The sequence below is a fragment of the Glycine max genome, chromosome 17 (assembly GCF_000004515.6).
Source record: "Glycine max cultivar Williams 82 chromosome 17, Glycine_max_v4.0, whole genome shotgun sequence".
Classification (NCBI taxonomy): domain Eukaryota; kingdom Viridiplantae; phylum Streptophyta; class Magnoliopsida; order Fabales; family Fabaceae; genus Glycine; species Glycine max.
In genome coordinates, this window is record NC_038253.2 from 33,877,335 (window position 1) to 33,949,423 (window position 72,089).

The following is a 72,089-nucleotide window of genomic DNA, read 5'->3' on the forward strand; positions in this document are numbered from 1 at the left end:
AGAGAAAAATTAAACTTTTTACGATATCTGTAAAAGTTTAGTTTCATCATTCTGCAACTTTGTTCATACTAGGTTTGCCTAACATTACATGTTGTAAAACAATTTCACAATTATTGAAGAAAAACACATGGAAGACTCCAAACGTTGTACCTTATGTCATATCTACCATAGTATTCTCCACGATCAGATCTACCATAGTTCAACTTCATCTTTGAAAGACTAAATGTTCAGAGGTCAAAACTTCTCATAATTTAAATAAATAAGAATCATCTATAAACATAATAAAATACATTTTTTCATTCCATGAATCCATAAGGAATAGAACACAAATATGTGTGTATTAGTTATAAGCCATCCTTAGTTCTTTCAGCACTTAATTCTTTTTTGTTTGTTTATTTTCCCTTTATATACTTAATATAGACTATAAGGTCCAACCAATATAAAGGATCCAAAATTTCCTATAACACAAGCATTCAAATGTTCTATTAAGAGATATGACTTAAACGCTTATGTTATAAAATAATGAAATTCTCATTTAATTTTAAGTTTTATACCACCCAAAACTGTTTGCAATATGAACACTCAAATATCCATAAAAGAACTCATAACTTGCAACATTTGAATCACAAGAGAGAGACTAACTTTATTATATCTAATTGAACAAGAATAACTGAATTTGTCCAAATTAAAAATAAAATTTGGTTTAATAAATAACTCAATATATGTCTCAACCAAATTCAAATGAAATTAAGTCTTTCAAAGGAACATAAAAGTTCCTATAGCTTCAATAGCAACTTTGTCATCGCCCATATAGATGAATATTTCATTATCACTTGACGGGTGACTCCATAGGTAGCATCGTATAGACATGCTGATGTAAGTAGTAGAACTAAAATCTACCCACTAACATCTTTCGGTACAAAACTAAATTAACTTTAAAACAAACAAAAATGAGAAGTTTACCATTTTTCACACACTAAATAGTGTAAATGGGGCTTCCTTTTTTTATATATATGCCTTATCCTACAAAAGCAACAAGAAAATTCCTTATCTTGTTTTCTTATTTCTTATAGAAAAAAATTATGCAATATCCTTAACTTTCAACTTACTCCTTTCAAACTCTAAATTTTATACTTGTAGCTTTGGGATTCAAATAATATGATTATTTTAAACCGCAGTAGTAGCAACAACAACAATTAAAGAGTAGAAAATAAACATTCAATGCAAAAATAATTTTTATGTTAAATTTCAAGACCCAAACAAGATACCTAACACATCAACAATCCTCAATCTTTGGATTGAAAAAGACTAATTGCAAGTGGTACTCTCAACGCATTGATCAAACATTGGTAATAAGTCCTGTCAAACAAAGATCGTCGTTGGACACTCCATTGCTCACATAGAAAACTTATATGATGATTACTCCGATCAAATAATGAGTGTATTTGAACATTCCATTATTCACATGGATAACCACACTTTATAATTGCCACATGTTTAACATCGCAAGCATGTAATTATTTTGCCAAATTGTGTCTTCCTTTGGGCCGAACATAATTCGCTTGAATAATTCCATGTAACATCTATGTAAATTCAACCAAATCAACTTACGCAACATAGGTTACTTTGGCAACATGTTGTTTCAATCGATTTAACCCAAAAATACAAGACAATTTAATATAATAAATGAGAGGTGTTAAAATCACACAACTTTCACATATAATTTAGTTATATAAAAATATATATAATTAACAAAACATGCCAATATTTGGCAAAATAGACTCATCACAAAATACCTAGAACAACATTAGTTTCTAGTCTTTGGATAGAGAAATTAATTTGTAATTGGTACTCTCAATGCAATGATCAAATATTGCCAATAAATTCTATCAAATAATAGTTTTTCTTTGGACCGACTATTATTCACATGAAAATACCTTATAATTGTCACACATTTATCATCACAGATAGAAAATATTATTTGGCCAAATCACGTCTTTCTTTGGGCCGAACACAATTCCCATAAATAATTTTATACAAAGATCTATGTAATTTTAATCAAATCAATTTTCACAATAGGAATTACTTTGACAATATATCGTGTCAATCAATTTAATTAAAAAAAATCACTAGATATGCAAATAAATGGAAAAGATATGTTACTGTTAAATTAACTTAAAAACAAGCAAGAACAAGAGATTTACCTTTACATACCATGGAGCGTACCTTGGACACTCTTTCTTCATGTGTCTAGATTTCTTGTATAAGTAGCAAGTAAATTTTTTATCTTTCTCTTCTTTTTTTTTTTTTTTGCCTAGAGCACCTTTAGTTTTTTGTTTTTTTTTTTTGTATTCTAAGAGGTCAAGCTTAAAACTTGCACACAATGAGATATAAGCTCATTAATGAATCATATGTTTGTCTGAGTGTTATAAATTGCCCAAAGTGTGCACGAAGTGAGATCAAAACTAAATGCACGAGCAGGTCTCCACCAAGTTTTAGCTTACTCCCTTATATAACTTTCCCCCCTTTTTTAACAAAAAATAAATAAATAAATAAAACAAAAACTGCATGCACAAAAAACTTCCTCAATTATATATATCAAAAGCAATATGAACAGTAGCCATGAAGAAAAGTCATTCACAAAACTAAATAATGATGCCAAAAAACAAAATACACTCAAATTTAAATCAAATATCCAATATGACAATATCTTTCCAACAATTAATATGTGTTGTTCCAAAAAAAAATTGGGTTCATATAACTAAAGCAATCCAGGTATAATTAGAATCAAATAACTTTAAATCCTAATAATCTAACAGGAATGGTGGCTCTGATACCACTTGTTGGAATTTTAGGGGATCCTTATAAAATACCAATAACCACCAGAAACTCAATACGTTAGACTATCAAGAAGAATTTTAGGAATACCTGGATCTATAATGATTAATTAAACAAACACAACGAAATCTAAATTCGTAGGTGATTTCTTATCTATGTACTCTTCTAAGGATCCGTTACGGAATATTATAGAGACAACAAATAATCGACTAATTGCGTAACCGGTAACTTCGTGGTTCTTCCTCAATCAGAGCCTTTTTAATCCTCAATATGACTTCGTAACTCTTCTACTGTGAAGAAGAAAAACTAGATGTGATAGCTCGGTGTATTGAGGATCATAGTCTTCTTATAATGTGTTAACCTAATAGAGTTTTCATTATCTCCTAATGGGCCAAAACCAGCATATGCTCATTTAAGTCCGTATCATCTGAATTTGTTGTTTAACAAACTCACTTAATTATTTAACAGACTCACTTAATTTGATCACATTAATTGTCTTATACTACTACTAATGATTTTTTTCTTGTACAGAGACAATACAGTGTATAGATTAAAAAAATTTCTAAAAAAGTCTTAAAAAAACTAGTTACATTTTTTACTCTTGATACAATAAGGAGATACAGTAAAATAAAATCAACCAGTTATAAAAAGGAGTCTATATATGAAAGTAGTAGTACTTCTTTTACTGAAAAAAAAAATAGATTATAAAGAAATGAGTCTATATAATAAATAAAAGATAGATTATAAAAAGGTGAATTTATATAATAAATAGGATAGATGAATAATTATTTCTTTCAAGTAAACATAATTAACTAACTAGTCAAAGTTAATTAAAAGTAGATAATTAATGCTACTTATCATGTGTAAAGTTGCAAATGATTAAAAAAATCATCTTTATGACTTTTAAAATAATCATTATAAAAGTCAGTAAATTTATTAAACATAAAATTTTATGATTAGATGACACAATACTAAATTTATATTGTTTTATGATCGGTGCATAGTTTTTTCTCATTTTTTTTCGATTGTAGTTGTTCTATTATTTTAATTCTTTTTACTCCTTATTGTAGGCACTAAAAGTAAGAATAAAATGATATTTTTTATTCATGACCAAAAAATAATCAATAATTGAATATCATAAACGCATTTATTAAAAGCCTTATAATTGAATATCATAAACACATTTGTTAAAAGCCTTGAATAAAAAGTCATAATTAAATTGGTTGCATCATATTACTTTGCACAGGAGATCTCCTGTTGGATGAGAAATGAGAAGGGAAAAATTAAATCATAGTGAGAAGGATAAATATTGATGATTTGATCTTATTATAAATGGTCAATATTAAAATAAACAATTCATGAGTTTTTTTTTATAAAAAAATCACATAACTTTTTTAAACATTCACATCACATATTAAATATTTATTATTTATATATAATTGTATTACACACACATTCATTAAGAAGATCTACCCGTTGAATAAATACTTTTTATATATGGAAGCGCCTATAAGTTGTTTTTTATGATATAAGATGAAACAAAAAGTAAATTATTCTTATATAAATTATATGCTATTTTCGTAAATGCAAGAATTGATGTATGTTGCAGTGTGGATTGTGATGCTTCACAATATTTTAAGTTTTAAAAGATAATGTTAAATATCTTTGAACTATTTGACAATTTTTAAATAGGTATTTGAACTATTTTTTTAAGTTGGATCTTTGAACTTGCATTTGTTTTTTTTAATTATTTGCTAGGACCTAATTAAAAAAAATACAAATTCAAGGACCAATTGAAAAAATTAGTTTAAAAACTTAATTTGAAATTGTCAAATAGTTTAAGGATCTACATATTAATTTAACCAAATGAAAATAATAATTGAATTTTACGTTATAAATATATAATTTAAAATAAAAATATATTTTTATGAGGAGAATGAGTAAGATAAAAATATTGAAACTATAATAAAAAAATTATTTGAAAACTAAAAATAAAAATGAGATCAATATGATAAAAAAATATAATACTTAAATCTGTTAATAATCATTGTAATAAATTGATATTGTTATAAAAACTGATTAAGAAATAGTTAAACATTAAAAACAATATTGTATTAAGTTAATAGCATAAATTATTTTAAACTAAAATTAATTGAAAGAGAAATGAAGAAAAAGGGTTTAGTTTTGATATATTATTAGTATAATTATTTTTTACATTATTAACTAATTATACATTATCCTATATATGATTTTCAACTAAATTATTATAAAAATCAATAATTTCATTATACATGATAATTCATTATTAGATATCATTATAAAAATAGTATCCTATTGGTAAATTTCAATTAAATTCATTGAATATATTAATATTAGACTATGGAACATTTTTAAATGAGTGTAATTGTTTTGTACAATTAACCCGTTCGAAACCATGATAAGTATGATGTTAATATAATTACTAATAAAAATTAATTAATTAACTTGTCACATGCCTACTAATTTGCAATTGAATTATAAAGTAAAAATATTTTATATTGTTAATGCATATAGTTATACACTATTTATTTTTAAAAAAAAAAATTAAAACATTAAAATTGTAAGCTAAAGTGTAATAGATGATGTGCTAAGAATTGGTTACATTTTGAACGAAACAATGGTCCTTAGGAATATGCAAAGAATGGAGAACTAACTAGGAGCACATGACATCATCAAAATACTCGAAATAGTAGGAAGTTACAAATGGTATGCTCTGTTAGCACCCACAAAACCCGCTATTTTGCCTTTTCTACCCTTTCTAATCTTTGCATGCATGGTCCCTCCAACTCCAACCCCCTTTCCTTTTCCCTCCCTCCTTGATGTGTTGTGCATCTCTTTCTCTATCATTTATTTTTTCTCTCTTTCCAGCGTGAGAGAGAGAAAATTACCCAGAAAGAGTCACACGCTAGCTCCTTAATCTGGATCCTCTGGTGACCCTTTTCTTCCTTGTTTTTTCTTTATTACCTCAACCCTCCTGACCCTTCTGCTCTTCCTTGCTCCTTTACATCTTGAGGCCCTATGGGTCCTCCTAGGCTTGCATGTGCGTCCTTCTTTTCTTTCTTTTCCCTTGTGCAAATTTAAATGTTGTGTGTATACGCATACATACGTGCATGGTTTATATATGAAACTCATGGTTACATTACATGCAAGGTTATAAATTATGATTGCGGTCATGGTTTCATTGTGATCTTTGATATTATGGTAAAATGCGATTGAAACAAATTTGTAGTTGCAAAAAGTTAGAAAAGCATCATTACAACTGAAATTGCAGTTATTGACCCTTTTTAAATCATGGTTACATGATTTGGTTTTGTTTGTTACTTTACCATCTCCTAATGTGTTTTGTACATGCATTTTGTTGCATGAAGGTTCTTCATCATGGTTTTCTCATTGAGCACCCACTTTATGTGTCCTTCTTTGGTGTTGAAAGGTTTTAAAAGGGGTCAATTATACCTACAACCGTGTTGTTAAGGTTTTTGGATTTCCAGAACTGCACGGAGATTGTAATTAGGATAGCATTAGTTGTATTTGTTTACAATTTTCCGCAATAGCATTAGTTGTAATTTGCCCTCATTTTCTTTTATTTTATTCTACCACTGAGTTCAAGGATGGAATGGTTTATGTGGCTGATTGGGCCATAATTGTGATTATAGAGACCTCTAAAATCATATTTTTGCAGCTGCAATTGAAGTTGTAAATATTAATTTAAAACCTTAAATCGATTTCTTTTCTGTCCATCTACATCTAAGTCCTACTTGTTTAAACTGCATGGGTTATTGAGCTATTGGACAACATCCATATTATGTTTGTATCATATATATGCTCAACTCACAAATTTAAGGAAGTCCTTTATTTCATAGTGCTTAAGAAAGGATAAATGAATCCCCAAAGTTTCCTTTATTTTTAATGGTGTATATTTTTATTTTTATTAATACATTTGGTATTAATGCTAATGGACCTTTGACTCTTCAGTACATGAATATCATCTAATAATAAAGTGTCCTAGTGCTAACATTTCTTTTTTAAATATATGGTGATACACTTGAATAACCCAAGAGTTCATTCACCTAAAGATATTAGACTATTCTCAATGTAATTAGTTTTTTGGAATTTGTGAGATGATGATGTGTCTAATTTCTTGCATCAGCTATGGGACCTTTTGGAGGAATAATTCAAGATGTCAAAGGAAGGGTTGAATGTTATAAACATGATTGGGCTAGTGCAATCTGTTCTGGCATTAGGTAATTCTTGTTTATCTTGGGCTTTTGGGAAAGCAATTTACCCATTGCATATTGATGAGACTTACCCCCTTTTCTTTGTGTGGTGGTGTGTTATATGTCCTTAATTTTGATTTGTGATTCTTTGAATAATGTTAGGATATTGGCTCCAACTTTCTACATATTTTTTGCGTCTGCTCTTCCTGTTATTGCTTTTGGAGAGCAACTTAACAGGGATACAGGTAAAACTTTTCTAGTAGCTTCAATACAGAGTTACTTTGAGTAGAGCTACAATTACTATCAACAACTTGTCACTTTCAATAGCCAATTTTATGCTTTTTGTTCCATATTGAGCATCCATATTATGTTTTATAGGCGGAAGCTTGAGCACATTGGAAACTTTGGCATCAACTGCCATTTGTGGAATAATCCACTCAATATTTGGTGGTCAACCTTTGTTGATTTTGGGAGTTGCTGAACCAACTGTTATAATGTACACTATTCTTTATGAGTTTTGCACAAAAACGCCAGAGTTAGGTGCCAAGATGTTTCTGCCGTGGGCTGGTTGGTATGTATCTCTCTATGATGCACAAATATGGTGTATTCAATTTGACAGTATGACTATATATTCTAAAAATATATAGAATAAAATAGGTGTAAGATACATATTGAAATATGTATAAAAATTCATAAAAAATAATATATAAATATAATTGTAATTCTACAAAACCAAATAAGAGCATATTTCTTACAAAATACTATAAATAAAATAAATTTTATAATCTTGTTACAAATAGGAATAGTATCATTATCATTCCTTTTTTGAGATCATCTATAAAGAGAACAATTTTCATTGTTTGGTTTATTAGGGGATATTACTTCTATGTCTCATATGTAGCTATACACCCTAAGCAATGAAAGTATCTATATGTATGACACTTTGGTTTTCCCATTTACTTCATTGTTCACATATAGTTCTTCAATTATAGGATATCTATATCTAACTTCTACGTTTAATTGTTTTATAGGGTTTGTGTGTGGACATCATTCCTGCTGATTATTCTTGCAATTTTCAACGCATGCACAATCATCACAAGGTTCACAAGAATTGCAGAGGAATTATTTGGCATGTTGATTACTGTCCTTTTCTTTCAAGAGGCTATAAAGGTATATTGCTAATACTTGGTAGCAAAATAGATTGTCAATTTTGCACTTCAAGATTCAAGCCGAAAACTATTTGATCCATAGGGAATCATAGGTGAGTTCAACACCCCTAAGGATGGAAATCTTTTGTTAGAGGAAAATCAATTCCATTGGCGGTATGCAAATGGACTACTTGCAATCATTTTATCTTTTGGACTACTTATCACTGCCACGATGAGCAGAAAAGCAAGAACATGGAAATATGGATCAGGTAAATGACTTGAAATATCTGTATGTACCAGATAAGGCCGAACATAATGTTTTAAAGTTTTCATGTGATGCTTAAGTTTCTTATTTTTTTTATATCTTCCTTGTTTCATTCAATTCAGGGTGGCTACGAGGTTTCATTGCAGATTATGGGGTTCCAATGATGTTAGTGATTTGGACTGGACTATCTTATACTCTACCAGGAAAAATTCCATCTGCAGTTCCTAGAAGGCTAGTTTGTCCACTTCCATGGGAATCTACTTACCACTGGACAGTAGTAAAGGTAACATTTCAAACATTATATAATTTTTTTAACTTCTTAGGAAATAAAATAAGGCCCTTGATGGTTAAAATTGGTTTTATTCGTTGCATTTTAAAAATGGTTCCTAACCCTATACTTCATTTTGACTTGACTAGGGTCGAAACCTACCACATTTCAAAAAATACAAGGATCACAGTCACCATTTTTAAAATGTAGTGACTAAAACTAATTTTGATCAAATCTGGAAGAACCTAAAACAACATTTAACCTTTTTTTTTATCTTCTAATGAAACAAAATGAGTTCATTTGATGGTGTAGGATGTTTAACACAATACCGTTTTCTTACTTTTGTTGATTTCATCATGCTATCTTGCACCATGTTCTTAGATAAGACATGTATTCAAGTTTGTAAATTATAATTACTAATTTCATGTTAGGCAAGTCCTAGAAAACATCTAACATGGTTGATTGCAAAGTGTAGGATATGGGGAAGGTACCCTTGGGATATATCTTTGGGGCATTTATTCCAGCTGTGATGATAGCAGGTTTATACTTTTTTGATCATAGTGTAGCTTCTAAGATGGCTCAACAGAAGGAATTTAATCTTCAAAAACCATCTGCCTACCACTATGATATTTTACTACTTGGTATAATGGTATGTTATCTTCTCTAAAACATTGCTACCTAACGCTTTACTTTGGGTAAACTCCATTAGTTGTCTAACATATCTATCCTTTTAATGTTTAGACTCTGATTTGCGGTATCCTTGGCCTTCCTCCATCAAATGGAGTTCTTCCTCAATCCCCCATGCATACAAAGAGTTTGACAGTTCTTAGGAAGCAGGTAAGTATCATCTTAATTTTACATCAAGACCCTTAAGCCTAAAATGTCAACTCAAATATATTCTTATATTATTGCATCAATTTGCAATAGGGAGAAACGACAAGAAACACACTAGTAAAGGGGGGGGGGGGGGGGAGATAAACATTGGTGAGAATAAAAAGAACATGTAATGAAGAACAAAGTGATTGTTCAGTGACAAATAAAAGGTTCTTAAAATAGTTTTTCAAATAAGCAGTTAGTGTAAAGAGATTTTAGAATGTCATAAGATTACTCGATAAATTAAACAATATGAAGAGAAGTAGAAACATTTGATTTATACTGGTTTGCTCAACCTAAGCTGCATCTAGTTCTCCTTTGCTCACTAGTAAAAGGTTCCACTAATCAAGAACTGATTACAAACAAGTATTCTAATCAACCTCTTCTGACTTTACAAGTATTCTGATATCTTCTTAGACCCCCATTGAATCTAAGAACCCAAGTATTTTTTTAACGCTAAGTCACTCCTAGCTTTCACAAACAAATATTTGATTGAATACAAGTATTCTTAACACTCAAATAGTGAATATACAATTAAGCATAGACACAAACTACTTTGCTTTGCAAAGAATAACAATAGTGTAGACCGTGTAGTGTTTATAGTAGAGTTTCACTTTCTCAATATTTCTTGTGCTCTTGTTCTTTTTCTTTTCACGTTTTTCTTCTATTGCTTCATTGAGGGAGACATCCTTTTATAAACTTCAATGAAGTATTCATTGTGGGATCTAAGTTGTTATCTTGAAAGGACTGTTGTCTCATATAGAGGAATTGGTTGATGTGTCAAGCTTTGAATGGCAAGGATATTATACGAAGTGCGGACAACACCATGTGCTTTTTGACCTTTTTGAAAGCGACCTTCCTGGGTATATTCCACGAAGGTCTTCTAGTCTCTTATATTTTGTCCTTTTTCTTGAATTCAAATGTTAGTTATTCAAACGTAATAGAGACAAATGGGATTTGAATAAAATAGTACATGTGCACTTTCCTTTTTCATGATACTCAGTCCTTGAGACTGGATTCACGAGTTTACTTTATTACCATTTGTTATACAGTTATGCACAAGAGTGGATGCTCATCGAATATAGTGTATTGGACGCTAGGTTAAAACAAATCATATTCTCTATAGTTGTACGTGGACAATATTCCTTTAACATAATAATCTTGTCCATTTGTCAAAAACTCATAAGAATATCTATAATTTATACTTATGTTATACATCAAAATTTAAGGTAAATGTGACGCATGGTCGTCCAAGCCTAACAATCCCCCCCTTGTTGATGATGACAAGCAATATAAATTTTGATTTAAAGAACAAAGTTATAAGAGAGAATGTAATCTAGTTAAACTCCACTTGAGTTCAAGCATGGCAAGAAAATGACATGTATATAAAAAATAAGTATAATCGTGGAATGTATTAGGTAAAGGATATATATATATATATATATATATATATATATATATATATATATATATATATATATATATATATATACTTCAAGAATGCTTTTATGAAAAAAACGCTTTTCATTACAATCAAAATTCTTATTTCTCCCCCTTTTGTCATAAGCAAAAAAATGGGTTTCAAGATAGAAAAATTGAAGAACATCATCATCAGTCTTGAGAAGGCGGTGATGGCAGAGGTTGGGAAGTTGGTGGGGAGGATGGAGGTGGTGGTGGTATCAGAGCCAAGGGTTGTGGTGGAGGTTCAAGAAAGGCAGGTATGAAGGGTGGTTGAGAAATAGGTGCAAGTGCAACAGTAGCTCCAAGCATTGACATCTGAGCTTCTTAGATGTTCTATACAAGGACAACATCAAGGTGGAAAATTTCGTTGTAATGGCATTCTTCATTGACAGGCGAATATGCTCATTCTCTTGTAATTGACGTTCTGTAAAGGACTTCATTGCTTGTCCTATCATGTCTTGAACTTGATCACACGTGATGGTGGCAGGTTATGCGTAATTGAGAGGCGTACGACCAGAACTTGTTGAGTATACAATTACAACATCATGGTCACCTTTATCTCGAGAGTTGGCTTCATTAGAAGTTGTTGACTGCTTGGACGCAAGATCCCGGATGAGTGGTTCAACTTCATTAGCCATAGCTGCATTGGATGCTTCATCATTCTTGTCCATGACACTCGTGTTTGTTAGGTCAATAAGGACCCCACACACAATGGTGTTGTCTATAGCTGTAGCAGAGGGTTTAGCTAGAACAGTGGTGGTAGCTTCTTTCTTAGCAGCTTCTTGCTCCACAATCACAGCAACAACAACAACATTTTCAGCTCTCTTCTTCTATTAAGCCTCATGGAGCTGAGTCAATGGGCTATCATTTGAGCTTTTGTAATCTTCTTCAAGTTGTAGGTTCCCTCATATTGAATGGTGGGAAACTGGAGAAGACGTTGGATGAAGGACTCACCGTCATTATTTCTTGTGAAGCAGACACAAGCATCATCAAAGTGATACTTCCTAGCAGGTCAGAACACTTGGATAACATCGTGGTGCACAATAGTATCACTTCCATCATAGCCAGAGGTGGAGGTTTTTTGGGAATTCATCTACACTATCTGACTTCAGAAGGTCCTTGAATAATAAGCATTTAAGAGTTCAGATCAATTGCTTCCCATGCAACAATAAGCTTCAATTGCAGGGATGGTTCACAATCTTTACCTTCATCTGCCTCGAAGGTATTTATGCCTTGTAATACAGCCCGAATCTATTCTTCTGGAAACATCCCATATAGCTAACGAGGGTAGACCCTATCAGCAACCATCTTGATGTCAGTTGCCCTAGATATATGTAGACTAGGAGGGTATGTCATGGCTTAATCACACAATTACATTTGTTCATGTAACTGGCATCAGTCTTATAATTGGCGTCGACAGGTGCACCTTCTTTTTGAATTGAACCTTAGGATGTTCCACTTCTTGCAAAGGTTCCTTGCTTTGTTTGCCAAATAGTTCTTGAGAGATACTACATTGGGAGTTCTTCTGGTCCTTTTTTTCTTCATATTGCACCAAGCTTATGAAGGAGTCACCTTAGTGGAGGGTCAAACCCACTATTGAGTGCCAAGTGCCAGTCACTGAGGAGGCATCTTGAAAACAAATGACTGAACTAGACGAGTCCAAGTTAAAGGAGGCAAATGGACTAGAACATTTGATGGTAAAGCCTTAAAGGCTTTAGATGGAGTGTGCTCATAGTCAAAATGCGTCCAGATGGATGCTTCAATAGATATGGTTTCCTTTACCACTCGTTCAGTGAAAAAGACTTTAGAGAAGGGAGAAAGCGGTGTAGGATTACCGTGGATGAAGGACAGAGGGAAACACTAGGCATCCATCAATGGCTCCCTTGTAGTTTCCCTTCTGAACCTATCAAGGTGTAATAAAGATGGAGGTGGACGTGGTTGTGGGATTGGTGCAGACTTGTAGAGTGGCATGAGGGGACTGTCGTTAGTGGACTCACCATTTGATTAGGAAGAGGACAGATCTTCCTTGTTTACTGTGAAGAAAACTGCCCTTTCTTTGTCATCGATATTTGGGTTGGCCTTGGTAGCCCTTGTCTTCACCTGTCGTGGAATGTTTGAGGGAAGAATGAATGCTCATGATACGGCTAAAGGTTGAGCCTTCTTTTCCTTCTTAGGAGCAGGTGTGTCAGGAGAAATAGCTTTTCACTTTTGGAAGGCCACTCGTACCAGTCCTTCACCATCATCATCAGTCTCACTTAGGTCTTTCAACCTTTGTGCAATCGGGTTTACTGCGGGTGGATGAGCAAGAGCAGACGAGATAGACTTATACCTTCTTTTGGTTTGGTGCTCATTTGCCAACATCTCCTCTTCTTCATCCCTTTGGAATTGTTTCCTGGTTTTCTTCTTCTTCTGTTGTTCAACCATGATCTTCTTGATTTTCCATGTAATGCCAAAGTTGTCCAGACCAAGGTCTTCATCAGCAATGGACTTGGCCAATCTCTTTTGTTTTCGCTTGTTGATGGCTTCCGCGTCCACTTTTGGAGTCTCCTTCAAGGTTTTTTTCCAAGGCCACCTTCATAGCCTTCAGATTAGTTTTGCTAAACTTTTATTGTTTAGCAACTACTGTAACCTTAACTATTAAGGTATGCTTGGAGTTCTCATCCATCTTGTAGAACACATGATAGTAGTTGTCATCCAAACCACCTAAACTTTTGAGGTTCCTCAAAATGTTGATATATATTATGTGTGGAAAGTCAAATGGCAGGTTCTCCATCAAGTGAAGCAACACGAACTTCTGGAGGTCAGAGAGGGTCGTCTTGGAGCCAACCTTGTGAAGTACACTCTTGTTCAGAATGTTGGCCCAAATTTTTGCCTTCTCACACATCAAGTTGTAGACAATGGTCTTTTGATCATCAGCCTTATCAGCATTTTCATGGTAGAGAGCTCTAGTGACGTGGGAGTTGTAGTTCTTCTCCTAACCTTCTTGGTAGGTACTACTCTTGTGCAGACACCATGTTGCCTTAGCAATGGTGTCACTTGATAGTACGACCTTCACTTCCAAAATCTTGGAGGCTATGGTCTTCTTGTTGACGAACTCAACATGTCGCTGGAAGGTCCTTATCGGCTCTGGGTAAATGGTGGGGGTTCATTATAAAAATTTCTTGCACCACAAAACAACAAGGTCTCATTCAACTTTAGGCCCACTTTTTTGAGTTCTTGAATATCAAAAAATTATTCTACATGAATGGAAGGCTCATTATCAGTATGTATGGTGGTGATTTCCATGGTTGGGATGGCTTCAGTGACGGGGTGTTTGTAAAGGTCATTTGAGAGGGAAGAAAGCTAGGGTTTGAAAGACTTAAAAGGAAGTTAAAGTGTTTGCAAGCAAAGTGTAATACCAAGAGTTTCAACGTAGAGGTTTTCATAATGGGCTTTTTGGTTTTTCAAAACAACCATTAGGCCTGCTTCCCAAAATCGACTCATCATGAAGTGTTACAACATTCGCGAAGGAAAACATTGTGTTTCGTATATTAAAAATAATGCAAGACATATAGTCCATAAGTGTGCTAATGGCTAGTGGACAACGTATCTTTGGATGATTAACAGAGATTATTCCAAGTTGACTCCTTAACAAAATCAACTTTTCTTTAGTTAATGGTTTTCTAAAACTATCAGTAAGTTGTTCATCAGTGGGTACAAACTGTAAATCCATTGTACCATTTTGAACAATCTCTTATAAAATGATGTTTAATTTCTATATGTTTTGATCTGGAATGCAATGTTGGGTTTTTCAAAAGACTTATAGCAACTCTATTATCACAATAGATAGGAATTTTATTCTCATGGATGTTATAGTCTTCAAGCTATCCATAGAAGTTGGGTGCAACAGCTTGATGCTGACATGTATTCTGCTTCAACAGTGGATAATACAGTTGATCCCTACTTCTTGCATATCCATGTGACTAAGTTTCCTCTTATCGAATGACAACTTTCACTTGTACTTTTTCTTTTGACTTTATCACCAGCATAATCTGCATTGCAATAGCTTGTGAGCCTAGAACTTTCTCTTCTTTTGAACAAAAGACCAAGGTTAAGAGTTTCAATCAAATATTTGAATACACGTTTAATTGAAATTAAATGAACTTCCCTCGGTTCCTTTTTGGAATCTATCACATAAGCAAACATTGAACATTATATTAGGTCTTGACACAATAAGATAGTGCAATAAGCCAATCATTGCTCTGTACTGGGTCCCGTCCACCTTTGTTGATTCCTCGTCCAGTCCAAGATGTGTAGTGAGATGCATAGGAGTCTTCATCTCTTTTGCATCACTCATGTTGAACTTCTTTAATAGTTTTTTTTACATACTTGGCCTGATGAATATAAATGCCTTGTGGTGTTTGCTTTATTTGTAATCCTAGAAAGAAATTCAGCTCTCCAATCATGCTCATTTCGAACTCAATTTGCATTAACCTAGCAAAATCTTCATAGAGCATTTCATTAGTGGCAGCAAAGATGATATCGTCCACATACACTTGTAATAATATAAATTAAGACTCATAATTCTTACGAAAGAGAGTTATGCCAACCTTTCCTCATTCAAAACCATTTTCTAAGAGAAATGAACTTAATTTTTCATACCAAGCTCTAGAAGCTTGTTTGAGTCCATATAATGCTTTGTTGAGTTTAAAAACATGTTGAGGAAGGGTTTCATTTTCAAATCCAGGCGGTTGTTCAACATAAACTTCCTTTTGGATTAAGCCATTTAGAAATGCACTTTTTACATCCATTTGATACAACTTCATATTACTATAGGTTGCAAATGAAAGTAAGATGCATATTACTTCTAAACGTGCAACAAGTGCAAAGGTTTTTGGGTAGTCTATACCTTCCTGTTGTGAGTAACCTTTAGCAACTAATCTTGCTTTGTATCTCACAACCTTACCATCCTCGTCTAGTTTGTTACAAAATATCCATTTCACTCCAACTACCTTCTTTCTTTTTGGTAATTTAACGAGCTTCTAGACATTATTCTTTTGAAACTGATCAAGTTCTTCTTGCATCGCTTTCATTAGTTGTCATCTTTAATTGCCTCATCGATGTGTTTGGGCTTCATCTCAAAGATCAGTGCAGTGTGTCCTTGTGTTTTTAATGACAGTCTAGTTTGAACACGGTATGTTGGATCACCTATGATTTGACTTTCTGGATGGCTCCTTCTTATAATGCATCCAATGGGTTCTCTGGTTTCAGCTTGAGCTTCTTGTTGAGTAGATGTGAATATCTCTGATTCCTATCTGGATGAGCTGGAAATTGTTATGTTATCATCCAGCCGTAAATCTGCAAAAGACTCATCTAGCTCTAATAATTCTTTATTAGGCTTATTTTTGCCAAATCTTATATGGATAGCTTCTTCAATAACTAAAGTTCCGGAGTTGTACACTCTGAATGCCTTAGAAGTTTTAGAGTATCCAATAAATATTCCACAGTCACTTTTTGAGTCAAATTTTCCTAGATTATCCTTTGTGTTTAAAATGAAACACTTACACCTAAAAGGATAAAAATATGATATGTTGGGTTTTCGTCCCTTCCATAATTCATAGGGAGTCCTTTTCAAGATGGGTCTTATATAAATTTTGTTCTGAAGATAGCATACAATATTCATTACTTCAGCCTAGAAGTGCTTAGGGGTTAAGTTATCATTTAGCGTGGTTCTAGCCATCTCTTGGATAAATTTTTTCTTTCTTTCAACTACTCCATTTTATTGAGCAGTTCTTGGTGTTGAAAAATTGTGAAGAATTCCATTTTCCTCACAGAACAGTTGGAACCTTTCATTTTCAAACTTACCCCCACGATTACTTCTGATTGAAGTAATGCATACTTCTTTTTAGTTTTGAACTCGTTTATAGAATTTAAAGAATACATCAAAAGACTCATCCTTGTGGTTTAGGAACATAGCCTATGTCCATCTAGAGTAGTCGTCCATTGTGACAAGTCCATACCTTTTACCATTAGTGGACACAGTTCTGGTAGGACCAAACAAATCAAGATGTAATAGTTGGAGAGGTCTAAAGGTGGAAACTTCGTTTTTACTGGTAAAAGATTTTTTAATCTGTTTTCCCTTTTGACACGCCTCAAAAAGTAGATCATATTTATATGACATACTTGGTAAACCTCTTACGAGATTATTTTTCTGTAGTTTGGAGATTAACCTCCAACTTGCATGGCCAAGTTTTCTATTCCATAACTAGTGATTTTCTTTGATAGACAATAAGCATGACATCTTTTGACTTGAGAGTTCCCCCAGTCTTATTTGGTAGAGGTTGCCTTTTCTCTTTGTAGAAAATAAGGGAGACCCATCCTCACACTAGACGACACACTCATCCTTGTTGAAGGATACACCATATCCACTATCACATAATTGACTTATGCTCAGTAGATTATGATTAAGACCTTCAACAAAAAAAAAGTTATCAATAGAGGGATATGGGTGAATAACAATCTTACCCATGTCAGTTATTATGCCTTTTTGATTCCCTCTGAAAGTGACTATTCCACCATATCCACTATCACATTATCCAAGTTTTTTTGTTCCATTGACAAACTTGGATAATGTAGTCTTTAAGGTTTTTATTTCCTCATGAAGTTTTACAACATCTTGAGGTTGACCTTCAAGTTCTTAATGCTTCAGAAACTCATCTTTCAGAAAACTTGCAAATTTCTTGTGGTCTTCACATTCCACCCAAAGATTGTGTTTACTCACTTTGAGTTCATCATAATCTTTTTGTGCTTGTGCACACTCTCTCCAAAGATCATATCTTTCTTCCATTTGATGATTGTGAAGTTCATTAAGCTCCTTCAAATCCTTTTGAAGATCTTTCAGTTTGTTTTCCAACTCCTGAAAGTTCTTAAGAAGGGTAGCTTTTTTGTTGGCATTTGTCTCTATCTCAATGCATAACTTGGACTCTTTTTCTTTAAGAGTTTTGCAAGCTTTACATGTTTGAGCGGACTCCTCTAGTAAACCATCTAATTGATCTTGAAGGGTTTTCTCAAACTTTACATAAATTGGATAGATTTTTGAAATCTCTTTGTAAGTTTTTATAAGATTTTGAGAGAATCGATGAGTTAGATAAACGTTCATGATAAGTTTTTCTAAGAGACTTAGGGTCATCGAAATTTACCTTATCGTCCAAGTCTGATTCAAATCCTTTAGAAGTTGTGTCTGTCATCAGGCATATGTTTACTTCTTCATCATTTTCATCAGACGAGGTATCGTCCTGGTGTTCCCACATGCTCATAAACCCCTTCTTTTCTTTAGTCTTAAAGAATTTCTTCTTATCTTGACTTTTCTCCAAATCTGAAAGTGTCCTAGCTTTTTGTACTTATAGCAAACTATGGAGCTTTTGTCTTTGTCCTTCTTGTCTTGGGGCATTCTTCTTGAAAAGCTTCTCCACTTAGACCCATTTTTGTTTCTCCACATCTTGCAGATTTTGTGAGAGATGAAGGTGAGCTTATCTTCATCTAAGTCTTCTTCAGATGAATCATTGACTTTAAGCACTTTGGAGGAACTTCTCCGTACTTATTCTATGGATGATGGTTCATTCTTACTCTTTTGACTGTTAAGAACCAGAGAATTTTCTCTTCTAAGACCTTCATCTTGTTGGAGTTCTTGTTCATAAACCTTGAGGATACCAACAAGTTCCTCAAGAGACATAGACTCAAGATTCTTTAACGCTTTTAGCATTGTTGCCTGCGGTCTCTTCATTTCCTAGATAGAATTCTTAAAATTTTGTCAATGTGGTTATAATTATCATAAGTTCTACCTAAGGATATTAGTTCGTTAAGAATGGTTTGAAAACTTCAGAACATACATTGGATGTCATCGTTTTCTTCCCTGGAAAAGATTTCATACTTATAGGTGAGGAGACTGAATTTGTTCCTCTTTACCTATACGATGCCCTCGTATGTTACAGCTAGAGTGTCCCACATTTTTTTGGCACTCCTAAAGTTGTGTACCTTTATGTACTCATCTTCTGAAAGAGCACACAACATCATGTTCCTAGCCTTTGAGTTTAGCAAAAATCTGAGCTTTTGCTGCTCTGGCTTCTAGGGATTTCATTTAGTTGATCGTCGTATGGTATGTAATCTCTATTTTCCATTGCATCCCATAAATCTATATGAATAGATTCAAAATGTGCTATCATATGCTTCTTCTGGTAGTCATACTTTATCCCTTTGAATAAAGGTGATTTGTTGGTGGCAAATCCCTCTTCCATATCTTTGATATATATGAGATTTTTTCCTTAGTATTGTCAGATACTCCACTCTTAAGGCAAAGCTCTGATACCAATTGAAACTGCAAGAAACACAATAAAAGGGGGGGGGGGGGGTTCAATAGTGTGTATCAGATATAAACATTGGTCGTCCACTGAGAATAAAAAGACTATGTAATGAAGAACAAAGTGATTGTCCAGTGACAAATAAAAGGTTCTTAAAACAGTTTTTTAAATAAGCATTTGGTGTAAAGTGATTGTAGAAAATGTAATAAGAATACTCGATAAAACATTATGGAGAGAAGTAGAAACACTTGGTTTATACTTGTTCACTCTACCTGAGGTACGTCCAGTTCTCTTTTACTCACTAGTAAAGGGTTCCACTAATCATGAATTGATTACAAATAAGTATTCTAACCTGTCACTCCTAGCTTTACAAGTATTCTAACACCACTTCTAATATCTTCTTAGACTCTCCTTGAATCTAAGAACCCAAGTGTTTTTTAACACTAAGCCACTTCTGACTTTTACAAACAAATGTTTGATTGAATACAATTATTTTTAACACTCAAAGAGTGAATATATAATTAAGCATAAGTACAAACTACTTTGCTTTGCAAAGAATAATAACAGTGTAGAACGTGTAGTGTTTATATCAGAGTTTCACTTTCCCAATATTTCTTGTGCTCTTATTCTTTTAGTTTTCACATTTTTCTTTTGATGCTTCATTGAGGGAGACATTCTTTTATAAACTTCAATGAAGTATCCGTTGTGGGATCTACGTTGTTATCTTGAAAAGACCGTTGTCTCACATAGAGGAATTGGTCGATGTGTCAAGCTCTTAATGGTGAGGATATTATACAAAGTACAAACAATGCCATGTGCTTTTTGACCTTTTTGAAAGCAACCTTCAGGGGATATTTCACGGAGGTCTTCTAGTTTTTTCTATTTTGTCCTTTTCTCGAATTCAAATGTTATTTATTCAAATGTAATAGAGACAAATGAAATTTGAATAAGAGTGGACACTCACTGAATATAATATGTTGGAGGCTAGGTTAAAACCTCTTTGTAGCTGTGGAAGATATTCCTTTAACATAATAATCGTGTCCACTTGTCAAAAACTCATTAGAATATCATTAATTTATACTTATGGTATACATCAAAATCTAAGGTGGATGAGACGTATGGTTGTCTAAGCCTAACAATCTAAGCGCTCGATCCAACAATGGTTATTAGAGCAAAGGTCACGAGTTTGATTCCTAGTGAGGAAATTGCTGAGGGGGAGATTGTTTGTCGGGTTGTGATATCAATTATCCCGTGGCAGAGGCCTGGGTGGATCAAGTCATAGTCGACTCATGGCACATGGGGGCAATTGCGCTCTTAAGTAGAAAGAGTTATGCACTGACTATCAGCTATAACTTTTGCCCTAGTGGTAAGCCCTCGATTCAACATAGGGTACTCAAAATTTGAGTATTTACATAACTATAATCATACCTAATAAATAACTAGATTATAAGTGAGTATTATAACTATAATCATAACTAGTTTTTAAAATATGAGTATAATTTGATATAACTATTTATTGTTTTTAAAATATGGGTATATAACTAGTTATGAATAAATTAGTCATATAACCAATTATACAACAAGTTATATCTAAAACCAATTACATAACTAGTTATTGATGAATAAAAATAAGTTACTTGAAATACTTATTTCTATAAAAACTAGTTATAGTTTTATAACTATAATTAGTTTTAAATAAAAATAAGTTATTTGAAATACCCATAACTCTAAATTTGGTTATAGTTTATACCTACTTTTATATAACTAGTTATAGTTATTTTTTTAAAACTAGCTTTTTGAGCAACCCTAATTTGCAGTTGATCCGAAAGAAGGTGGTAAAAAGTGTCAAGCAACAAGGAAGCAACTCTGAATTATATGGAAAGATGCAAGTTGTGTTTGTAGAAATGGATACAACACCAACAGTAAGTATTTCTTACTTGATAATTGATAGATATTTATGTGTGTGTGTGCCTGTTTATACACATCCAAGAGCAATTTGATTAACATTTTAAATTTGGTCTAGACAAAAGAGTTGGAGAATTTGAAGGAGGCTGTAATGAAATCTAATGAAAAGAATGCTGCAAAGGAAAATTTTGATCCTGATAAACATATAGATGCCTATCTACCTGTACGAGTTAATGAGCAAAGAATGAGCAACTTATTACAGTCTCTTTTGATTGGCCTATCAATTTTTTCCGTTAATATCATCAAAATGATACCCACTTCAGTTCTATGGGGATATTTTGCATACATGGCAATTGATAGTCTCCCAGGGAATCAATTTTGGGAAAGGATATCGCTTCTGTTCATCCCACCAAGTCGACGCTATAAGTAAGTATCCTTTCAAGTAATGTTTTAATCAACAAATAATGGTTTTGAAATTGATTTACTGCTTCATGGATTTCAAAGTTTCTTTCATTTGTGATAGAAATACTTCTTTGTTATCAGTAGAACTAATAATCTTAGCATTAGAGTACAAATAGTAACATTTTCATTAGGGGTGTTTAGTCTAGAAAAAAAAATGCCAATGAATATTTTGGTCTTTATTTTTTAGTTCTAAAAGCTAATTACATGTTCAATTTTTCCATTGGTCTAATGTATGTCTTTTGGGGCAGGATATTGGAAGGTTATCATGCCTCGTTTGTGGAGTCAGTACCATTCAAGACCATAGCTGTATTCACAATATTACAGTTTGTGTATTTCCTAATCTGTTTTGGAGTGACATGGATACCTGTAGGAGGAATACTTTTTCCATTACCATTTTTCCTTCTCATAACTATAAGAGAGCATTTGCTTCCAAAGATATTCAAACCTAATCATCTTCAAGAACTAGATGCATCTGGGTACGAGGAAATTGTTGGTGCTCCACATATTACACATAATATACCACCAAGGGTACATTCATTCATTTCTTGTTAGGACAAACAATCTAGTTTCATGTTTATACATAATAATTCTAAATCCATGTTTTTTAATTAATCTTCAAAATTTTATTCAGGAAAAAGAGTCAAATGACCCTGACAGTGATGATATGAGCTCAGAAGATTATTATGATGCAGAGATATTGGATAAGATGACCACAAATAGGGGAGAATTGAAGCTTAGAACTGTAAGCCGAAATAATAGTAAAAGCTTCAGCTACAGCTCCAGTGAAGACATGCAACATTAGGTAAAGGACTGAGATACATATAGGGCATATCCATGTGAGAACTCTTCTTATTATGAATAGTCAGAACTACAAATCCATACCGTCCAACCATATATAAATTATCAAAATTATAAGTTCCACTAAAAAATGTTGTGCTTTCTTTTTAAAAATCTTAACATTCAAATATGATCTAGCAGTCTATATTCATAGTTTCATTTCTGACAATAAGAAGAGTTTTCTCATTTGATATGCTCCCTATATATATATTCATAGTCTCTCTCCATTGGCCTTTTGTTAGCATGTAGAAATGAATATCAGTATGATCTTGAATGCAATGCTTAAGATCATTGTAAAGTCAGACTCAATGGGGGAAGAAGATGGATGCAACCGGGGAAGAAATAATTTGAACTCTGACTAATTAGCCTCAATATTATTAGGAAAAATATCTTGTTAAGTTTAAGGTCCATTTCCCTTCATTAGTTGACTATGTTCTGAAAAAAGAGTCAGGAGGGAGTGAAGGAGAGATTAATAACATTTGTGAAAGAAAAGGGGAGGAGAAAGGAAATGAAAAAAAAAATCCAAAAAAACTATACTTGTTTGTATGTAGTGCTCTCTCTTCCTCTCTCTCTTTAACACTTGTACATTGGATATTGATAGGAATTTGTAACAACATTTTGTGAGCCAAGGAATTAGATATATAATATAAACTGGCCTGAGTGCTACGCTACATTGTTTTGTTTGTAGCATGGCACTATAACTCAATGTCACCACCTTCAATATGATTTTGAAAATGAGTCCATAGCCAAATTAGTACCTGAAAGATACAAGACTGGTTATGGACATTCTTATTGGTGTGCATTTTTTTTCATTCAAATTAATCTCATGTATCAAATTTTGGAGACTATTTTTGTTTGATGGAATGCATATTCAAATATTAAATTGACAATTAAATGCACATTTAAAGAGATCCAATGTAATTTACATCATTTGGGGAAAAAATTGGTCAATGCTTTGGGAACTAATATAACTAGTATGTTATATTTTTTAGAAGTAATTTGTCAATTTATTCTTTCAAAAATATATCATCAACGACCAATCTTTTTAGAAGTAACATTTTAGAAGTACACTATACTAGTTACTATCTTGCACTTTGATAACCACTGCATGTCAATGTGTTTGTAACATGGGTGTTCATGAGTTAATTCTAGGGGAGAAAAAAAATCAAAACCAATCAACATGTTTTGTTTTGGTTTAGTTTTGTTTGATTTGTTTTCTTTTTCAAATTTAAATTAAATCAACCTAATTAAAAATGGACTTGGCCGGTTGAATTCATTAGATTTGATAATCTTTATTTAAAATGAAGTTAGCAATGTGTTTGATTGCACGTTTCACCCCAACACCTCAAACTTTAAGCAACTGATTCTAGATGCTTAGGGAAATTAACATGAATGATAAAAAAAAACAAATACAATAAATGCAAAAAGTAGTTTCTATTAGCCTGAATACCTTTTTTTAGCCGAAATGATGTCATATTAATATGTGTGCTAACTGTTGCAACTCGGGACGCAGCGGGACAATGAAAAAATAATAATTTGTTTGAAAATAGAGGAGTTGTCATTAACATTTATTAAGAAAAATATTAAGAAAAAACTTTTTTAAAAAAATGGTCTTAGAAATCAAATTTTGATTCGAAAGACCATTACACATAAAAAAGTATTAGTATCATATGACGTGAGTCATAATGAGGGTTACCTCTAATTAAATATGCAAAATAATTACAACTTTAAATTTAGATATTTTACCCCTAAAAATGAAATAATATTTTTTATTTACCATTAATGGTAAATAAAAGAATTTATTATTAAAATAAAAGTTTATTATTATGAAAAAAGAGAATTATTATTATACTTTTTGTTCTTTTTTAAATATTTTTTATTTTAAAAGATTTTTTACGATAGTTAAATCAAAAGTGCATTTAAAGTAATTATCGTTAATCTTTTGGTTTTAGTAATAATCCAATCAGAAGTGCATCTAAAGTGATTATTACTAGACCTTTATTTTAGGATGCCTTTATTTTTATTACATAATTAATTATATTAATTAAATACATGATTTAGTGAAAAGGTGAAAAGGAGAAAGAAAAATTAAAAGGGAACAAGATTGTTTTGTCATTTTCATTTTTACTTATTTATTAATTTTTGAGAAAACGTGATTTCTTTGTATTTAAAGACAAATTATATATTTCAAATGAAGTTCAAATGGAAGCTTCATTTCTAGTGAGCTATTTATGTCCTTACATTATTTGTGCATAGACAAATAACACAAGGAAGGTTGAATAGTATTTTTAAAAATTTCATTTTTTCTTAAAATAGATACACATTATCGTCTTATGTGAGTTTTAATAAAAATAGATAGAGTGAAAAGCTTTATTAGACAATGAGAAAACAAATATAAGATCTAAAAAAAAATTAAATTTTGTCAGTTAAACACTAAGGAAAGTAATAAACAAAGAACACTCAAAGATTTATACTGGTTCTTCTCAACCACTGAGACTACATCCAATTCTTGACAACCCACTAAATTTCACTAACTTTATCAAAAGTTACAAGTATTCTTCTGTTTTACTCCTGACTCTTACAAAGACAAGCTCTACACCAAATTTGACTTCAACCAAGTATTTTTTGTCCTATATAAGATTTGTTGTAAGTTTGCATAATGACTAAGAGTCTTACAAATGGATATTACACTGAACACTTTAGTCTTTTCTCTCATGATTTACATTACAAAGTGTATTGAGAGCTTTTATCTATATAGATATTTGCAAAAATCTTTACAATAAAGAACGAAAGAATATTTCACAAGTTGATTTGTATCTTGTTTCTTCAAAACCTTTTTTATTTATAGCATTCATCTTTAAGTATATGTTATCTCACAACGGATGAATTCTTCACTCTACTTCTTCGTCTGATGAACTGTGGTCATTGAGGCATTTAATACTTGCATTAAATGCACGTTTCTTTTACATGCAGAGTTCATGCTTACAGGTTGGCGTGTCAAGCACTTCAGTAGAAAATCACTTCTTCCATTAGAGCAGGTCTATACAGTAGAGCACGCCTTTTGATGAAGATTAGCGCTTTCAGACTATAGATTTTATTTATTCTTCATAGGACTTTCACATATTCTAGGAGAATGTTTTCAGCAAGATAGAATTTTAGATGCAGAGTGTTAAATGAAGATCTCAAATGCACCACTTAATGCTATGATAGATTGTGTTTCTGAGATATCGTCTGAAAACATCAAACCACTACTACGAAAAATAGTTTCTACATTGGTTAATTTGGACATTCTACGTCGGTTATTAACCGTCGTCGTAGCCAACTTCGTAGAAAGTCTTCCCTTTCTACAAGGGTTCCATAGAAAACCGTTGTAGAAAAAGATATCATTATAAGACGGTCTCTGAAAAATTGTATTAGAATTTTTTTTAAGAAATTAAATATATTGAGGATTCTAAAACGGTTTTTTAAAAAAACCGTCTTAGAATTTTTAGGGAACCGTTTTAGAATGTATTTCTTTTAAAAAATATTATATGGATTTTTTGCAATCAATCTCAGATTTCTATTTCTAGTCACATGTTATTTCAATTCTGAAATAATAATAATAATAATAATAATAATAATAATAATAATAATAATAATAATAATAATATCATGATTATTAAGACAAATTGATATAAAGAAGCAGGGATATACTCTGCATGCTAATAGATACGGAAAAAAAAGGAACAAAAAACATTGTCCCCTGAAACAAGCATAAAATTCAGTTTAAGGATGAGGGTAAAATGTCAAAGAATCAACAACTAAACTTAGCACTACTACAATATGAGTAGGAAGGAGGCTTTCTTCAGATCTAAATTCTAATAGCTCAACTGATCTTCAACATTCAAATTTGAAGAATTGCAAACAACACCACTTATAGAATTAACACTAACATTATTTCTATAAAAGGATGAAGGAAGAAAATGTTATTAGCATAAGAGGGTGTAGTAACTGAAAAAGGATGAAGGAAGAAGGAAAAAAAGATAATGGATTTGAATTTCTTTAAATTGACATTTCTAATAAAATTAATAAATTTAACATTTATTCATGGAAAAAAATTGAAGAAAAATTTACCTTAGAGACCACGTGGCAGCCCACAACTCATCCATGTATCCACTCCCCAATTGTAGTATTATGGTATATGCCCATGGACAAATACCTGATAAGGAAATGTTAGTATGGTTGGACTCAAGGCACAAGGTCTGTAAAAAGGAAAGCCTACTGTTATGCATTGTTAAACTAATAAGCACCAAAACTTACCAGACAAGACAAAACAGAATGTGTTCTTATTCTATTCCTTTCTTTTAAAAAAATCAAAGGACTTGAAGAAGAGCATCTTTCCATTATTATTCTTTTTCTTGAATGTATTTGCAAAATATCTATTTATAGGCTTTGTAATTACAAGACTATTGTTTTCTACAGTTTACAAGTATAACTAATTTTACATTATAATATAATTTTGGTCTCTTAAGGTAGGTATGCTACACCAAGTTAGTCCTTCTATAAAATAACCATTTTGGTCTAACAAAAAACACTTAAGGGACCAAAGTAAAAAAAAATTAAAATAAAGAGATAAAATTGAAGCAAAAAATTCAGATGAGGGGCCAAATTATATTTTAACCAAATGAAATTCTAGTCATTAAAAAACATGACATTCTCTCTATTAGTGGTTAGTTTCAATTTTTTTATTTATTGGTGTATTGTTTTATATTTAAGAACTCGGGTAATTTGATTTCCTCTACTACAGCCACAACACCTCTATCACCATGACTAATTTTTATTTTATTTACCCTCTTCTTTTAAACAATGTTAAAGAAGCAACCTTTTTGTTGTAAAGACTAAAAACACACTACTACAATAATAGCTTATTACGACTTGCCAACAACAGCAGTTTATTCAGAGACTATCTTTGAATACTATCCAGTGGCAATGTTGTAATTAACTTCATTACTTCATTAACAACTAAGACGGTTTTCGAATAACCATCGTAGAATTGTGAGCGCTTATTCGAAAAAATCATGTTTAAACTACTATTTTTAATTTTTCGATTTCTCGCTCTCTTTGGGAGTGCAATGGTCATTAATTTTTCTTTCTCTCATTCTCGCGTTCCTTCGTCCCCTCGACTTCTTCGTCGTGGCATGGAGCTTGTGCTGCGACTTCTTTGTCGCGACATTGAGGGAGTTGGCACTGCTAGCACCTCGACTTCTTCTCACACTCATATACACTTCTTCATGCCTCACACATAATTCCAAAATCGCTAGAAACAAACCACACACACTCTCTCTGTCTCACATTCCTACGTTTTTTGTGCTCCGACGCCGAACAACCATAAGATCTACACCACAGTCGGAATCAGCCTCAACGACAGATGCGTGTTGGCAGGAATCATCAACTTTGTGGTAAATAAAAATCACACTTGTGTTTGGTGTTGTTTGAAAGAGGAAAAAACCTAAGGTCGAAGCCCAACACTCACATTACAGCATGAAAGGAAGGTTGAGGTAAATAAATAGTAGTAATTGTAATCCTTTGTAACCTAAACCTTGCGTTTGCGAGTGAGAATGAGGTTAGGTTTTGAAGGCAAAGGTTGGTGTTGTACCATGTCTTGTCTTGCTTGTACGGTATATCTCAGTTTCGAAAGTTTTTTGTTTACTTAGATGTCTCATTATCATATTTGTGGTGTGTTGTGTAGAGATAAGTAAAGCAAAGGAATGACGAACATAGACATCAAAGGGATCTTGAAGCAGAGGCTGATGATGGGTGTGTTCCGAAGAAGAAAATAGTGAGGACTTTGTGCCCTACTTCTTGATTCGTGGAATTGACTGAGAAGCTTCTTATAGGTATGATTTCTATTTGGTACTTCAAAAATGGAGTAGTGGGACTACAAGAGTAACTACTGATATTGAAGTAAGTTTTAAAGCCTAAAGAATAATGGATTTTCTTTTTCTTAAATCTGTTAACCAAATTCATAAGAATGTTGTTGAATTCAGTAATTTTTTCAATAAAAAAATCTTTTCATTTTGAAGGTTTTTGATAATTCTGTGGAGACTTTTGCTTCTGGGGCATGGAGTGCTTTAGGGAATGCATGGACGGGGGCATTGATTTTGTTCAGTGGTATAATTCATTGCTTTATTTATTTATTTTGACACTGACCCACATGGGGGTTGTTCTGTATGTCTAGTCACTGATCATTGCTCTGATGGTGATATGTTGATATTTTGATGGAGATAAACATCTATGCCACTTGAAAATATGTAGAATTAATTATTAAAAATACTTCAAATATAGTAATAGGAAAATGCTACAAGCTGTGAAAACTTTGGATTTGTTAAAAAAGCTTTTGTGAAGAGCATTTTTCTAGCACTCCCTCCTATTGGTGCCACATTATTTACAATTTCTAAGTTGGCAAGTTTGTTAGGCCATACAACATGGTTATTGGGGAGGGGGAGTGTAGAGAGGAGATGGTTTGTTATTTTGGTTATTGTTAGCTGAGAAATAGTTTTCTGGTGGTTCCTTGTAAGAGTTCAGGCTCTCCTTTCTACTTTCATTCATAATATTTGCTTATTTTCTTGTGTTCTACCGATTCTCTTTTTAGATCATTCAACGTTCCTCAAATTTCTGGTATAGATATATCAGTATTATAGTTGCATAAAAATTCTCCACTCTCTTTGCTTGCTTCAAATATGCTATATTTTTCTTCTTTTTTTTTCTTCCTGTCTTTTTATATTTAATTTATAGATTTGACTACTGTTGAGTGTTGACTGAGAAAAATGTTTCATTTTTTAATTGAAACCACGACCATTGTAAACTTTCCTGCACTTTGTTCTTAGTATCGATTGATATTCAATGGAAGCCTTGTGTTGCCTCTAGTATTCAACAAACTTTGTGTCTTTCCCTGAAATACAGGATTTGGTTTTTCTCACTTCTGGAGGTTCCTCATTTAGCAAGGACTTAAAGTGCATGATTTTTGTAATTTTTTAGGAATTAAAAACAAATAAATTTTTTATAGGGACTAAAACCAAAATGCATTTTATTATCAAGGACCAAAAATATATTTAAGCCTTTCCAATTTAGCATTATGGTATGGTTAAGTGGCTGAGTATTATATTGAATATTACTATGATAAAATGTTTTTGCTCAGCAGAAATTTGTTTTTCTTCAAGCATCTTGACTTAAAACCTGGAGCTTTACTCTGATGGTTTTAACAATTTCTTATTTAATATCAGAAAAATATTATCTTGAAGCATCTTGACTTAAAAAATTTCTTAAAATCCTGAATCTATGTTCATACATAGCATTATAGAACTAAGAGAAGATTGTAGGAAATATGATTAATTCATAACTTTGCAAACCGAGCATGTAGTGAGTATAATTTGATTTTTTTCATCAAGTGCAGTAACAAAACTACAATGAATTTTATGCATGATTTAAAATTTCACATGAATCTGACTCTCAGTTTTTGTTGATTATGCAGTACATCCGTCTCCATATTGCAGAAGGGTGCGATCCAGTTAACAAACTTTACTACTACGACTTGTCCAAACTTCCTAATGCGCTGGAAGACTTTCGGAATGGAAATTCCCTCCTCCTATTGGCCAAACTTATTGATAACTTTGATGCACAGTATGAAGCCATTGCCAATGATGACACCGTGTTTACATTTTTAACTAATAAAGATGCTCCAAGTATACCAAGTTCTACAAGTAAGATATTGATTGAATCAGTAAATAAGGGAAGGGATATCAATAAAAAAAAATAAAAAATTCAAGAGAAGAAGCATTAGAATATTGATTTTGTCAATTCCTTCACATGCAGTCCACGAAATTAGCCAATCAATTCATCTATTATTCCTTTTATTATTGATTCAGATTACTAACTCTTTAGCTTTTATCAATCTAAGTTGTGAGGTCCTTTCAGTTTATGTTTTTTTTTTAAATGAATCCTAGCAAATGGAGGAGCAGTTCAAGACTTTGATTGTCTTGTCTCACTATTTGGAGGTAACCATCAACTTTAGTTGCGAGAGGACTTAGCAGTCATTTGAAATTAGAAATTAATGTATGCCGCCTATGAAATAGTAATTAGTTATGATTAATGTCTATGAATGATGTGACCTGGTCAAAATTATTGGACATGCATTTTTTTTACTTTCCATAATCACATGATGTTACTTATAGCTATAATCCATCCAAGTCTCACCCTCCACCTATGTTTTCGATGTTGCTTTATTTTAAAAATAAATAAAATTTAGAAATTAATTGCTTTTATATTAGGCCTTTTGTATGCAATTGCTTTGTGATAATTTATTTTGCTCTATGAAATTTGGATCTCGGTGACCAATGAATTAACTTACTTGCTCCATGAAATTTGGATCTTGGTGACCAATGAATTAACTTACATTCCAGAGCCCCTTCTAAAGGTCTCTCTCACTTTCTCTCTCTCCCACTGAAATTATCAACAGCTAGTATGATTTTTAGTATTATTTACTAATTAAATAACTTGTTTAATCTAATTTAAATTGTTTGGTAATCAATTTTTTTAATAAATTATAGTATTTTTTTAAGACTATACTTCAAGCAAGTTTTTAAAACACCAGCTTCAAAGTTTATTTTTTTTCTTTTATTCTTAAAGTTTTTGTTGAATTTTACCCTTTTCTAGACAATGTAAGAATTTATATATTGTTTCTCTTCTACTTATAAGGTAATATTTCATCCGTGCTAAAAAAATATTTTATTTGTTCATATAACATTTATTGGAGAAGCTTCTCGAGTCAGCGGGCGCCCATTGAACCCAACAAAGCTGAAGAGTGAGGGACGTTGTGTCGGTGTTTCAACAGATGTGGTTTCGGACGCTACCAAACCCGATTACCCGATCATGTATGCCAGTGTCGGGTTTTTCAAGATGACGCGCTATACATCAAAGGAGGTCATAGGGAGGAACTGGTACGTTACCGTTAACTTTCTCATGGTTAAACATATTTTTAGTTTGTGTAAAAATATAAAATAAATTAATTATATTATTGAATAAGGAACGCTAGTAATATATTCTCTAACGAAAAATTATGTGATTAAGACTATTATAATCTTAACTAATCAATACATAATATATGAAATTGAGTGTTATTATTTTTTTTCATTACACATCACTTTGGTCATAATTATTCACACTAGTAATTTGAAATGGTCTATTAAGTTTTCTTTTCTACTACACTCCTCTTAATCCACCTGTTTTCTTGTACCTTAGAATTTATTGTAAAATAATGATTGAGTCTAATTAAATGAAACGTGAGATAAATAGAATTTTATAATTTTTAATAAATTTTAATTAATAAAATAATGATTGAGTCTAATAATAATATATTAACAAATTTGTTGATAACATTTGTCTTATTCAATTATATAGTATAATATGAGATAAATTTATTGATTTTTACTTTAAAAGTCATTAATAATGATTTTGGTATTATTGATTTTGTTCAGAATTTTGCCCAACACGATTACATTTATTGATTTTGTTTTATTTTTCTCTGTCTTAGTGTGGTTTTGACATCTTGTAATTTTAATTAGGTCTAAGAAATTCAGGTCAAAATGGAAGACAGGCATAAGTTCCAGGAAGTTCCAAAGCCAAAATATGATTGTCTTTTACTTGGTAAGCTTTCACGATCCATGCTGACTTTGTTCTCTCTTACTTTGCTTTATTGTTCTATGCTATATATATCCATAACCTTTTTTTTTAATTTAATTTCAGATCTTGGTGTGTATATGTGTGTGTGTTCAAGTAGGATTTTGTTTTAAGAATATAATAAACACTGATAGTGTAAAGAATTGTAAGAATTGTTATATTGACACAGTGTTACTTAATTTCAAACCGTCAGCCATGTTCAACATAAGTTTGTTTGATTTTCAAAATAACTACCTTAAAAGTCATACAAAAGGATGATTTCTGATTAACAGTGTAAATTTTTTACACTGACTGTTCATATTTATTAAACTCTTGTTTTAATTGGTATTGATATGTATGTTCTTTCTATATTTTTTTAGCAATCAATGTTATGTTGTTCTTTTATTGAAATGAATAGTGTATACTCTTTATTGATTATTAATATTAAGGAAACTTCTTGTCATAGTGACTGAAATACCAATTAGCATGAGAAATCCGTAGGGGAAACAAAAAAAAACTTGTAGGCTGCTGGCATTTACGGAAGTAACATCTTAAATATGTATGTTCTTTCTTGTATTGTTTCATGCATGGAGTTTTTAAATGATGACTTGTCATCAAACCCATAATTGTATTTTAATGTCTGATAGTTTTAGTACGTACTAAGTTGGATATCAATTTTAGTACCTGGATATCAATTTTAATGTCTCATAATTTGTCACTTTCGATGTTCTTTCTAAGACGGTTATTACGAAATAATCATCTTTGAAAAGTTTTTACTTTGACATTCAAAGATGGTTACTACGAAATAACAGTCTTTGAAAGGTTTCTTCGTTTGACATTCAAAGACAGTTATTTCATAATAACCGTCTTTGAAAAGTTTTTGGTTTTCACATTTAAAGACGATTATTTCGAAATAACCGTCTTTGAAAGGTTTCTTCGTTTGACAATAAAAGACGATTATTTCATAATAACCTTCTTTGAAAGGTTTTTGGTTTTTACATTCAAAGACGGTTATTACGAAATAACCGTCTTTGAATGTAAATGCTGACACAGCATACAAAAACGGTTATTAGTTAATAACTGTCTTTAAAAGGTTCGTATATTCAAAGACGATTATTATAATAACCGTCCTAAAAACCAATTTTATTTTAGCGATATTTTAAACAACGACAATTGATAACCATTATTAAATGTACTTATTAACCGTCGTAAAAAAACTTTTTTTTAGTAGTGACAAGATATTTATTTGGGTATACCTTGACATTTTCTTCCCTCTCTTTTAATCTATCTTAGTTTTGGACAAGCTTAAAAGAAATAGAAAATTCAAGGTTAGACAATCATGCAACTAAATATTAAAAGAGGAAGTAAACAGTGATATATACAAACACATAAGTTTGATTGAAAGGAATTTTATTAGGAATAAGAATTAAAAAATATACAATCTAAATATGAATCTTGTAAACCTGACATCTTCATCATCTATATATTCATTTGCACTCTCACTGCAAGAAGAATATGATGAAAGAATTAATCCATATTGCACTTCTTTCTGATGTCACCTTTTTAATAGCATAGCCTCCCACCAAATCAATTCTCACTGCATCCTTTGCTCCAGGAATTGCATCCTTGTTTAAATCATCAATTTTTGACTCATGGACCTGAAACCAAATTAAACACACATTTCTTGGAGCTTACGTGTAGTTTATAGTAATTAATTTTCTTGAGAAAAAATAAAGAAGGGTCTAGGGTACTACCGTATAAAAAAAATAATTATTAAGTCATCTTATGGTACTCAAACAAATAATAATGCACTATAGCGTCCATGTAGCCCGCAGCCATGGAATATTCATCCTTTCTTCCATAATAAGCAATATAAGTATTCAAAAGTAAAGACTTTTAGCATGATCAATGACACTAAAAAGTAAATCTTTTTTAACTGATGCTGGTAAAGACAAACCTAACTAGTGATATTTGTTCCCCAATTTGGACCCTCTGCAAACGATCAAATACTAAAATTTTAAAGGCTTTTTCAATGGAATGAGTGCTTGCCTACAATAACCAAGGTGAGATTTAATATTCATTTATATACATACATGTAAAATATTAATTTCATATTCAAATGTAACGAACACATGTGCCTCTATATTTTTCACCCAAAAACAAGAAAAAGATTTGTTAGAAAATAATACTAGCAATTCATATCATTTATTTGTCTCCTCTCTATTTCAGGCTAATACCAAGAAGAAATAAAAAGTGGTCCCTAAATCAATACAATCTTTCTATTTGAGGAGGCTGTAAGGCTAACTTATACTTCTCAAAATGCAGTTACATCCATTCAAGTATTTTATACCAACTTAAAATTTACATAGCAAACCTATGGTCATCAAGCGAAAACCAAAAGCACCCGAGTGTCATTACAATTAGTGCACCAATTTTTATTATATTTTGATGGAAACTGATATACTATGTTCAGTATTCTATTTTACTAATTTATCAATGTTCTATCATATTTTGTTTGATCATGTGTATTTTCTACTTATAACATAAATGGTTAATAAAATCCATCAAACAACTTATATATAAAATTGCTTCTTTGTTTATAATTGAATTCAAGTAAACAATTCCATATCAACTACACCAATCCAGTTCAAATGAATGGCTGAAACACAAATAGATTTGAGGAGTCTCAGAACAACATTGAAGTATAAATTGTTTCAAAGGCATAATAGAAAATGTAAATATGAAAGTATAAGAGCTAGTATAATTACAAAAGAGGATATTCATTACTAATTAAGAATTAACATAATTTCTCGAGGCATATATTTAAACTTTGCACTCCAATAGAACTATATGTCTAAATGGGCTCAATAAAATGTTTAAAAGTTCACATGATAAGGGAGTGAATAAAAATGAACTTACAGTTTCTCCAAAAGCTCATCAGTCATATCAACCCAAAAGGGATCCTCTGGGTCCATCTGTGTCAATATGTTTACTAATTGCTGAACCATATGGCATAAACCTGAATATCTATTCACATTTCCACCATCCCATAGTCAAAAAAATAAAATGTGTCAGCTAAAAGCTAATCTAAAACACAAGAAATTGCATAGCATGAGAAAATATAAATAATACTTTTTGTAATCGTCCCGTCCAGTAACATGGTAGCGTTGCATAATGAGGTTCTCTCTATGACCCCCTTCCCTCTTCCATTCCAAAAAATTAACCTTCTTCAAAAGCTTCTTTCATCGAAACTTAAGCTTCCTCATTGTTCTTCACTGTCATTCAAATACACAAAACTAAATAATCAATTTATAAAGGTAGAAGAAGAATAACTCTTGAGTCCATCTATCAGCAGCACCATAAATAAATTACTCAATCAAGTTCAAAACTTTTGACATGCAATGTGATGATCCCTTTCTTATTGTGCAACAAAGACACAAAAAGAAGGGCTTGGAACAGGGAGGGTCATTGAACAAAGTTTATGAATTGCCCAAAAGAGAATGACATAAGATGAAAGGCAACTTAGGTATTGTATCAGTGCATCATATAAAACTAAATGAAAAGTTTCTTCAAAGGGAAAAAATGGCAGAAGAAGCGACAGTGAAGCAAGGAGACATTGAAAAAACGGGGGGAAATGGTAAAAAAAAAAAACTACCAGTACATTGTTTTCCTTGGTGGATGTCCCAGCTAACTTGCAAAGAAGCGACAAGAGAGAAAGAGACTAGGACAAAGAACGGCGACAACACCAAAGAGCAGTCGCGAAGGAACGAGAAAGAGGATAGCTTCTGGCGATGAAGAATCCAACTCAATCTCGTGAGCAATGAACACATGTGCCTATATATCTTCACCAGTTCTATGGGGATCTCCACGACGATGGAGGCGCAAACAAAGAGAGAGAGAGAGAGCGAGGAGGAGAATTTAGGGTTTTCTAAAACTAAGGGAGAGAGAGATTAAAAAGAAGATGAAAATAAGTTGAGCGAGAGCCACTTCGCGCATTCCCTGAATACATTGTATTCTCGCATTCTATGTTGGTTCAACAAGAACTGATGTCATAATGCGTTTTCAAATATGGTTTTGGCAACACCGTCTTTAAAAAGTTTTAGTTATTTAAAAAAATGTCACCGCTTTACTTACGACATCGGTTTTTGTACAATTGTCATAAAACATGTGCCGTAGAAGATCATTTTTGTGGTAGTGAATGCAAAAATATAAATCATGATGTGATAACACATCGACACAACTTTTATTAGTTGTGTTTATTTGTATCTAATCAAAATAATTAGGAGTCTTGATTTGTCTTTAAGACATTAATCTCTTTTGACTTAACAACTTGCAATCCTATTTGCGACCTGCAAATTACTAAATCACCTAATTAACTTCTTACACGACGGAAAACTAGCAACAAAAAAAGGACCAATTATTCACAATGAATATGGATATGTATGCAAAGGATAGACTTCATTTAAACACTTAATTTTTTTTTATGTTTAATCTTTTATCATCACTAAAATTGAATTGCGAGAAAATAAATGCTTAAAGTCCAAATTAAAATGCCTAGTTCTATTATGATCCAATTCTTATAATGGACTACATGTGTCTTATTCATGTGAGTCCACAAAGTCTCACTACAAGAAAAATGACATATACCTACAGACGCTTTTTTCCTACAGACATTAATTAGTGTAGGTAAATCTTAAAAATACTTCTACCTACAAATGACTAATGTAGGTAAAACTCAACCATTTGTACCAATCATTATTTGGTGTAAGTAAATTCATTAAAACTGAAAAAAGACTTCTACCTACAATTACATTGTGTAGGTAAAACTCCAAAAAACTTGTGTCTATGGTTGATTAGTGTAGGTAAAACTCAAAAGGATTTTCACCTACAAAAGCCACAGTGTAGGCAAAATTCTAAAAAACTTATACCTACAACTACGTGATGTAGATAAAAGTTCATAACACATGTGCCTATAATTGGTTAATGTAGGTATAACCTCAAAAGTCTTGTACCTACGATTGTTGGTGTAGGTAAAACTCGTTAAGACTGTTTAAATTTGAATATTAATCTCTTGTTTTTTTAGTAAATACTCAATCTCAAAAAATAACCATTCAATTTAAATTAATTTTTAGTTAATAATTGTTCAAAATTTTAAAGATAAAATATATTAATTAGTAATATTAAATTTTAATTTAGATTAACATTATTTTTTATGGCAATTTCTTGTTAGTTTTAGCAATGATATTCATTTTATCTTGAAATCAAACTCCAAAATGGCCACAAGCCTTTGGATTATGGACCGGGCCTTTGAATTGATGCAGAGAAGGTACTAGTTTAGTTTCACCAAAATAACCCGCAGACGCAAACGTTCAAAACACATCCGTCTGCCCCAACATTACAAGGTAGATCCCTTCTCTCTTTTCTTCCTTTCCCCTTTTGTTTCCCTTCTTCTCTCAGGCAATTCCTCAATCACGCTTTTCCTTTTTTTTTTCTTTTTTTTTTGCAATTCCTTCGCAATTTTCCCTTTTATTTTTCATTTTCCCCTCTTTTTTTCTTCTTCTTACGTGTTTTACACTGCGAAGAATAATTTGATTGATTGATTAACGCATCAGGAGAAATTTCAGTTACATTGCAAACTTATCTGAACTTGATTCAGTTTTCTATATGCTTCAGCTTTTGTATATTATTATATTATTATTTGTTTTTATTTATACTTTGCCTGACTTGTTGCATATATAATGTAATAGTTCGATTTCCATGCCCTTGGTTTGCGTGTTTATCTATTCGTGTTTGGGTAAAGAGAGTGTGTAGCCATATGATATATCATCATCTTCTTCTTCTTCGTTCTGGACACGCAGCAATTAACATAGGGTTTGAGATTGATGCGCAGGTTAAATGGCATGTTGCTGTTACTTGCTGAGTTTTATTTTGAAATTTGAATTGAAATAAGAATGTTGATTGTGAATGGTTTAACTGAACCCCTACTTTCTAGTTCATTCTCTTTTATTTTTTTCTTTTTTGTTTTGTTTTGAGTAGTGATTGCTACACAACTAGATACAATTAGCTATGAGTTTTAAAATGAGTCAGTTAGATTCAAAAGGATTTGTAGGGACCACTCATTTATTGAAAGGTCAATTAATATTTGTATTGTGTGTGTGGAATGGGTGTGTTTGTGATTTGGAGACAAATTTTAGAGAGAGAAATGCTGATTGAAAGAGTTAGGGTTAGGAAGTATGTGTTTTTTGTCATAACTAAACAAGGTTGATTAGATAGTTGGTGGATTAATCTTAATTTACAGTATTTTCTTTTATTCTTATTATCTCCTATCTCTGCAGTGGCATTATAATTCAAGGGCTGACCATTCTTGCTCCAGTTGACTCACCAAACACTGATGGAATAGATCCAGGTAAATTATTATTATTATTTTCACTGGCTTTCAGAGGAAAACATTAGATAAAAAGAAAAAAGGGAAAAAGCTATGTGGGATTAACAATATACTGGTACTTAGTTGTTTATTAGATGCTATATGTGAGCTAAATCTCTATTCAAATATTAGGCGACTCATGTTTAAGAAAGAATTTGACACAAGCTATGTGGGATTCAATTCTGGATCAGAGCTTCTCTCTCGTCAGAATTTATGTAATGCGTACCTTGACTTCAAAATACATGTCATCTTGCTACCTTCTATATGGCTGCTCTGTGCCACTATATGGAATTGACTCCTATGCTTTTGACATTAGTTTGTAAATATTGCAATTCAACTTGTTTATTTACGGAATAATTCATTCAGCCTTATTTTGGTTGCTAAAGAAAAAAATAATTGCTTATAATTTTTGTTTGAGTGCAGCCAAATTGCTATTCCAGAGTTATAAGTGTTAATGTCGATGAACATATTATAATATTTGCGAAGAGGGACATTAAACAGTGGGAAGAGCTTACATATGATTACAGGTTTACCTCTTCTCCAAATGAGGCAGAGGGAGCAATTGTTGTTATTATTATTAGGAAAATTTAAAGATAGAATGACTTAAAAACTTTGGGTCTGCTGGCATGTTCACAAATGCAAGGCCGTATCTGCTGTTAGTGGCAGTTCAATTTGGGTCTGCTGGCATGTTCATATTTGGGATGGATTCTATAAAGAAGGGTATGAGCCATTACGTGTTCATCGTCTATCGTAATGCCATCGCCTCTGTATCTCTTGCTCCCTTCGCATTTGTTCTTGAAAGGTCTCTTCCCTTCACCTATCATTCATTCGTAATAAACATGATCCTTGCATGCATGCATATACATCAAAGTACTCAGCTCTATTAAAATAAAATAAATATTGTTTTAATTTGCAGGAAAGTTAGGCCCAAGATGACTTTCTGGGTATTTTCAGAGATTATGGCACTGGCTTTCTTCGAGTAATCATTATCCTACACTTACATATATATGAAATTATATTATACTTCCTGATATTTTTAATTAATTATTATGTATTTAGTGCACATAGTTAAATAAATTATTTATATGGTGTTACTACTTGCAGAATAATGCTGGACCAGTGCTTCGCCCTCTTGGGCATGAAATTCACGTCGGCATCTTTCCTATCTGCTGTTATGAACTCCGCTCACTCTGTTACTTTTGTGATGGCTGTCATTCTAAGGTAAGTAATAATAAATCAAATAAGAGTTATATTTTTGTATCACTAATTCCACAATCATAGTAATGGTTGATGCGACTACGTGTTTTGATTCATCACAATCAGCATTACGACCATAATTGATATGATCGCATCAGTCATATTTTTTTTTACAATTTCTCATAACGTAAAAGTTTTTAACTCATAGTATTTAATTACCTACATGCTTATCTAATATAAAAATAAAAAAGACTCTAAATAATGGTCCATCAGGGGATATGTTAGTAATGCGCAGGAAAATTTTCAAAATGAAAAGGTGTAATTCACCTTTTATACATAAAACTATCAATTAAAATATCATATTTCACAAAAAATTACAAATTTATTTTAAAAAAATCATCGATCTATGAAACTTTAATCTCACTTGCCATAAAATCTTTCACATTTACTCACATTTGCATATTTGCTTGCTACCTTTGAACCTTTAAAATCATTTTGCATTCCGAATTTGTCAGAAGCCTCTAATTATTTAAATAAAAAAATCTAAGAAATTTTCATAAAAAAAGAAGAAGAAGAATTGAACAAGAGAGTTAATGAAGAACGAGAAACGCTCCATGAAAGCTAAGGAAAAGGAGAGACATGCAATTTAAGTGGAACTGAAAATACGAAATTTAAAAAGCAAGAAAATTTTCTTGTTTGTGTGGTGACACAAAGCAAGTAAAGAACGTAACCATGCTTTAGCATAGTAATAGTAAAGAACTTAATTATTGAAGTATTATCTAATGATTATTGATTTTTAATAATTATTTTAAAACTTGTATATGATTTTTTATTTTTCATTTATGAAAAATTAAAATGAAACACTTAATTAGAAGTTAAAACTTTTAGTATACTTACAACAGACTCAGTTGTTTTACTTATGTTGAATAATATTCAGTTCATGTTAGTATAATATATTTGTATTGATAATATAAAATAATTTTACCCACTCATTTAATATTTAATTAAAAAGGTTATATTGAATGAAAACTCATTTACAACTATAAATGTAAATCGTTTCCTCAAATTTAAATATTGCCATTTAAATGTCCATAGTTTCATTAGTTTGACTTAAGAGTTGAGACTTATTACCCGGTACATGATAAAGGGATGGGGTTGGAATGCAGTGGAAGTAGTTTAACCGGAGGAGGACTAGTTAAATGAGACATATGAAATATTTTAAACAATTCTGTTTCAATAGGATAGGAGGTAGATAGCTATTTCGTTCAAAATAGAACCATGGTAATGTGAGACATATGACCATATGTTCTTGGTAATGTGGCTATCTGCATGTGCATGAATAGCTCAAGAGTGAATCAGAACCATGGTCATGTGAGTTCAAGTGCTTGGTTCTTTGACATGGATATCCTTATTTTATATGATTTTGATATTTCATATTTGCATATGATTATATTTATAGTTTCTAGCAATTTGTTCATTTCAACTTAATTCATATATTGCTGGTTTGCAGGATATAAAATGTGGTATTTATGGTGCCAATTTTGCAGAATGGATTATGAGCATGCAGGTACATTTTATTTTTGAATTTGCTTCCCTTGTTTTCTTGTGAGTTTTTTCCATCTTAATTTTTCTGCTCACTCTATATGTTGGAGGTTTCTATTGTATTATTTAGATGTTGATATGTTGATTTTTGTTTCTTTTTTGTGCTGAGTATCTATTGTTATTTCTATTTCTACTGTATTGTTTATTTGGTAGTTGGATTTTTGTACTCCTTATTGAGCTTAATGGAGAATAAGGTATTTCTAGATTGAAGCTTTGTTTCTTATATTGAATATCTACTCTTTGCAGAGAGTTCCACTTATTTACGAACAAAGTCCTTTTAAAATAATGCAAGTAAAGAACTTACACTGAAACTTGTCCCGTACCTAAAATTGTGATAACTTTTCTAACAATGATATGTTTTTTTAAGTTTACTGCATGCAGTAAATTCAAATGGTGCATGGTACTGGGAGAATATCTCATTGTACAAATATTCATTTTTCAAATTAAAATTATAATTTTCAATTGCTTTGACACTCTTATTCATATGACACAGGTGTTGGGGCTATAGAGTTTATTATATGTCATTCAGAGGTCTCAATTGCACTTGCAGAAGAGAAGAAGATACCTGAGGTTCTCCTATCTAAACCCTCTGTTTTATAGCAGTTTAATTGTTAGGAAGGATTTGAGAGTTGTGTACAATCTTTTGTAAACAGTTAGTCTCACCCAAATATTTGTTTTGAAACTTTTCAGCTATTCAAGACATTTCCAAATGCAACAAAGTATCTCAAGAGTAAGTTTTGTTGATTCTCTCCTTTCTTTCCTAAAATGCTTGTGCTTTAGAAGGAAGCATTCATTTTTATGTCTTTGTTACAGCAATTAATGAATATAACTTTTTTGTGCAATGGAAATGAAAATATAAGGATATCTTGTAAATGGAAACTTGGGGATTGTTTGGTTTGACCAATTTATACAAAATCATATACATTGGAATTTATTTTTCTGAGGTTAATTTCAGTCATGACCTCTAGGAATTAATTATGTCTTTTGCTTTGAATATTTTGTGTTTCCCATTCCTAATTCAATTTTTAATACTGCCACAGGATCAAACTCAGAGCTTTGAACTTCCTATTAAGAAAAGGATGTATACATATCATACCTTCCACTCGCACATACTTTTTTTAGGATCATTGAGGAGATATTCATATGGCATGGTGCTTCAATTGGTTTCTGGCGTGGGGTAAGTATATGTATATCTGTCATTACGAAATGAACATTTGATGTAATAATTAAACTTTGAATTTGTTTGATTCCCCCCCCCCCCCCCCCAAAAGTTGAACTTCAGATTTGGAATATGGAATATGACCATCATTTACTCAATGGCTGTAGGATGTCAAATTGTTAATTGATGATGTTGGGGAACTAAAATCAACTATTTTTTGTGTTGTTCCCCGTGTGCTTGATAGAGTGTACTTAGGTAAACTCTTGAAAATTCTCATGATTGTTCACAGTTTGATGATCTTTCCATAATCATATAATCTTGATGGTAAAATTATTATTTCAATAGGACAAAGCTACTCCGCAAATTATTTCTTGATCATTGGAGTAGCATTTTTCTTACTTTTCTTTTTCATTTTTCTTCCTTCCCCTTCCCAATTGGGAAAAAATTGCATTGACTCTCAACCCCTATCTGATACACAGGTTTAACACAAAAGATTTCTTCTGGGGGCTTCTTGAAGAAGACATTAAAGAAAGACAGGAAAATCTCCTTTTATGTTTATTATTATTTTCAAAACTCAAAAAGAAAGACAGATTTGAACTGTAATTATGTTTATGTATGAACATGCGCACACAGTAGAATCTCCTTTTATGTTTATGTAGTCTAATTTTGAATTTTGAATGCTAATTATATGGGTCTAAAATTGTTCTTGATTAATTTGATTAGGGAAATGGCGATTAGCTAATACTTCTAGATTTAAATTTATTTCTTATAAATATAAATCAATAAAATTAAGAGCACAACTATCAAATTAAGTCTAACTGAAATATATGTGGAAGTTATTCTGATGTCTTGTCACTTTAACTCTGTGTATATATGCAAAAGATATTGTAGACATCTTTATGGTCCTTGTACTAGATTATGGCCTTGATGTCTTGTCACTCTAATAGTGGAGGGTCAGCTCTAGCCAAGGCCTAGGCAATTATGAACTTGGCAAAGCTAGTTGGAGCTTGAAGGATCGTTGGATTGCTGCACTGCCCACATTCAATTATGTATGTTCTAAGCTCTCTCTAAGATCTAAACATTTACCTATAGTTGAAGATGATAGGTACATGTTAAAGACTTTTATCTACAGTTAGGAGATGTAAGTAGAAGTTAATGACTTTTACCTACACACTATACATAGTAGGTAAAACCTATAGTGACAGACAATTAACTGTCATTATACGTCCCCTCAAAGTTGACGGAAGAAACGTCTGTAGGACAAAGTTTATTATACATTTACCTACGGATTTTTTACTTATAGTGACAGTTTTTGTCTGTAGGTATAGGTCATTTTTCTTGTAGTGTCTCTAAGCCTAATATACACAAAACGCTTAAACAAGTCATTAGAAAGAAAGGTCATGCGTTTGAGAGAAAAAAATATTCATGACAGTTGCAGAACCAGAAACAGTTACAACTAGTTTTAATAGAGTAGCAGCAACAACATGAACAAATGTACATAAAAAAGGAAAAGAAAAACATAGGGTTTACATTGCTAGCATCTACAGAACATCGAGTTGGTGGTTTGCGTCTCGAGGAAAATTTGCGTTGGAATTTGCTGCTTTTTTTTTTACTTTTGTTTTTTTTTTTGTTGTATTCTGAATTTGATTGAACCATTAAGAAAATTCTTGGTTTGAGGCCCAAAACGCTTCTTTCATTCTTTTGTTGAACTTTGTATTTGGGCTTGTAGTACTTTTTTCAAGCTGTATTAGACATTGTAAATTGAGTTTCTGGCTATATTTTGCTTTCTTTCTTTCTTTTCTTTTTTGCTCAAAAGTAGAATGACTCAAATTTGTGAAATCAGAGCAATTATAAAAGAAAAAGATCAAGTGAAACAAAATATAAATAAATAACAAATAATGAATCAACGAGGACAAAGTTGGGTGTCAACACTAGCACACATTAAAGGGGGTTCGACTTTACTGGTTTAAGTAATGAGCCATAGAACCAATTAGACCTGAATTAATGACGATTAAGCGTCATTAGTTTGATTTAATTTCTTTACATATATAAATTAAACCGAATCCACTTGATTTAATTTAGTATTTTAGGTTTATTGAATTGGTCCAAAATGATACACAGCCCTAATTTCTAAACATAATTTTAGTGCATACCAATTTTTTTAATCAAAACTTGAACTAGGAATGAAATGACCCTCTTACAATAATTAATAGCCGCAGAAAATTTCTGCAGTTTCAACACATTCAATGTCATTATGTGGGATACATATTCCAAGTTTAAGTTATTTCTAAGAAGAAAAAAAATGTTGGCAAGAATTGTTATGTAAGCGTTATAAGATTAAGGAAATTTACACTATTAGACTCTTATTAAATAAGGTCTAGAGAAGAAAGATGTATATATATGATCTAACTTACTCGTGCAAGAGAACATTTGAATCGAGCTATAGTTCAATTTGAAAACAATTTAAGACTTGTTAGATAAAAAAGTTAGTTTAGCTTAATAAAAAAATTATTTTAAGCTAAGATGCTTGAATTTTTAAATTAAATGTAGGATTGTTTCTTTTTTTTACAGAAAAATGTAAGTTTGCTAAAATGCTTGAAACTCATGCTACCTTGAAGTGTTTGCACATTTGAATAAGCTGTAAAAGGAAACCTTCATCAGGCTCTTATTAAGAAGGGTCTAGAGAAGCAAGATGAAACAACCAACCTTACTCATGTAAGAAGAGAATATTTTGAATCGAGCTATAGTTCAATTTGAAAACAGTTTAAGACTTATTAGAAAAAAAAAGTTTAGTTTAATTAGCTAAATAAAAAATATTACATTAACTAATTTAATTATTAAGGCTCCAATAGGATGGTTGCAAATGTTCAATTTTTTATTTTTTAAATATAAACTTCAAAACAAAACATGTTCAACTAAAGTGAAGTTGAATTTGTTTCTATTTTTTAACCCAATTTCAAAAACTTTGAACTTATTTTAAAAAAATCAGGTTGACTTTTAGTTATAAAGATAACTTATTTGGCTCCCCTATATCTTTAAAAGGACTTATTTGTTATTATAACTATAATTGGGATTGCCTTTCATGATTACCACCATATCATTAATCAACTATTGTTGTCACCATCATATATTGTCATTTATACTGCAATCACTATCGATTGTTGTTGTCATTACAGTCACCACCATTATTATTAAACATTTTTTAATATATAAATCCTCTATTTATATAAATTAGAACAACTATCTTGAATGGGAATGTTGTTAGGAGTTATTCTTCAATAATAGTGCTTTTAGGAATTTTTCTTCGAAAAGAGTGTTCATAGGATTTTATTAACTTTTTTATCACTTTTAATTTATAATTTAACTCTATATTTTTAAATTGAATTTTAATATTTTTTAATAAAAATTATCAATAGTTAAAATAACCATGTGTCACAATTTAAATTTTTTTATCATAAATCTAAAATATAACTTATATGTTCAAAACTATTTATTTGTTAAAAATTGTAATTATAAAATAATATGTATATATATATATATATATTCAAAATTATTTATTTATGATAAATTTAGTTATATAAAATAAAATTTATCTTATGCACTACAAATGTTAAAATACTAGCTTATTATAATTATTAGAATTCATAATAATATATATAATATAAATTATATTTAAAATTTATAATGAAAAAATTAAATTGTGATACAAGATTTTTTAATTATTGGCCTATTCTCTTAAAAAAAACTATTGGAATTAAATTTAAAGATAGAAATAAAAAAAAAGGAATTGAAAGAAATAAATAGTTTAGAAGATCAAATATAGATAACAAGCAAGTAATTTGATATAGTTGAGACGGGAATTTTTGGCTACTTATAAAGGTAGTATATGAAGGATGAAAATTACTTGTCTCATTTTCTTGTCCCACTAGAAATATGAGATAACTGATTTTCATCCGTATATGAAACATATTAAAAAAGAGAAGAAAGAAATATATAAAAGAGATAAGAAAAAAAAAATCAAAAGTATCTAATTGAAAATTACTTTTCAAATGTATTTTAATTTATAATATAAAAGTACATTCTCACAAATAATACCCATCAACTTCAGAATACTTTTAAAATATTTAAGTTTTTCAGATTTTTTTAAATATTTTTATTTGGCTCCACAAACAAATCTGCTAACCTATTGGCCAATGCATGACTAACAATTTCATAAGCTCATTTATTTCACAAACTAACTCAACAACTTCTTGGCTATTGCTTTATGCACCCCGGCCCTTTTTTGGCTTGATGCACCTCTAAATTTCTTAATATTTCCTTCTTATACTTCCTCTCCCAAGCAAACCCTAGATGCCTCTCCCCTAAACCTCCATGACCATCGCACCCCACCTCCACACAACCACCCATACACTACCACTGCAATCACACCCAATGCCACCTCTAGATCGCACTACTACCCGCCACCACCACATGCATCATTGTGACCAACAAACCTTCACGCCGCATCAAACTCACTGTCATGCCACACCACCCCATATAGTTCCGGATTAAGTAATCAGTAATATAAATGTATCATGGATTGAATAATTCATAATATATTTATTTTACAAATTATTCAATTCATAATAATTATTATATATTATTTACGGGCATATGTACATCGAGATGCACATATACCTATTTGTATATTACTCATATGCTTTCAAAACAAATATAGTAACATTTTTATAAGGCAAAAATTCAGCAATTTACAATTGACAAAGAAGCATAGTGTCAAGCTAAGATACAACTGCACAATGTATACCCATAGAAATCGATTAATTCATATTTCTGTTATTTTCAAAGTTCAGTCCTATTCAAGAATAAGAAGATCACCATCTCTTATAACATATATGTCTTCAATTTCAGCTCTTTCTTTGCTCAATATTTTGGTGGGAGAGAAATCAAACTTTTCAGCACCAATACGTAGTAATTCTTCAAGGGATTTTGGCAGAAAAACAAGCTTTTTGCCATGTTCACCTTTCTCTGGACAACTAAGAGTTACTCTGGCTGGTAATTCTTCCCTACTAGTGTGACTGGTTTTAGATGAAGATGTGGAATCTTTTTTATCTAAAAGAGAAAGCAAAACTAAAATTCAATGTGCTGAAATAAAAAGTAGTATTTAATGCCTTGATCTCAAAAATGAAATGAACTTCATAAATCATGAGTTCATGATAATCATGTTTCCCTTATTTAAGTTTAATTGAATTACCTCTCTAACACAAATATGAAAACTGCATTGGCATTAAAATTATTTTTATCAAAGATGTGAAAGTAACTTATCTCTTTATTTGTATGCTTGTTTCTCTCATCGTTTGTTGAAATGTCATTGGTACCAAATAACATTGTTGATGATTTATATCTATATGTATGTCTATCTATCTCTATATATCAAGGGTTAAACTATTTTACTTGGTCTCTAAATTGTCTCCTTTCAAGTTTTAGCTCCTACACGAGAAGAATATAAGTTTTAATCCCTATTCACATGTTTCTCAAAGTTTTGGTCCTTGTTGCGAACATTAGAGTGGACTTTGTAGTGGTACAAAACCACATAAAAAAATATTGGCAATGATAAACTCCAGTAAAAAATGGTATAAGGACTAAAACATATAGTTTTCTTATATAAGGATTAAAACTTAAAATGGAAACAACTATAAGGAACAAGCCAATAGTTTAACCCATACCAAACCATTCTTGTAATTGATTAATACAATACAAAAAATTATTACTTTCTTTCCTTTAGCCACTTAAAAATATTACATGCAAGTTAAAAAAACCGTTAAAATTGGAAAGATAAAATGCATATTTACCATAATTTTCCGTTGACATTATCCCAAAAAAGGAATTGTGGAAAGGGCTCATCTTTCTTCTTTGATGATTATCAAACCATGTCACTTCTTCATTAGGTGGCTTGCTTCCTTGATGAATGCCTAGTATAGTGGGTTTACTTTGACACCTTGCAACAAAGGACGTTGTAGGAATACCATGTGGTGCTTTGTTTTGTCCAACTTTCTTGAATATGTTTATTATTTCTTCGTGGCATTGTTGATCTGCTAAAATCCTTGGAGTCAAGCCACTATCATCTTGCTTATCAATGTCTGCTCCATGCTCTAGAAGGAACTTCACTATTTCAGCATTTCCTTCACACACTGCAGCATGGAGTGCTGTGCTTCCGTTGCTTGCGGACCGTGTCACGTCTCCTCCACATTGAACAATATCCTTGAGTAATTCTAAGTTATTTTGCGCAACAGAAATGCATGCAAGAGAACCTACATCGCCAGATGATATGTCTGCACCATTGTCTATAAGAAGCTTCATCACAGAATCATGCCCACCCTTGATTGCTTCCCATAGCGGGACATTTCCATCTAAGTCTGTATATATAAGAGCAGTTAAAGACTATACCAATAAGTCTAAATACCAATACTAACATACATAACTCCTACATGAAAAAAGTTATTTTTAATAAAACCAAAAGGTGTGCTAGACAAAATGATAATTTAGCAGTAAAATTTGTTCCAACAAAGATTAATGGAGTGATGAATTCGTTATACATGGACAAGGTAATTCATTTCATGTTTTAAATGTGTATTAAAGGAAGCTAGTGACATTGAATAAAAATTTGAGTCAAACAGGCTTTACAATTGGAAATTAATATCTTTTGATAATTTAAAATGAAGAAAAAGCCACTTTTAAATTCATTGTGTGACATTATAATATTAATGTTAAATGCTTCCATCACTTTTTTTTCCTCTTTTTTTAGCATTAATGTTTGGAAGGTGTTGACAAGCTATTTTTTTCCAGTAGTAATTGAACTTTCCAAAGGCACTAATTGTACCTTTGATGTTGGGATTAGCCCCATGTTCTAGAAGCAAAGCTACACAATGGTCTTTGCCTTTGGAAGCTGCAATATGCTGTTGCATGTGAAAGTAGAGTTGTAAGAATCAAGTATAGTAATATGTATAAAGTATAAACATACGTGTATGTGATCATTCTAAAGGAAATAATATTTCCTAACCAATGCTGTCTTTCCATCCTTATCTGGTTCATTTGGATCTGAACCCTTCTTTAGCAGTTGATGCAACAATATATCATCACCTCTGCTAGCTGCAAACAATAAACTAATAGGCAAATCCATTTTTCCTCTGGCTAACATTGCTTCTGTTTCTGCCAAAATTTCTTTCATCAGTGGATCCTCTGATTCATGTAAATTCTACACCAAAGAATTAAACATATCAAAATAACATAGACAATCTCCTCCATGGGAAACAATTATTTTGTTGGCTTCGAAAGAAGATTTGTCATTCTAATGGCATTCATACAATTTCACTTTCACACATCGGAGTTGTGCCCCATACAACACAATAAAATTTCTTATTCCATAATACTAGTCAATAGTCATGTAAAAAGAAATTGAAATCATGATCTTCTAATGTAATACTTAACCATCAACAAAATGTTTTCTAGAACTATTTTTCAAATTTATATTCTTTTAGTCTTTTTAAGGTGCACCTCTGCGAATCTCAACAAATGCATATGCCAAGTAGCAAATAACTGAAAGGTCAAGTGTATCCTTGCTTAGAATACACCCTAACAACATGTTAAAAATAGATGATGAAGTTGAGATTTAATAGCTTATGTCTCCACTAAAAATGAAAAGTTATCAAATTATGGTCTTCAATAGGAAAATTTAGGGAGGGGTGTATAAGAGTCCTAATAGCTTGATCCTACGGTCTTTGCCATTGACCATCTAAATATAAGGAATTAAAACCAAAAGATTCTAACATTTGAAATAAAATTGACAAACTAAATAATGTGTATAAAACTAAGGGAAAAAAAAAACAAATTGTTCTTTAAGTAAATGAGTGTGAATACAAAACTAAAAAAAGCAGAATAATTTATAGAAAAAATCAAAAGATCTCAAAGTTTTATATATACTTGAAGAAAATTGTTCATGATCATTGTTCCATCTTCAACATTTGAATGAGAAAGATTCAGAAATGAGGTTCGACTCAAACGCAAGATCTGGCTCAACCGCTTGGTTCGAACCGTAAACAATTGTGGCCTATAGCATAACACTCCTATTTCCCCAACTACATCTCCAGACTTTGCCTCGCCAACAACCTGATATAGTTGCATGCATGTTTTGTTAGTCATAGAATCAAGTCATTTAAGTGGACAATCCAATGACATCACATAAAAGAAAGAAATGGTCATTAAGAAAATATTAAACTAAACAAACTTGCCTGCTCTATTCCATTCTTATGAACGATAAGATCCTGTTATCATAAGAACATGAAAGTTAGTTTGTCATGTTTTTCTTTGAAATCTGTTATTAATTGGAGAAAGGACATTCAAGAAATTACTTATTTCATATACATTAAAAGGACAATCATGAAATAATGTCTAAGTTGCACTTTAAACTTTCTTAGTTTCAATTGCAATATTTTTACTATCCTTTATTTTTCTGTTTTTGTTTCTCTTTTACATTAAACATCTATATTTGAATCTTAGAAATTTGGAAATCTCAAACAATGTTAAATTTATTTGACAAATTACAACGTATGCAACCAATTCTTGGCAGAAATAGTTATTTTAAATACTACTCAAGGATTTGTGTGTGCATGCGCGATACAATACAATATAATTGTAAATAAAAATAAAGAGGAATATAATATCTTACTGCAGCTCCTGTAACGAATATATAGAAGTCTGTTGGTGCTTCATTTTGCAAAATCACATCATCCTTCGGAGGAAAATACTCAGCCTTCATCTCTGTGACCTTCAAATTTTGATATTTAAGCATAGTCACATAAAAAAAATCTATTCATTCAAAATAAAAAGAATGACTAGAAGCTAAAATACAAAAAATTATTCCAAAAATCCTCTCTATTTAACATTATTGGTCTCTCTAACAAGAGGTTTCTCAATTACAAACTAAATTATATAGATCACAAGTCTTATTTTAAAATAAATCTTCTCCATGTTTCAGATTTTGTTTAACCAAAAAAGGTTTTCTTCTTTTAACATAATAGGGTAAAGGTTATAGCAAATACAAAAGTATTACCAGTTGAAAAAGTAGGTCATTTGATACTCCATGAAACAAGTACACTTTGTCAACAAGTGAAAAGAATAGGTAGTGTGAGATGCTAGAATGAATGGCTTTTGGAAGAGAATCAATGATCTCTTGCTGTTGTAGTCCTTCTAAATCAGTTCTGTACTTCATAAGCAAATGAGCAAATATTTGTTCTTGCAAACGATTTGGCAGGTGGTTCCTATGGGCAAAATTTGAGGCAGATTGGACAGTGTCTCTCTAATGTGCGACAACGAAAGAAACACTTTCAATTAAAACTATATAATCAATGAACCTCTATAAAAATAAAAATAAAATATGAACTGCATAATGTTTTGAGACTCGAAATTCTCTTTTCATTCTTTCCTATAAAGCAAGGTTTTTTTATATTGTGGTCATGGTTTCGTCATGATCATTGGTATTGTGGGAAATTTCATCCGATAAGATTACAATTTGTTCGCATTGTGGTTGCAAAGACTTTTAAAAATCTCGACATTGCAACCGAAATCACGATCGCAGACCATATTTTAAAACCTTGCTTATAAGGCTTAACTATAAATAAAGGGTGGTGAACACGATATACTTACATATCTCTTAGTTCTTTCTGTCCAGTGGACTACCATATTGGTCATGTTGCCTATCAGATATGAGGTGAGTCCAAGATTAAAGAGCATATAAAAAATGTCAAATACCATTTCTTTTGTATTTACAGGATGTAGATCACCATAACCAACTGATACAAGGGTCACTATGGACCAATATATTGCTACTACATACTTTCCCCATAGATTCTGGTCAATGGCATCAGGAACAAGTCCAAGCCATGTAGATTCTGGATTATCCCGTGCAGCAAGAAAATAGAAAAAGCATGCAGCAGCATGCACTGAGAATAAAGTAACCTACAATGGCATGACATCATGACTAATAAGATAGGTTGTTTTATGTTACCAAGGCCATAACTCTACCAAGAAATTCACTTGAATATAAGTAAGTACTTACACATGTAAGCTTGCAACAACGCACCAAAAAGTAGTTATAGTTCCTGTCCTTTTCTAATCTGACACATGAAGGTAGAATGTAAACAAAATCACCCTGACTCAATCCAATATGATTTTACTGTTATACATCACTTTTCTTTACACAATTGTTTTTACTTTTTTTTTTAAAATGTCAAATCACTTAGGATCTAATATTACTGATTCTTTTACATTCCTTTTAGCACAGTCACTTTATATTCGTATCTATCTCGAGAAATTATTACGTATATAGGACCATATGATTCCAATCAATTTTCACGACATGCTATTAACTATTTTTTGTAAATTGAAAATATGGTTGTGTCATGTAAAGATTGATTGATTTCCCATGATTTGGGATAATGTAATAATTTATCATCGATCTCTCTTTTCTTTTATATATCACATATCCCACCATGATTAACTTCTCAATTTATCTCATTTACATGGGTATATATGGGGTGTAAACCCCAAACAGGAGCTTAAATTGCATTATATGGTCTTTGCAGTCACATTTGCAGTAGCATTGATTTATTCAAATTTTGCTAATTGGAATGCAATTACAAGTGTGACCGCAATCGTAATAAAAAACCATGACTCAGAATAGTGTGGAATACTAATTCCCCCATAGAGAAAGACCACACAATAGACTTTTCAATGAGTGTAGAAAAAACAATGTCAAATAATAAAGTTTTAGCCTGTATATGAGTTTAATTTGTTGCCTTAAAAAGGTACACACAATTGAGAATAGTTTTCTCGTACTTGGAAGTATGTGTAGGAAGTCTACAATTGAAATATGAGAAGGAAAAGTTTGAGTTTTGACATTACCTTGCAAACATGGCACTCACTCGATGGAGGCGCCAAAGGCGAAGAAAATTGAAGTAACTATATATCTGAAGAGAAGGTGGCAAAATTAAAATAACAACTTCATAAGGTATGGTTGCAATGACATCCAAGATCAACCAGGATTTAGCATATCTCAAAGCAATGAGTTTGTGGTCATCAACTAGCAAATATGTTGACTTATCAAGGTAGGCAACGAAGAATGTGAGCACGATGTCGATGGCAAAAAACACATTTACAACATTGTCCGTTATAGCCACTGCAATATTTGATTTCTCAAGGAAACCAAATTCAAATGGACACATCCAAGCAGTGTAGAAAACCAATATCAGAAGAAACGTGTTCCATAGTCTGCAATATCAATTATCATTACATATATATCATTATAAATAGTATATTAGGATCAAATAAATAACAAGTAATGATTTCTGTTAGTTAGGTACTTAGATTATTTCATATCATGATATGATTTCTTGTATTTCAGTTGAGAATTCTATTAGTTGGTTCATAGGAACTATTTTGTATAAAGTTTTTTCTGACTCTCAAAGAATAAGAATCATTATTTACTAATTTCAATTTTCAATTGAAATGCCAGAAATCATAACTGATATAAAATCTAACTAGGAAAAATCATAACTTGTTATTTATTTGATCGATCCTAATGAATAGTACCACCATTTATACATGTAAGAAACTCCTCTAATCTCATCATCTTAGAATTCAATAATAACTATTTTACCCTACATGATTATTCATAATTAGATGCCAATGTAAAAAAATCTTTATATGATAGTGTATTCTAAATAAACTCTTATTTAATTCATATCAAAGAAGTTCAACATGTTAAGTTTATATTTAAAAATTTGTTTTTCTATTTAAATTCAACTAAAACAACCAATTCATAGCTTTTTGGATAAATCTTTTCTTACTGATTACTAAAATTGTTTTTGTTTGAAGAAATGATTTTTTTAGGTAGTTTTTTTCTTCAGAAAGCTAGCTATTGAAAATAATAAAAAACAATTGTATCAAAGAAAAAAAAATTGCTTGCTAAACAAGGACTAAAACACTCCCAGTAAAAAAATGTGGTTATACAATGACAAACAAGGTTTGAGCCTAGGAGTTTGTAACTCTTTACCACTAGGTCGATCTTAGTGGATTAAAACATGCAGAACAAATGAAATGAAGTTTATTCACTAACAAAGAGATGGGATGGGGAGAATATATAGCAAAATATTGATCATTAAATCTTACTTGTAATGACGATTATATGGTGAGACAATGTATTGGCGAAACTTTGGTCTACCGCTGCCATTGCGAATAGCTGTGGCCCCGAGAGACGGAAGAAGAACTCCTGTGAGGCTGTATTGGCTGCCATCTTCTCTTGCCCCAATCGGGCTTTTGTCTTCATCATCTCTGTGATTATCATCGTCGCTACCACCACACATTCCAAACATCTTCATTTTCCTTCTCCGGCTTGATGATATTGTTGTTGGATTATTGTCACTTTTTTTTTTTTTGATAGAGAAAAAGAAGAAACCCTTTGTGTCTCCCCTTCCCCCCTTCTTCTCTATAAATAGGAATTGCTAATTAATATTTTAGCTTCTCTTATCCTTTCCTCCTTTCCCTCCACTACCTCCTGCTCATGTTTTTGTTGGTTGGCATAGGTTAATGATGCCAATTTTGGTTCTGCGGCATCAATGAATCATAAACTATTATAAAAAAAAAGTGTCTATTGTTAATGACGAATATAAATTACCCATCTGTTATATATATATATGTATCTTAGCTATTTTCTACATGGCCTGACCAGTCAACGTCTGAGATGTTAATTTGCTTGCCCACTTGCTGGTTGTCTTACCATTTGGCATTTGGCACTGCCTCCAACTCCAATATAGATTAGTGCATGGAGATAAAATTGTCGTAAAATCTTGACTCATTGCGTCACCTTAACATGCATGTCTCCCTCTTGATTTTGTACTTTTAAATCAATTTTAATTAATAATAAAATATGTCATAAAGAATATGTTAGAGAATGTATATATAACTAGCAAATAAACTTGATCTAGTGGTTTAATGAAGGTTGTTGGAATGGCAGGGGTGTAGGTTCCATTATCATCTCCACCGTTACCCAGCATGACAACAATTTTTTTACTGCAACATGCTATATTTCTAGTTGCCACATTACCAATCATTATAATTGGTACATTTAACCAATTATAATATGGCAAAAATGTAATTAGTCTAACTTTAAACTTATGAAAAACAAAAATATCCTACCAAATACTCCCTAAATGTCAAACAAAATAGAAATAGGGAGTGCATATTTTTCAATCCTGGCTTGTTGTAAACGTTAAACACACAATATTCTAAAACCAAGACAAAGTAATATAATTGATTTATGGTTTCAGGTCCCTGATTACAAATTGGAAATAAAGGATTTGTCTTCCTTTGCTTAAATTGAATAGTGTGCTTCGGCAAACTTTCTATAGAAAATAAATTAGGCAACCGATAAAGATAAAAATGGAGTATTGAACACAGATTACTATAAACTGCTGGATATAAAACATCAATTTAATGTAAAAATTCTTAAAGGGTTTTCTAAACTATCAATTATAGAAAACCAACAGAATCTTGAAACCTATAATTCTTACAAGCAATAGATAAGAGTGTACATTTCTCCATAAGAAGACTTGTACTTTTGTCCGTAGGAAAATTTGTACCTTTCTCCATAAGAACTTCTCTTCGGTGTACTTTGATTTCCTTGAAAAATGAGATAAATAAGATTTCACTTCCTTTGATTTTTCTTTTCTGTCTCTCTCCGTTAGTGATGGCTATGAGTGAGAGAGAACATTTTTCTGGTCAGGAAGGGGACCTTATTTCACGTTAGTGGGTATTAACCCCCTTTTATAACCATTACTCCCATCAAATAGCAGTTAGCTCTAGAAACTTCTCCTATTAAGCTCAGTTATAATTTAGCCCTTAATCGTTAATTATTTACTTATTAGTTCCTACATAAGTCACATGCCTCTCACATGAGACATTAATTCTTACATTCTCCCACTTGGCTCATGTGACATTAATAAACATTATGAACTAAATAAATAAATAAATAGATTAACTAACATAATGCGCATTAAAAATGACTAAATTGTTATATACATTGGGTACATCATAATTTCATGATTAAGAATATGGACCAATTCGAGTCATGACGGTCGTACATCATCTAATCGACATAGTCCCTTCCATGTACTACAAATTAGTTTTCTCCTTAATATGACCATTAGTTAGGAGTTCATAATTGGTCCAACATAATGTCTTTCATTCAAGACAAAACCTGTTAACATTACTCTAATGCAAACATGCATGCAAACATAGAGAACAGGTAATCAGAAACATATCATAATTGAGCTCAGAGTGTCACTAAAATGCATAAGATAAATTACACTTAATAATCATCAATAACAATAATGCTCATACTTTCAACATGTTCTATAATGTCTTGGGCGGTAGTCCCTTATTCAAAGGGTCAACTATCATAAGGTTTGTGCTAATTTATTTTATTGACACTCTTTGTTTCTGAACTTCTTCCTTCACGACAAAGTACTTCAATTCCATATGATTAGCACCCTTAGAGTACTTGTCGTTCTTACAAAAATATTGCTGCGGAGTTATCACAATACATTTTCAGCGGCCAAGCGATACTGTCGACAATTCCAAGCCCTGAATTAAAGTTCCACAACCAATTAATCTGAATTGTAGCCTCAAAACATACTACAAATTCAGCTTTTAGATGCAACAACAACTGATGCATACAAAATAGCTTTCATTTGTTTTCGTTCCATATCGTTTCTAGGACATTGTGCGAGACTAACTCTGTCTCATTTCTAAATTAGAATAGGTGATGTTAAACACTTTTCCATCTTGAATCTCTATAGTACTTTATCGATATATACTTTCTAAGATAAGCCTAACAATCCTTGTGATCTATTATGGAATATTTCTACCCTATCACATAGCTTACCTCACCCATATCTTTCACTTCAAAGTTTCTAGAGAGAAATTTCCCAGTCTCATGAAGAAGACCAAGATCGTTAATTGCAAGCAAGATATCATCAATATACAAAATTAGAAAATAACCTTATTCCCACTGACCTTCAAATATATACACTGATAAACAGTATTTTCCTTAAATCTAAAGGAAACAATGGTATCATTAAACCTCAAATACCATTTGTGGGAAGCTTGCTTTAAGACTGTATATTAATTTCTTTAGTTTGCATACCATGTGTTCCTTTCCTTCAACTGAGAACCCCATTGGTTGGTCCATATAAATATTCTTCTCTAAATCTCTATTTAGAAAAGTAGTTTTCACATCCATCTGATGTTGCTCCAAGTCATAATGGGCTACTAATGCCATGATAATCCTAAAAGAATCCTTTCGTGAGACCGATGAAAATGTCTCTTTATAATCAATGTCATCTTTCTGAGCAAATTCTTTAGCAACGAGTCTAGCCTTGTAACGTTCAAGGTTGCCATGAGAGTCACGTTTAGTCTTGAAGACCCACTTACAACCAACTCTCTTATAACTCTTTGGTAATTCTATAAGGTCCTAAACACCATTATGTTCCATGGAATTTATCTCTTTTTTCATGGCATTTAACCACTTCTCAGAATTATCACAACTTATAGCTTGTGAAAACGAAACTGGATCATTATCATTAATGCTTAAGTTTGTTTCTATTTCATGTAAGTATACCACATAGTCATTCGAAATAGCTGGTCTTCTTTCTTTTTGAGACCTCCTTAATGCTACTTCTTGTGGTTCTTCCACAATGGGTTCATCATGTATCATGGTCTCATCATTGTGTTGTACTTCTTCATTACTGTTTGTAGCAATAACTGAAGTAGTAATCACCTTACTGCTAGAGGCAAAACCTAAAGGGACTTGCACTCTAACTTCTTTAATTTTCACTTCTCGTGGAACTGTACTCCCACTGATTTCACCGTTTTCAATGAACCTTGCATTTCCAGTTTCGACAATTCTCATACTATGATTAGGACAATAAAACATATACCCCTTTGACTTTTCTGGATAACCAATGAAATATCCATTGATTTTTCTTGCATCCAATTTTCTTTCTTGCGGATTGTAAATTCTTATTTCTGCCTGGCAACCCCAAACATACAGGTGTCTTATACTAGGTGTCCTATTTGTCCACAGTTCAAAAGATGTCTTTGGAACTGCCTTACTAGGAACCCTATTCAACAAATACATGGCAGTTTTCAAGGCATACATCCACAAAGATACGCGTAAAATCTAATTGATTAACATACTCCTAACCATATCCATTAAAGTTCTATTATGCTTTTCTGATACACCATTTTGTTGTGGTGTACCGGGAATTGTGTATTGCACACAAATGCATGTTTCTGAACAAGCTTAGCAAATGGACCTGGGTGTTGCCCAGTTTCATCATATCTTCCGTAATACTCACCACCTCTATCATATCTAATAATTTTCACATTTATGTCTAATTGTCTTTTTACTTCATTGTAGTAAATTTCTAACGCATCCATTGCCTAAGAAATCTCGGGTAGTAAGTAGACATAACCGTAACGTGAATAATCATCAATAATGGTGATAAAATATCCTTCCTTTTGAAAGAACTAACATCAAAAGGTCCACAAATATCAATATGCACAATTTCAAGAAGCTGAGTGCTTCTTGTAGCTCTTTTCTTTGTATGTTTTGCTTGTTTTTCCCTTAATACAACCCACACAAATATTTAGATCCGTAAAATCTAGATACGGAAGAATTTCATTCTTTATTAATCTTTCCATCCTTTCTCTAGAAATGTGACCTAAACGTTTATGCCACAAGAAAGCAGATCGTTCGTTCACTAAACTACGTTTAGTGTCAACATTATGATGCAGAGTTAAAATAGTTTCAGCATACAAACTGTCTATTTTCAATTTATATAAACCATCACAAGAATATCAGTACCAATGAGATGATTATACTTAAATAAATTGAAACATCCATTACCAAAATTAAAAGAGTATGCAGTAACATCAAGTTTAGATAATGAAACTTAATTCCTAGATAAACTAGGTACATAAGGAGTTTCCATTAAATCTAAATGATGTCCAATGTCGAGTTTTAAACAATAAGTCTCAATTATTTCCACTGGAGCTTTCACTCCATTCCCTATGAAAAATGAACTTCTCATTTGGGCTTATGGTTTAGATTGTAAGGAATCTCTGCATAATGTTTAGAAATATGAGTCATACATCCAGAATTAATCCATCATGTATCATGGGAAACTTCAATTAAGTTTGATTCAAAACATACATGAGCATTAAGCTCACCATTCTTTTCAAACCAAGACTTACACTTTAGGCAATCCTTTTGAAAATGTCTTGATTTTCTACAAAATTGACAATTATTGCCCTTTGATACCTTCTTCTGGATTTGCAAAGAGTCGTCATTGTTCTTTAATGACCCTTTGCCTTTATCATGCTTCTTCATAAATTTCTTTTCAACTCCTTGATTCCCTTGGTGGCTTACATAATAACTGAGTGACTGCCTTGATTTTTAAGCCTTGTTTCTTCCTGAACTAACATACTATGCAATTCATGCACATTTCATTTATCTTTCATAGTATTATAGTTCATTTAGAACGGGTCAAACTCAGACAGTAATGAGTTTAGAATAAAATGAACAAGAAAGTTCTCATTCACAGCCATTATATTCCCAAGGTCTTAAGTCTTGCTGTAATGTTTGTCATCTCAATGACATGTTCATACATAGTACGTGAATCATCAAACTTCATGGTGGTCAATGTACTCATTAATGTCCCAGCAACAGACTTATCAGTTGTTTGAGAGCACTCTCCCACTAATCACATAAACTTTTTAGCACTTTCGATTTTAGGGAGAGTTGTCTTAATACTGTTTGCAACAGTCATTCTCATCAACATTAGGCTGAGTCTGTTAGATCTTTCCCAAGTTTTATAATGGACTTTCTCTTCATTGCTACTAACATCAATAATAGTAACTTCTCTTCCAACATAGCAAGATCATGATACAAAACACTAAGGTGAAATTGGACTTGCTCATTTCTGTCAGAGAAGTTAAGCCCATTAAAATTGGTACAGATGATGCATAAGAATCCAATGAATTTAAAACATGTATTACATAATAAAATTTACATAAGTATTTTGAGACATAAAATACATGTCATACATACGATTCATTCATATAACGGACAATGTATATTGATGTTCTCCTTTGGGTGATACACCAACACACAACATACAAACATAATAATGCTAATAAAATTTTAACATTATTTGGCAATTAAATATGCACCAATTAGTAGTATCTATTTCCTTTGGGCATATAAATAAAACTAATGATACACACAAATCTCCTACAATTATATTCATTAATTATAAGAACAACTAATCAACCTTTGGGCGATCCATAAGTGCCTTATAACAATGAATTTCAATTACCCATAAGCCAATAACCATATAATTTAGCATCCATTATTCTATGAGTAATCAAAATAATCATTAATTTGGAATTAAATAACCTTACAAATTTGGTCACTTTGGTGACTAACAAATTCAACATACATTTAATTCCAACCAAATATAATTGAAATAATCATTAATTTGGAATTAAATAACCTTACAAATTTGGCCACTTTGGTGACAAATAAATTCAACATACATTTAATTCCAACCAAATATATATGGCCTGCACATACTTATTGCTATTAACAATTCATAGTCATTCTATTAATTTCATTCCAGGCCATAAAATAATATTTGCATTTATTTGTGTTTTTATCATTCAAACACGTTCAAGCAAATATGTAGCATATACATATATTTACTGTTACTAATAATTTCAAAGCATTCACGTTGATTTAATTACAGGATATAAACTTTCAATCCTTTAATAACGTTCAACAATAATTTTTTCTAAAAAAAATATAAATGGGATTGGAAATAACAAACTTTAGGTTGCAAATAGCAATTTCCAAAATATTCATTCTCCTACAACGGACTTACGCGTAGCTTTTCAAAACATTGGAATTAAACTTACTAGCTGGCCAAATTCCAAAATATCCATTCTCCTGAACTTACGCATGGCTTTTGAAAAACATTGGGAATTAAAAGGAAGCAGGTCGTGAACGCTTTCTCCATGAATATATAGATAACGTTAATGGAATTAAATTCGGGCAGCTTCCTCCATTAAAAATAAAAGCATTCTCCATTAAAAAAAAAAGGCAGCAGAAGCTTTTTGTTGAAGTTTTTTTTTTGTATAATATTCCTTTCATACAAAATCTCATACTTTGCAGCGGAAAAATATAGTTAATGCCAAAAGCATATTATCGAAACATGTAATTGAAAAAATACATGTAAAGAAATTAAAATTCCTAAATTTCATAATTAGGGTTTATACATAATTGAGAGAAATTAAATCATCCCTAAATTTCATAATTAGGGTTCATGCATAATTGGGAGAAATTAAATCATTCTTGAAAAATCATAAATTTCATAACACATGCTCTGATAACACATGTAAAAATTCTTAAGGGGTTTCCTAGACTATCAATTATAGAAAACCAACAGGATCTTGAAACCTATAATTCTCACAAGCAATAGATAAGAGTGTACCTTTCTCCATAAGAAGGCTTGTACTTTTGTCCGTAGGAAAACTTGTACCTTTGTCCGTAGGAAAACTTGTACCTTTCTCCATAGGAACTTCTCTTCGGTGTACTTTGATTTCCTTGGAAAATGAGATAAATAAGATTTCACTTCCTTTGGCCTTTCTTTTCTGCCTCTCTCCATTAGTGATGGCTATGAGTGAGAGAGAACACTTTTCTGGTCAGGAAGGGGACCTTATTTCACGTTAGTGGGTATTAACCCCCTTTTATAACCACTACTCCCATCAAGTAGCAGTTAGCTCTAAAAACTTTTCCTATTAAGCCCAGTTACATTTTAGCCCTTAATCGTTAATTATTTACTTATTAGTTCCTACATAAGTCACATGCCTCTCACATGAGACATTAATTCTTACATTTAAGAAAAGTGTTGTTTGTTACACAACATTATATATTATTTTTGTCATTTTCCCATGAATGGAAATTCCATCAAATTACATTATATGTGTATTTTATTTTTTAATCCATTTTCGCTTTTAAAATATGAATTTTTCATGTTAGCTTTCGTCTAAATTCGTGCAAAGGTTATGTTGTTAATTTAATGAATGGTTAGGATTTGTCACTCAGTCATATAGATAACAATATCATTTAATTGAAATTGTATTTAAGTCCTTATATAAATAACATATAGTATTTTATTTATTGTATTTTTAAAATGATCACAATCACGCTTGAGAAAGTAAGGGAGACGATAGAAGATTGGTTAGGATTTGTGAATAGCATTATTATGGATTTATGGTGCTTAATCATTATTATGAGCTAATAAATAATTGTTTTCAACTATCTTAGGCATAACATATGGCATTATATATTTCTCTGTTCTTGTTACAGGTGAGATAACAAAAATATCATAAGAATGAGGTTGAATTGTGTTTTCACAAAATTTTAATTTTTTTAAAAATAAATAAGTTTTTAATATAAATTTATAATCAGATAGTTTAAAATGAAAAATTGTTATGAGCTCAGAACGAAAATGCAGGCAATTCTAAAAAAAAAGTTTTCACAGTTCAGAACTTTGTTTTAAAAAGGTTTGTTTGATTAAAAAGACTTTAGTCAAAGGATTTGGTTTTAAGTGTGTTTGTAAAAAGGTTTCTATCTTTATGATTAACGAAACCGATAAAGAGATCAAAGAACAAAATCAGTGTAAAGAGAGAAGGAAAATGATGCATAGTGATTTTTATATTGGTTCATCCCAACCTTGAATTACGTCAAATTCTGATCCTTTAAGATGAAATTTCACTATGAAATCAGTGTAAAGAAAGAAGGAAAATGAGACATAGTGATTTTTATATTGGTTCATCCCAACCTTAAATTACGTCAAATTCTGATCCTTTAAGATGAAATTTCACTAACATAACTTGTCACTACTGGACCAACAAACCAATGGAATTCAACAACTTGTCTGCAATCCTATTGGACTTCACACCTAGCCACAAGCTAGACTAACAACACTTGTCAGCCTCTTGTTGGACTTTCAACAACAAAAAAGGTCTCTATGTTTTTTACTGCACAAATACATATCTCACCTCACAATAGGGTTTCCACTAAGGAAATTATAATATCTCACTTCTATCTAATTACATCTATCACAGATTATAAGCTTTTACAAAACTTGGTCACTCTCTATTAAGACGGTAGAGGCAACAATGACAAATTTCTCGCACAAAGATCTTGGCTCGAATTTTTCTTACTTAGAAGGCTTCAACTTACTTCATGATGCTATTGATGATCTCTTAAAGCTCCAAAGAAGACCATTGAAGTGGAGCTCACTCAATTGACAAACTTCTGAAAGAAGTAGACAGAGATGACAATTGTCATGTCATGACAACTAATAGGGCCATTCTCAATAACCTTTATGATAAGCATTTTGAAGTAACATCAAAATGATCATTCTAATGTTAGTTGGGAAAGGAACCATACATGAAGTAGATCCTTTTTATGAAGTTCAACTGTTATGTCTTTCTTAAATAGCACAACTTCATTAGTCTTAATACATCTTCACAACACAAAGAATTTTGAAGTAGAATGTTTCATTTGAAGGTACAATTGTTGGTGTCTTAGGGTGTGTTTAATTTGTTAAAAAGACAGGATAGACAAAATAGTACTATACAAGTAGTTGAGTCACTAGACAACTTCTTGTATTGTATGTTGTTTAGTGGTCAATGCATAGTACCAATAATTTTATATTGTATCTTGTTTTATGTGCTTATGTACTAGGCAAAATAATGTTTGATTTGCACTAGAAAAAGATACAAAACAAGATTTTGAATTTTTGTAAAATTATTTTATTATTTAACAAAATTTATTATCATGTTTTACTAATATTTATAATTTATTAATATTGTGATATATTTTAAAACATTATTTTAGATTTATTGTTATAAAAAAATTTACAATATAGTAATTATGTTAATATATTTTTCGGGCTAGGGTTGAAACTGGGTCAATGCAACCTAGCCCAACTCGCAAGTAAATGAATGGGTTGAAAAACCCTAGGTGCATTAGCAGCATCTTGATAGCACAAAAAAAGGAGAGACACTTCCACGGAGGAGGCGCGGCCCTTGATGCCATTGGGCGTAGGGCCTAGCGATAGCGGCGACACAACACAGCCTCGCCGGAGTTGGCCAAAAGGAAAAAAAACATAGTGAGAAGTAAGATGACGATGGGAATATTTGAATAAATTTATAATGAAAGGAAAGAAATAATGTGCAAAAATGGAATAGAAGAAGTCCATACGACCCTTGTCGGCAGCCAAGGTGCCCACCGGATAGGTGAAGTGAAAAAAACCAACAAAAAAAAGAAAGAAAGAATGAAAAATGGAAGGGAAGAAGAGGGGAAGGAAGAGCAAAGGGAGCAATAGGTTATGACAATTAGAGAGGGAGGTTTAAAGAAGGAGGTGCATATGAAAAAAAAAGGTGTGGGATAATAAGAAGTTAGAAAATAGGGATAGTATTCATTTTTTACTTTTGTTAAACACTAGAAAAAAAAAAGTTGTAAGGGGTTTAAAGAGTTTCAAGTTTTTGAGTATTTGTCTAATCCATCATTCTTTATTTTGTATTGTCTCTCAATCATTTTTTAAATTAAACGTTGGACAAATATTTTTGTGTTGTCCAATTCCTTTTTTTTAGCGAATCAAACACACCCTTAGTGTTTTATTGAATGTCGGATTGCATAATGTCTTCAATCTTCCATTTTGATGATTTACATTAGTTCTTTTCTTGGACAGTTTCAACTACCAACATGATTGCATCTTCTAATGCTAATTTGGCATTCACTTTCTGATGCGCTCTCAGTGTATGTGGCAACGTATGGAAATTGAAATGTTGAGAGAACCTTTCTAAAGTTCAGTCTTCATTCTTCAGAGTCAAGTTTTTCATCATTATGATGTAGACTTTGTTAAGTCAAAATAAATTTATGTCTTGAAGATGAATTATGACTCTTCATTATTTTGATTAAATGCAAATAAATACAAATGATAAAATTTATGTATGATGTGTTTATCATATCATGATTTGTATTTGTGTGTTTGAAGTTTTTAGACAATGCACTAATAAGACAATCTAATGTAGCATTTAAATAGTGCATTTAGGACCTTCATTAATACTTTGTGTCTGAGATTCTTTCATGCAAAAAACATCCTCCTAGGATTTGTCAAAGTCCTATGAAGAATAAATGAAGTTCATAGTCTGGAAGACACTGATCTTTCTCAAAACGTGTGCTCTGTTGTTGTAGACTTGTTAGGATGAAAGAAGTGACTTCTCTATTGAAGTATAAGACATGTTATCCTATCAGCATGAACTTTGCACGAAGAAGGGATGTGCATTTAATGCAAGCATTAAATGCTCTAACAGACTCGAGATTTTAAACGAAGATCAAAGTAAAGAATACAATCGTTGTCAGACAACTGACACTTGAAGATGAATGTTATATATAGAAGAAGCTTAGAAGAAACAAATATACAACAAACTATCTACGCGAATTATTCTTTCATTCTTTACTGTAAAACTTTCTGTAAATTCTTGTAAAGATGCAAAACACTCAAAACACTTTGTATATATTGAGAAAAAGACTAAAAGTGTTGAGTAGTATATCTGTCTATTAGACAATCATACTTAAGTCAATGAGCAAATTTTCAACAAATCTTATTGATTTGTTTAGAGCCAACAATGGCTTGGTAGGACAAAGAATATTGGGTTTAAGTCAAGCTTAGGTATAGCTTGCAAGCGTAAGAGTCAAAAGTGGTAGTGAACAATCTTGTAACTTTGATAAGTTAGTGAAAACTTGTTGATTGCCAAGAACTAGACGTAGTCTCAGGATTGAAATGAACCAGTATAAATTTTTGTTGTGTGCTTTCTTATTGTTTAATTCATAAAGGATATTTAAATCTATCATTCATACAATTTGCATTGCTAATGGTTTGTCATAATTAAAACCAAGAATGTGAATTCAACAATGGGATTATTTATCCTTGTGATTGATGTGCTATTACTGAGTTGATGATGGATCATTACTGTTTTTATAGAGCTATCATTTTCACTTCTGAGCTAATTTTGCTAAACCAACTCATCAGGTTGAATAAGCTTAAAATTGGTAGTTTTTTTAATAAAAAAATGTTTAAATTTTTTAAGATATTCAATGTCTATTAACTTTGTTGATGACTAATCTTCATTGAAGAATCTAGTTGACCATCATTTTTTAAAAAATTATTTTAATTATATTTTTTTCATTCATAGACTTAAATTCAAGACCACTTTTACTCATATTACCATAATGTTGGTTAGTTAGTTGAGGGGAAGTAACTTTTTTAATTGATTTATTTTCTTATTTTTTTGTGATGAATCTATTGAATTTTTTTTCTATTTACTCTTGGGCTTATTATTATGAATTAGCATGTTGTTGAAATTTCTATATTAATGTTTTTCTTTATAATTTTCTTTTTTATACATTTTTATTTTTTAAAATTAAAAACGTTCTAAACCATTCCATCTAACTTCCCAGTAAATTGGGCCAAGTTGTATAGCCCTTAACTAAAAAAAAAAAAAATCAACATGTTAGATTGACATCATTTATTTCCAAAATGCAAATTTTGGAATGAGCTTTCTGAGATGCAACAAAAGGTACAGGATACAATATTAGGAGTGCAAGATATAAAAGCCTAGATTGACTTACTTATTTTAGCACCCTCGTGATATATCAGCCCAACTAATTTTAACACATAAATCTCTATAAAAAAAAAAGGCTAAAATATAACCTTGGTCCATTTTTTTTTTTGTGTTTTTTTGTCCTTTATGTTTCAAAGGACCCATTTTGGCACTTTATGTTTAAGAATGGACTCATTGTGGTCCTTTCATCGATTAGTTCTTTGTAAACATTGTGGATGTTTTAAAATTTAAAATAATTAATTTGATATAATGGTTGATTTTAGCCACCATATTTATTTTTTATTAAAATTGGATAAATATCTATTTTCATCCTTGAATTTGTTAGCCATTGATAGTTAAGTTCCTAAAAGATGAAAAATTAAAATTTTATCCACAAATTTGCAAAGAAATGCAACAAATTAGTCGTACCGTTAGTTTTCTCCATTAACTTAAACCGTTGTGTCTACATGGCACTTCGAATGATGATGTAGCGGCTTATGGTTGTCATATGTCATCTATGTAACTATCATGTACAACTTGTCATTTTAATCCCTGAATTTAATCATCCACTGACATTTTGGCCCCTAAACCTAACACATACTCTCATTTTGGTCCCTTAAAGCACTTTTAAATTTTCAATTAAGTTTCTTGTTGCATGAACTTATTAGCATGGACATTATCATATTCTCTCACTTCTGTTCTTTCTGCAATTTTGTCGTTTAAATTATACTGTAAATATGAAACTAATTTATAAGTGATTACATCACAATAATAAGTGCTAAATCCAGGACATTACTAACAAGATTTTATAAGATTCCAAACCAAGTATTCTACCCAAATCAAGTTAATATCTTGTATGTTATTAATATATATGGAATGTTAGATTAATTAATTAATTAATTTTATGGAATAATGTTAATGACGAAAAGACAGTTTTAATAAACTTAACCCATTATAATGATTAAGTACAAAAGGACATGAAAATAAAAGTGTTAGAACCATTTTCTTACGTATCCTTTTTGTATTTTTTACATTGTTGTTCAACGATTGAGTATTAAAGGGCATGACTCATCATAAGTTAAAAATATATGACCTACAAAATTGAGCATAAAATATAGTCCATCCATTATATTCTCAATGGAAAAGGTAGTTATCACCTATCATGTTGGAGTATATTATATATATGACCTACAAAATTGACTATAAAATATAGTTTATCCATTATTTTAGTCATATTGGAGTATACAAATAAAATAAAGAGAAAAAGGGTTATACACAGACATCCAATTACAATTCATCATGTATAATAAGTTTGTTGACTTTTAAAATGATTATCTTATAGTAATTCAAACGGTAATTTGTGATTGAATAACGACATAAATTTATTAATATCGTCAATGCATAGTGATTAATCTCTAAAAGAAAATACAATAAAAGGTAATATATATATGTGTGTATATATATATATATATATATATATATATATATCTAATGTCATCTTAAATTTTGTTGAATAAAATGATCAATTTCGTATCTCTTTGTTTTTAATTTTCTCCTTAATTAAGTAAATATGTTGACTTTTAAAAATAAATTATTTGTTAGTATCTATATATTTACATAATACACATTTTAATTAGATTCTTATGAAAAACTAATTTAATTTTTATATGTTTATTTATTTTCAATTCAGTTATATTGTTGTTTGTCACTGTTATAATATTATTTGTTAGAATTTTAACTTAATAAAATATAATAAATAAATCAATATTGATTTCAAATAAAATATAATATTTCTAATTTCTATACATGAAAATTATTTTTCACTCAATTGTCATTACCATAAATAATTGTTATCACTATAAACAAATATAATTTGTTATCACTATGTTTATAATTTATATGTAGTGTGACACTTAATTAAAAATTCAAAAAGTGTTTTTAGGAACCAAAATGATGATACATAGCAAAGTTTGGGGACTAAAATATCAATAAATAGGTATGTTTAGAAACTAAAATGACAACCAGTTGTTAAGTTCAGGGACCAAATCAAAAAGTCAACTTTTTGACACGTGACAATCATTAGCTGACATATCATCACTGAAAGTGTCACATAGGTACAAGTGGTTAACGGAGAAAACTAATGATAAGACTAATTTGTTACATTTTGCGTAAATTCAGGGACAAAACTTTTATTTTTCATCTTTCAGGGACTTAGCTATCAACACCTAACAAATTCAAGGACGAAAATAAGTATTTTGATACCTAGTTATCCTAAGTGTATCGAAAGTGAAGAATACCAAAAAAATTTCAAATTTTCCTTCTTGAAATATTCTTAGACACAAAAAACGAGACTTATGACGGTTGATCTTGAGTTCAAAAGCTTGACAGAGTAAATCCAAACTCTTTTAACCACATATACTTTTGTTTTTGAATTTGTCGCCAAGAAAAGCAAACAATCATCAACAAAAAAAATAGGTGAGAAAAGGCGAGTCCCTCTTTAGAAATACGTATAAGATGTCAAGATTTGTTATCACCACAAGCTCCTGAATTAAACGTTTCTCCATGAAAAAACAAAAAGATAAGGACATAAGGGATCCCTCTGTCTGAGCCCTCTAGTTGGAACAAAGCTATCAAACACCTTACTATTCCATCTCAAAGACAAAGAAGTTGAGTAATGCAATTCATGATCATATTAATAATGGTAGAAGGAAAGCCCAATTTAGATTAGGTTAGTTGAAGGAAATCCTAATCAATTCTATCATAAACGTTCTTGAAGTCAATTTTAAACATGATGAAACCATATTTACATTCTTCATGTGTATGTTATGAACAATCTCCTAAGCAATAAGAGCATTATCAGTGGTTCCCCTACCCAAAATAAAACTATTCTGATAAGGGCCAATGGTAGAATTAAGGAAAGGCCGAACTCTATGCACCATAACTTTTGAGATAGCCTTGAGAAGGACACTACACATACTTATTGGATGAAAGTCCTTCAATGAATTAGGACTATTTACCTTAGGAATAAGGACCACCAAAGTTTTTGCTAAAGAAGGATTTATGTTTCTCGTTGAGAATGCCAGGGCCATCATTTCCCAAATATCAATGCCTATTAATTCCAAAAAATACTAGAAAAAATAGGCCGAAACCCATCCGGACTTGGAGCCTTGTAAGGATTCATAGCAAAAATAGCCTATTAACCTTAATCATGGACACAGACTTCAAGAGAGCTTGTAACATATGTTGATCAATGAAAGGAAGGTTGGAAATAGGAAGTGCATGAGGTTGGTACTTGCTAGCATCTTGGAAATTTTTCTTAAAAAAATAAGCCTTTTTTCCATATTTCCTCATCATAACACCAGATTCCACCAATCATAAGGTTAGAATTTTTGTTTCTTTTTTTTTCTAACGACAATTTGAGCATGAAAAAACACATTTTGCTTCCAAATTACACCCAATGTTCTCTAGATTTTTGAAACTAATGAGTCTCTTCTTGGGCCAAAAACAAGATCACTTTCCTTCTGAAGCTCTTTTTCTAGCATAACCAAATCAGAAAAATAAGCATTATCAAGAATTTTGTGGACCCCACTTAATCTGGTCTCAATATGACATTTCCATCTAAAGATGTTGCCAAAAATATCCACATTAAACTTGATGGACTCATCTTTAACCACCCCCAACTTATTTAAAGTACTACATGCAATATTCACCCAAGTGTTGGCAACCAAAGGAGCGTAATCAAGATGAGATACCCAAGTTGTCTGGTAATGGAAAACTTTAAACTTCTTGCTCTTAGGTTTCAAAAAGGACACCAGGATAGAATTATGATATGAACCATGAGTAGGAAAAATCTCTCCAAGCACATGAGGGAACATGATGCTCCAGCCAGAATTCGCTAAACAACAATCAAGTTTCTTACGGATGCGAGAGCCATTATTAGTGTGCCTTCTCCAAGTAAAACAACCACCCATAGTGTTAATGTCCATAAGGTCAAAAACATTTATACAATTAGAAAAAGTAGTAGCCCGGGAATAAGAGAAGGAACTTCCCATAGTCTTAGATACCGAAAGGACCTCATTAAGGTCTCCTAATGCTATCCATGTCCCATCAAATGATTCACCAATTTGGATAAGATGCAAAGAGTTACGAGAGCTTGGAGATAGGAGAGGCATATACCACGGAGCAAAACCAAGAACATTGTCTTTTCTTTATTTAAAACGCAATATTTGAGGATTAGAGTACATCATAGTGTAACACAAATCGCTTCTACATGTTAAGACCCAAATTCCCCCAACTAGATCCCTAGCTTTTTCGATAAAAAGGGGAAAGTGACCTTCCTTAGACCAATGGTTCTAAACATTAGAAAAAGGAACATACGTCTCATAAATAACAAACATAGAAGGATGATATCCCTTGATAACATCCCTCAATTTCCGCCATGTATTGAAAATAGAGGCTTCTCTAACATTCCAAGAGAAGATGGAAAAATCATTAAAGCCACTCATCATAAACCTTG

The 72,089-nt window shown here is 31.5% G+C and overlaps 3 protein-coding genes and 1 long non-coding RNA gene across 6 annotated transcripts; 3 read left to right on the forward strand and 1 right to left on the reverse strand.

Annotated features, from left to right (window-relative positions):
- Positions 1 to 5,710: 5,710 nt before the first annotated feature.
- Positions 5,711 to 23,342, forward strand: LOC100808880 (probable boron transporter 6). Its single transcript, XM_006601072.3, has 13 exons — positions 5,711 to 5,917; positions 7,025 to 7,118; positions 7,254 to 7,336; positions 7,470 to 7,662; positions 8,123 to 8,261; positions 8,343 to 8,508; positions 8,627 to 8,787; positions 9,248 to 9,421; positions 9,514 to 9,609; positions 21,260 to 21,364; positions 21,466 to 21,773; positions 22,058 to 22,337; positions 22,441 to 23,342. Exons 1-13 carry the CDS (start codon positions 5,896 to 5,898, stop codon positions 22,609 to 22,611), a joined length of 1,992 nt encoding a protein of 663 aa, XP_006601135.1. The 5' UTR covers positions 5,711 to 5,895; the 3' UTR covers positions 22,612 to 23,342.
- A 4,359-nt stretch (positions 23,343 to 27,701) lies between these two features.
- On the forward strand, positions 27,702 to 34,840 carry LOC102662180 (uncharacterized). Of its 3 annotated transcripts, none has more exons than XR_005889207.1 (6): positions 27,702 to 28,183; positions 28,375 to 28,522; positions 28,709 to 28,796; positions 30,157 to 31,621; positions 32,246 to 32,327; positions 34,569 to 34,840. It is a non-coding gene; the product is annotated as an uncharacterized lncRNA (long non-coding RNA). The 3 variants fall into 3 exon arrangements; XR_005889208.1 differs by lacking the exon at positions 34,569 to 34,840 and adding an exon at positions 32,427 to 32,599; XR_419204.4 differs by lacking the exon at positions 34,569 to 34,840 and having other exon boundaries at positions 32,246 to 32,414.
- A 2,772-nt stretch (positions 34,841 to 37,612) lies between these two features.
- Positions 37,613 to 41,477, forward strand: LOC121173882 (WAT1-related protein At4g08300). The gene is made up of 6 exons (XM_041011420.1): positions 37,613 to 37,665; positions 38,675 to 38,745; positions 39,424 to 39,565; positions 39,680 to 39,742; positions 39,868 to 39,984; positions 41,471 to 41,477. The coding sequence occupies exons 1-6, from the start codon at positions 37,613 to 37,615 to the stop codon at positions 41,475 to 41,477; spliced, it is 453 nt and encodes a 150-aa protein (XP_040867354.1).
- A 147-nt stretch (positions 41,478 to 41,624) lies between these two features.
- Positions 41,625 to 55,243, reverse strand: LOC100809960 (potassium channel AKT1). Its single transcript, XM_014769614.2, is given in 13 exon segments — positions 41,625 to 41,732; positions 47,571 to 47,830; positions 48,571 to 49,134; positions 49,599 to 49,674; positions 49,779 to 49,973; positions 50,699 to 50,884; positions 51,007 to 51,039; positions 51,444 to 51,542; positions 51,828 to 52,073; positions 52,421 to 52,732; positions 52,833 to 52,890; positions 53,678 to 54,043; positions 54,944 to 55,243. Coding segments are annotated over 13 exon segments (2,712 nt in total). The 5' UTR covers positions 55,153 to 55,243.
- Between the last annotated feature and the right edge of the window lie 16,846 nt (positions 55,244 to 72,089).

Excerpts from the sequence above, each read along its gene's own strand:
- LOC100808880 (XM_006601072.3), top strand. The coding sequence starts at position 5,896 with ATGGGTCCTCCTAGGCTTGCAT. Across the intron at positions 9,422-9,513 it reads TTTTACTACTTGGTATAATG|ACTCTGATTTGCGGTATCCT; the intron begins GTATGTTATCTT and ends TTTAATGTTTAG. Across the intron at positions 21,365-21,465 it reads AAATGGATACAACACCAACA|ACAAAAGAGTTGGAGAATTT; the intron begins GTAAGTATTTCT and ends AATTTGGTCTAG.
- LOC121173882 (XM_041011420.1), top strand. The coding sequence starts at position 37,613 with ATGGCCACAAGCCTTTGGATTATGGACCGGGCCTTTGAATTGATGCAG. Across the intron at positions 38,746-39,423 it reads CACTGATGGAATAGATCCAG|TGGCAGTTCAATTTGGGTCT; the intron begins GTAAATTATTAT and ends ATCTGCTGTTAG. Across the intron at positions 39,743-39,867 it reads ATGGCACTGGCTTTCTTCGA|AATAATGCTGGACCAGTGCT; the intron begins GTAATCATTATC and ends TACTACTTGCAG.